At 38.9% G+C, this 69,113-nt stretch overlaps 4 protein-coding genes and 1 pseudogene across 4 annotated transcripts; 3 read left to right on the forward strand and 2 right to left on the reverse strand.

Moving 5' to 3' along the window:
- Positions 1 to 6,739: 6,739 nt before the first annotated feature.
- Positions 6,740 to 7,150, reverse strand: LOC121786650. Its single transcript, XM_042185284.1, has one exon. It carries the CDS (start codon positions 7,148 to 7,150, stop codon positions 6,740 to 6,742), a length of 411 nt encoding a protein of 136 aa, XP_042041218.1.
- A 1,257-nt stretch (positions 7,151 to 8,407) lies between these two features.
- Positions 8,408 to 9,646, forward strand: LOC121786522 (olee1-like protein). The gene is made up of 2 exons (XM_042185157.1): positions 8,408 to 8,638; positions 9,129 to 9,646. Exons 1-2 carry the CDS (start codon positions 8,476 to 8,478, stop codon positions 9,476 to 9,478), a joined length of 513 nt encoding a protein of 170 aa, XP_042041091.1. The 5' UTR covers positions 8,408 to 8,475; the 3' UTR covers positions 9,479 to 9,646.
- Positions 9,647 to 14,548: 4,902 nt separating this feature from the next.
- Positions 14,549 to 15,226, reverse strand: LOC121786492 (dof zinc finger protein DOF1.5-like). The gene has a single exon (XM_042185132.1). It carries the CDS (start codon positions 15,145 to 15,147, stop codon positions 14,662 to 14,664), a length of 486 nt encoding a protein of 161 aa, XP_042041066.1. The 5' UTR covers positions 15,148 to 15,226; the 3' UTR covers positions 14,549 to 14,661.
- Positions 15,227 to 50,825: 35,599 nt separating this feature from the next.
- LOC121785889 lies at positions 50,826 to 54,762 on the forward strand (annotated as a pseudogene).
- A 3,982-nt stretch (positions 54,763 to 58,744) lies between these two features.
- LOC121786651 lies at positions 58,745 to 59,203 on the forward strand. Its single transcript, XM_042185285.1, has one exon. The coding sequence runs from the start codon at positions 58,745 to 58,747 to the stop codon at positions 59,201 to 59,203; it is 459 nt and encodes a 152-aa protein (XP_042041219.1).
- The last annotated feature ends 9,910 nt before the right edge of the window (positions 59,204 to 69,113 follow it).

Consider the following 69,113-nt stretch of genomic DNA (forward strand, 5'->3'; position numbering starts at 1 on the left):
TCCCACTAACCTTGAGGTATATACACCGATCAACGGTGTTTTCTTTAAAACCAAAAGCAGTAATAGTGTCATGGAATTTAAAATACCATTGTCGAGAAGCTTGTTTCAATCCATAAATTGATTTCTTAAGTTTGCAGACTAAATGTTCATTCCCTTTCTTAATGAAGCCTTCAGGTTGTTCCATGTAGACTTCTTCTTCCAAATCACCATTCAGAAAAGCAGTTTTCACATCCATTTGATGTAGTTCCAAGTCAAAATGGGCTACAAGTGCCAAAATAATTCTAAGTGAGTCCTTCTTTGATACAGGAGAGAAGGTCTCTTTATAATCAACACCATCTTTCTGAGTGCAACCTTTGGCAACAAGTCTGGCTTTAAATCATTCGATTAAACCGTTCATGTCGAATTTGGTCTTGAAGACCCATTTACACCCAATGCACTTGTGTCCATCAGGAAATGCGACAAGGTCCAATTCATAGATTTCAACTCTTCTATCATGGCATCAACCCATTCATTAGAATTATGACTTTTAATGGCTAGTGAATATGAAACTGGATCGTTGCGTATTCCTATATCACATTCAGATTCTTGGAGATAAACCAAATATTCATCAGAAATGGCTGATCTTCGTTCTCATTGAGAACGCCTTAGTGGCACTTCTGGAGGTGGCTCTACCACATCTGTTTCAATGACTTCGACATCATCATTAAGTGGTTGGTCATTCAAGTGTTCAGTATTGTTAGGTTGTTCAACAATATTTGGCACACTTGATTCTTGAGAAATTAAGGGAAGAAGGAATTCTACCCTTATTTCACTAATGACCGCATTACGAGTGTTAGTACTCCCACTGATCTCACCATTATCAAAGAATCTTGCATTTCCAGTTTCAACAATTCTCATGTTATGATCAGGACAATAAAACCTATACCCTTTGGATTTTTCTGGGTAACCAATAAAGTAACCACTAACTGTTCTAAACTCCAATTTCTTTTCTTGCGGGGAGTACACTCTAGCTTCAGCTGGACAACCCCAAACATGAAGGTGCTGTAAACTAGGTTTCCTAAATGTCCAAAGTTCAAAGGGAGTCTTTGGCACAGCCTTACTAGGGACCCGGTTTAATATATACACTGCAGTTCTTAGAGCATACATCCACAACGATACGGGTAAGGTAGAATTGCTTAACATACTTTTAACCATTTCCATGAGGGTTCGGTTACGTCTTTCAGCAACACCATTCTGCTGAGGCGTACCAGGCATTGTGTATTGAGCACAAATGCCATGCTTTTCTAAGTATTTGGCAAACGGTCCAGGTAATTGACCCATTTCAGTGGTACGACCATGAAATTCACCACCTCTATCAGATCGAACAATTTTCACCTTTCTATTTAATTGCCTTTCAACCTCAGTCACAAAATGTTCAAGTGTTTCTGCTGCCTGAGATTTTTCATGCAATAAATAAATATATCCATAACGCGAATAATCGTCAATAAAGGTGATAAAATACTTTTCTCCACCAAAAGTTGGGACATCAAAAGGTCCACAAATATCTGTATGTATAATTTCAAGGAGCTCTGTGCTTCTTGTGGCATTTTTCTTATTGTGTTTGGTTTGTTTACCTTTAATACAATCCTCACAAACAATAAAGTCTGTAAAGTCTAAATTCGAAAGAATATTATCCTTTACAAGCCTCTTGATTCTTTCACTGGAAATGTGACCCAGTCTTTTATGCCATAAGAATGATATTTGAATGAATATTATCCTTTAGACGCTCCTTTAGTTGCAATGTGAGCTTGAGATGCACTCATTCCATGCTTCTTCGGCTTTTGCTCATCCTGGACCAACATGTTTATCAATTCATAAAAGTCCACTTATCATTTATAGTGTTATAATGAATTGGGAATGGTCCATATTGAGGAGGTAAGAAGGTTAGGAAAAATTGGACAAGGAAACCCCCGTCCACCGATAATCCTAACTTTCCCAGCTTGGAAGCGTTATTCATGTACATCACATGCGCGTACATGGTCCGAGAACCATCATATTGCATGCTCATGAGATCCTTCATAAGTTTTCCTGCAAGAGACTTATATGCAGTTTTGAAGCGATCTTCAACATTCTGCAAAAATATTCTTTTGCAACATCAGTTACTGGGAGGCTCGCCTTAATATTATTGGCAACGAACATTCTTATGAACTTTAAACTTAGCATGTTAGATTTTTTTTTCCAAGCATTATGGGAAATCAGCCGAACTACTTTCATCTGTAAGATTGGCTGCTTGTCATTCAACAATGTTAGGTCCAAGTCCATTACTCCTAGTGTGAACTCAAGTTTTTCTTTCCATTCAGAGAAGTTGGTTCCATTAAGTTGGGGAACGTTTGAGGTGAACATACTAGTAGAAAACGATGCTTGGCATTGTAGAAAAAAAAGAGAGAATGAATGCTCACATATAAAGCTTTGAATAATAACACGAACATTAATTTGAAAATTCATATCATAAGGCAATTATGAAAACTCCTTTGGGTAGTTTTCATACAATAATAAACATCATGCTTTTAATATTCATATCTTAGTTTAATAATTAGGTAGTAATAAATTGGCGTTACCTTTGGGTAATCGACACCAATTTATATTATTAACTCCATTAGTGTTCATTATATCGCAAAAGACTATTTCCTTTGGGAATCTAGACTTTTTATGACAAACAAACTATGTAGATAACGAATAGCCACAACAAGCATGATGATTGATTGCATAAACAGATTTTCATATTAATTTGACTATAAACTCTTCTTATTTTACCTCACTTTGGTGATCGCAAAATAAACATAATATAATCAAGAATGTATAGTGAGTAATCACTTAAGCAGCTTTTCAATTAATTTGATTATAAACTTTTATTATTTTACCTCACTTTGGTGATTGAAAAATAAGCATGATATAATCAACAAACATAGTGATTAATTGCTTAAACAGTTTTTCATATGCATTTGATTATAGACTCTCCTTATTTTGCCTCACTTTGGTGATCGCAAAATAAACCTAATATAATCGAAGTACATATTAAAACAAGAATTGAATTATGTAATCATTCATTCTACCGCCTCGATAGATTCATAATCATGAAATATTTAATTGAAATATCAATTCACCAATACATATATTCAAACTTAATTTATATACAGTATACACAATTAATATACCCAAATCAATTCCATATACATAAATAGAATCAATTTGAAAACAAATATTTCAAAACATAATCATACAAAATAAACAATCTTTAATTGATACAGTAATTAACCAATACAATTCATAATTAAATCATGCGAATAAAACTAATCAAACTATATTGCAAAACCATTCATCCCACTGCCTCTTGGTTGTACAGGAACAATAAACCATAAAGACAGTAATTAATACATACTCAAATCATGCGAATAAAATAAATATTTAGGCAGAATCAGTTTATTATGAAAACATCCAATCAAAACAGAAAGTAAGTTTGATAAGTTTGCATGATTACACATATATATTCATAAAACACGTAATACAGGAATTGGATTAGAATTAATACTATGCCAACAATATTAATATAACCGATTCATTCATAGTACTTTATCAAAAATATGGTTTATCATAATACGAAAATACATGAGTTCTCAACCATGCTCTGATACCACATGTTGGAAATTATTTATCATAATATATTCAAGAATACATAATTGAATATGAATAAAGCAAGATCTTTGAACATCATGTATTTCACGTATTAACCATAAACATAATGGGTCGGAAACTTACCTTTATGATCCATAGCGGAAGTGATTGGGGAAGACGGAGAGAACTTCCTTAGACTTTGGTGTAGTGGCGCAACTCCAAGGATTTGTTTCTCTCTCTTTCCCTCGTTTATGTGTTCTCTTTATGTGTGTGATTTGATGGGATCACTACACTTGTATTTATAGGCAGAGAGAGGACAAACCCTAATTGTCAAACCTTAAAGCCCTTTCCATCAAAGTGACTACTTAATTTAGAGCATCTCCAGTGGTTGCCCGTCCCACTCAGACATCCATTAGGACTTCCCAAAAATAAATCCTGCCACGTCACTAGGACTTCCCATCCCACTGCCACGTCACTAGGACTTCCCCTGCATAATCCGCTCTTCCCATCGCCCTTCCCACTAGGACTTCCCGCAATAAAATAAATCACAATTATTTAACGGAATTATAATTTTGACACGGAATACGGAAAAATTATGTAATACATAGATGTCCGACTCGGACATACGGAAAAATTACATAATAAAAGGAAAAATTACATAATAAAAGGGAAAAAAGAAAAAAATACATAGTCCCACCTACTCGGCTCACTCCTCGTCCTCCTCGTCCTCCTCGTCCGCCCCCGTTGTCCCCGCCGCTAATCTCGGCGCCATCATCCCCAATGGGTGGCATCCCCAAATCGCGCCGACAGCCATCGATCACCTCCTTCAACATCCTTTTGTACACCGAATCGGTCGTGCTATGCCACCTATGCATGGCCCGGACCAAGGTACTCGTTAGCTGCGCGCGGGCGAGACGGTCGTACTCTTCCGGGGGAGCAGGGGTGCTCCGATTGGACCTCGAACGACCCGCTACCGCTGCTGCTTCCCCTAGCCATCCGCTGCGCAGCCTATTGCCCAATCGGGCGACGTTTACGGCGGGAGTCTCGTGGAGGAAGCGGGGACACTTCATCGGCTTCTGGGAGCTCGTGCGAACCCGCACTGCTGCTGTATTCACCGGAAGCGTTGATCTTCGTCCGCTTGGGCCAGCCCGAGTCGACACCCGCACAAAACTTCGGAGACTCCCTCACAACGAGATAGGCCTCCCACTGGTCGAAATCTTTGAACTTCAAGGTTTGGTCGGGGTACTGCGACAAGGCACGCTTCTTCACATCCTCCTCGGACATACCGCTGGTTGCCTGGCGGAGGTTGTTTTGGTAGAGGCCGGCAAACCGACTAAGCTTAGGCCTCAACCGATCCCACTGTTTCCAGCATTGTTCGGGAGTGCGAGGCTTCGCCCCAGCCGGTTTGTGTGTGAGGTAGGCTTCAGCAACGCGATGCCATAGTCTGTCAATATGCTGGTTAGCACCGACGTAGGCATCCTCGACTACTGAAACCCAAGACTTCGCAAGCGCGACGTTTTCCCACACGCTCCAGATAGTCCTCTTTCCCGTCTCCTCCTCATCCACCTCTTCTGCCACCGTTCGCGAGGAGGAGCCCATGGTTTTCCCCTTGCCCTTGCCCCTGCCACGACCCTTGCCCCTGCACCTCCCCCTTGCCGCTGTCCCCACATCAGCGGGAGTCTCCCTGATCGGAGATAGCCCCAAGTCCTCAAAAGAGAACGTTTCCAAGGAGGTGAACTGAGTCTCCGGAACAATACTAGAGGGGGAATCAGTAGACTGCGTATCGATAGATGGGCGATAAACATCCTCCGCAGGTGGTTTAGGGTTCTGGCCACTCCCTCCCCCAACGGGAGCCGGCATCATCCCACCCATCCCCATCATATTTGGGGTCATGCCCCCCATCCCCATCCCCATCCCATCATATTTGGGGTCATGCCCCCATCCCCGCTGCCCTGGGCATCATACCACCCATACCACCCATACCACCCATCCCACCCATCCAATTGTACATATTGAAGTACGGGGGCATCATACAGCCCATCCCACCCATTTGGGACTGCATCCCCGACATTGCTGGCGTGAAAGCCTTTTCGCTAGTGTTTCCCTCCAGATCTGCGGGAAACGTCGGAGTATGCGACTCGCTCGTGGCGGGGGAGTTCCTGTTGCTATCCATTAAGTAGAAATGAAATTTGTAGTAAAAAGAAGAGAGAAACTTGTTAACACAAGTGGTGCGAATGAAATGAAGTTCAACGAGACGTATATATAGAGTTAAAAAAAACGGACGTCCGACCCCCTCCCCTCCCCACAATGGCGCCCGTCGACTCGGACGTCCCGCGGATATCCGAGGACGTGCGACGTCCTACCTGCATGGGCGTATCCGACCTTATTTTCCACAATGGCGGATGTCCGGTCGCCCGTCGCCGACGTCCGAGCCAGACGTCCGCCGCTGGAGATGCTCTTAGGACGTTTCTTTTTGACCAAGTAATACCAAAAATCAAATGAAATAATTGATCACAATAATTTGATTTGTTAGTCAATACTACATCAAAACCAATTAAACCATAATATATGCATCCATTTTCTTTAATCAAAGGAATGAAACAGTCCTTCCACATAATGACTACAATCAAATACGCATATATATATACACTTATAATTATATATTCTCCTTTTCCTTACTTGTATAGGAACATATATTTAGTCAATCTTAATGACTAATTTAGAGAATATATTATGGCTAATTTAATTATGATAATTTAGGGAAACATCTCATTCCAATTATACATTAATAGCTAATTGATAGCTAATTAATTAGGGAAAGTGTGTCTTATACCAAGTTTATGTATTTTATTAAAAATCCAACTCTATTTAAGATTCTATCACATGTTACATATGTGAGACATAAAACTTACATCATAATTTAATATAAAACTAATATAAAAATGAAACCCAGATTTCATTTATTTTTCTTCACAAGGCAATTAATTTCTTAAAACCTTACCGAGGCAAAACGCATCTTTAAATAGTGAACGCAGGGAGTACATTATTCATTTCTCCAAACCAAAAAAAAAGCACAATACATGTAAGATCACTGGCCTGCGGCAAAGGCCTCGACGGGGAAGGACTTCGTGATGCCCGCAAGGCTCTTGAAGTTGATCTTCCCTGTTGGCGGATCAACGAGGACGATCTCGCTGACGGGCGGCCACAGCATGAGCTCCTTGGCCTTGACTCCCTTGAGCTTCTTGATCCGCTTCTTCTCCAAATAGCCGGTTATGCTCGTGTCATAGCTCACTAGCTTGCTGATCACCTTGAAATTGTGCTCGACCTTCTTCTTCTGATTAATCCACATGTACCCCGTGTCCCTCACGAACCCGACCTCCACCACATCGGCCAATGGTAGGAGCCCGCATGGCAGCTCGAACTCCTCTAGGAGCGCTACCGCCATCTTCAGCCCCTCGTCGTGGCCGTGCTTCACGGATGCGCCTTCCCTCTCTGCCATTGATGGATAATGAGGTTTGATTTGCTTGGTTGATGGGAGATTGTTTATAGTGATGAGTGTTAGGTAAGAAACAAATTGTTTGTGGGAGAAAATAAGGTTGTTATGGTTTTCAACATTTTTAATTACTGATTCTTGTAGGCCTTGTTTTGGTTTTGAGCTTTTGGATTAAATACCTAGGGTGGGTTTTGACGATGCCTGCTTATTTGGAATCGAGGCGTATGCATAAAGTAAAACAATAGACATAGGTGTTTAAGAGCATCTACTATTATAGTAGTATTTTATAAGCATCGTATATGGATATTCATCTTATAAGTAAAAATTTAGAAACATAATTAGTTGCGTTAAATTTTAAAAAAAAAAACTTGCTAAAATTTCAAGTGCAAAGAAAAGTATCCTTAAATTAAGGACATTTATGTTATTATGTCTGAGTATTTTTTTAGTTAGAGATGCTTTCGCTTGTATCCCTTATTTTAGATGAGACATAAAAATGAAAATGCTTTTTAAAACGTACGTAGTCTACTTAAAAATATAAATTAACATTTTTAATTAAATAAATATAAGTAGATATATTTTAGGTGAGATGCTTTCGTTTGTATCCCTTATTCTAGGTGAGACATAAAGATAAAAATGACTAATAATTAAATTATTAGTAAAACTTTGGGCCTTTGCCCATATAAAATTTAAATATAAATAAGTCTTTGAATATATATACTCTATATACTGAGTATGATTATCAATGTCGAACTAATTTTTAGTGTCGAACTGTTGTATTCGTCATTGTTTGTTTGTTTTAGGTCATTTTAGGATATTGTAGTTTGTTTTAGGTTATTTTATAAAATCCGGATTTGAAAAATACGGATGTCATTGTTAGATCAATATTGTAGGTCATGCTTATTATCATGACCTAAAAACGGACTAAAAATAACTTCTGTATTGTCTAAAAATGACCTTCGTAATGTGATTCTGTGTTTTGCAATAAGATTGAGTTTTGCATATATCAGAACTCAATACGGAGTATTTATATCATCATTTGGGTATTGGCAGAACCATCCAACGGTCCAAAAAGTCAAATTAACAAAATGTTGTATTTAAATACAAGATAACATAGTCCGCAAATATTGCCTCAAAGTTTAGTATATGTCATGCTTGTGGTCAAAATCCATTTCCGAAACAAAATTAACAAGCGATTTAAATGTGTGGGAGAGAGCTAATATTGGCACAAACAAAACATTTTCTACCTCAAGAAAATAACTACCAAGCTATGTATATATGCAAACATCCAAACTCAACCAATCCCTTCATTGAGAAGAAAAACACACCCTAAAATGGCTACTTCTTTAAAATTCGCTGTTCTGTTGGCCGGCGCCCTACTTCTATCGGTGGCCGACGTCGCCAAAGCCCAAGGCCCGCTGTTCGTGGTTGAGGGCGAGGTCTATTGTGAAGTTTGCCGCATCAATTTCATCAACAAGCTTAGTGTGCCCATGGCAGGTACGATAAATCTTCTCTTGTCATGTTTTTCATGAAAGTTACTAAAAATAAGTGCTTTCATATTGATTTCATATTCCTGGAATGCAACCTATGTTGAGAAGGACGCTTTTCTCTGCGCTCTCAATTTTGGTTATTTTTAAAAAAAAAATTCAGCGCAAGTAATTGAGTCTAATTTTGTATCCTAAGCTTAGTGTACCTATGGTAGGTAGGTTACATCTTCTCTTGTCATGTTTTTCACAAAATTATTAAAGTAAGCGCTTGCCGTATTGAATTGATATTGCAGGAATGGAAATTATGTCCTCAGCTTAAGGACGCTTTTCTTTGTGCTCTCAATTTTGGTTATTTTTTTTAAAATTTCAAAACAAGTAATTGTGTCTCTAATTTTGTATCCTTATAAGACAAGTTTGTTGTACTGAATATATTAGTGCTTTTAAAATCACTAAAATAATTTAGTTTTATTTAATTGGCCATCTACCGCGCGCCCATGCAGGTGCGACCGTGCGCCTAGAGTGCCGAGGCGAAGAAGTCACAAACATAACATACAAACTTGAGGGCACGACCGACTCAGCCGGGCACTACCAGCTAAATGTGGACGGGGACCATGGCACAGAGGAGTGCGGTGTGACACTAGTGAAGAGCAGTCAGCCCGACTGTGACATCATGCCTAACGAGGGCTGGGCCATCGAGCCAACGTCGAAGGTCACACTGACCAAAAATAGTGGCTTCCATGACAAAGTGCGCCATGCGAACCCACTAGGGTTCACCAAGAAGGAGCGAGACGCTGGCTGCGCCGCGCTCTTCAAGGAGCTCGAGATCAACCCGGATGAAATGAGTGTTTGATTGCTTAAATGTTTTATTTTATTTATTTGATTTTAGAAATAGGTTTCTAATTAATTGAAGTATGATTCAATAGATTGAGCAAGACATTTGTGTAGAATGGTGTATGTAATTGTTTAATTCGATCTCTTGCTTCCGTTAAGAGATAATAAAAAGTAATGAATTCCGGGATGATACGTGGTTGATGAATGAATTTAAAGATTTATTGTTAGACTATTACAGGGACGGATGTACATGCATTACAAGGGGCAAATGCCCCACCTCAAAAAATTTCATTTGTGCTATTTTGATCATTAATTTTAAATTTTTTTGAAATACCTTTATAAATGCCCCTTCTAAAATCCTTAAAATATCTTTGTATGGAATTTTGCCCCGCCTATATAGAATTTCTGGCTCCGTCCCTGGACTATTACAAATTTATAAGTTACATGATGCGCAATATGAGGTGCGTTAGGGTGACACCACTCTTAAAGTGACAACGTGACAACAAGTAACTAACAATCTGCAATGCATATGCAAGCAATATGTGATACATAGGCAAGCAATTCGGCATATGGTTCCAAGCAATATGAAATACGAAATCAAAGCACTATGGTGACATCATAGTTAAAATGACCATCTAGGCAAGCAATTTGCAATACATAGGCAAGCATTCTGCGATACATACGCAAGCAACTCGACATATGGTTTCAAGCAATCTGCGATACGAAATTAAAGATAATCAAGCAATCTACGATACATAAGCAAGCAAGTCTGCCACGTAGCGGGCTAAGGTTGAATCTGCTCCTAAATCTAACGGTTGTCCTCAGTAATACAATGTCATCTTAAATGATGTTGTCATTTTAACACAAACCTGCGCAATATTGTACTATAAACTATTGTTTACGATGGACGACGTGTAATGTATGTAACGTATGTGCATCCACTGAATGCACAGATTCAAATAATATTTCTCACATATATTTCACCTTCATTTTCGCCATAAATATTTCATTTTTACCGGTTCTACTTATAATAAAATTGTTAAGTTTGTAAAAATAGTGGGTAGAAAAAGTTGGATCTGACTTTTATGTATTAATTATTATATAATAAAATAAGAGTAAATAAGTTATTGAAATGTGAGGTCCACTTATTAAAAATAAAGTCATATTCAGAAAAAGAAAATTGAAACTTTTAGGGGCAGACCAAAGCATAATTTTAAGATATTTATTGAAAAATAAAATTATTTTTAAATGCTAGTGTTTATTAAATAGTGTAATATCAATTTAATTTTGTTATAGAATATTGATACGCTCAGATTTTGTACTATTTTAAGGTCACTATTTGTTCCATTTTGAGTGTCAAAGTTGCATTACATGTCCATTAATTACACATTTTTTTATTTTGATGTTTTGGCGTGTTTTGTGAGAAATGTGCAAAATAGAACCTAAAAAGATAGTAAAAAGTTGATGATGAAAATCTGGAGTATTCGAGCCGTCCAGCGCGTCCGCTGCAACACAGCCAGCGACCGCTGAACAGGTAGCGGTTCGCTTCGGAAAAGTTGAGCTGAAAAGAGGAACACGTCTAGCTATCGTCTAGCTATCTACTTTCTCTCCAAGATTTACCATACTGTGCTGAATATTTGTCATATTAAGGAGCACGAAACTAAAGGCTATAAATACCCCTCATCTTCATCAAATTAATTTTTTTCTGCTGCATAAATTCCAGAGATAATTTTTTAGAGTTCTTCTATTGTTCATCAAGGCAAAAGGTTTTGAAGAAGATTCAAGAGAGAAGATCAAGGCTACAAAATTCAACCTTTGGGTTCTATCATAGTTCTTATGTTTTCCTTGTTTTCCCTACAAACTATGTTTTTAGCTTATTCAATCATGTGTAACTAAATTCATAGAATTATAGGGATGTGTTAGTATGACTTTGGTTATACAATTCCTATTTATTTAATATCCGTTTTGTTCATTACTTCGCTTTTATTCTAAGTGTTGGATAATTGCTTCACGTATGAGTGACACATTCTGTGATGATCTATAGGCTTGCAATATAATCGTGAGAGGAGGTTTGCGAGCTAGAAGAGCTTAGTTGATGTTACAATTAGCTTCCCTTAAAACGACACTGTTAATTGAGAGCGAGAACATTAGGAGTTTTAGGAGCTATTAGGAGTTACAAATCTAGGATTTACGCCCCTAGTGTCTGTGATCTACTTTGTGCCGCATGGGAAATATTTACGTGACTCGTTCTAGTGAAGTATGAACTGTGATAGGGTGTTTTAGTTGGAATTTGTATAACCATCTGTTTAATCTCAATGTTTTTTTTATCTGCAATCATTATTTGCTCTCTTTTTACATCTTTTATTTTCGAAAACCAAATTCTCTTGTTTTTCCTAATATTAGAAGAATCTTAGTAGAAGATAGACAGTCTTTGTTCCTTTTCCCTGTGTTTGATATCCGATCATTAGCTATATTGTATATATTCTGTATACTTGCAGATTTATTTAGTGCTAATAAAAAGTGCATCAAGCTCCGTCACTTAAAAATAGACCACATTTGCCATTGTGTTTAAGGAAACTTTTTCTCTCTAATGAGAAGGGTCTCATTCTCTAATAAAAAAAATACTCTAATCACTTTTTCGTTCTATCTCTCTTGCTTCACGAATTGTGAATTAAAACCCGTATTATTTCAAACGTTGTCTATTTATTAGGTACATAGGGAGTACAATTCTGCTTATAGCAGAGCTCCTAACTCAGCTAGTTTTGCTGAAGAATGCAATGATGTGTGTCATAAACTGGGATGAAGCTACATATTCAATCGATGAGCTAGAGAGGGCAGGAGACAAGATTCACGAAGATAGCCAAGTTGAAGTCGAGATGGGTCAAGGCACAGAAGTACACTAAGATAGGTTTGAAGTTAGGCATGAGAAGCATTGTTAGAGAGAGGCTGGAACGATCAAGAGAGACCACAAGTGAGATGTGGTGAAACAATAGGGTGAGACGCACCCCACTTGGCAGACTAATTATAAAGTTTAATTAGTTCATAATTTAAATAATTATTGTTATGATAATTTATTGAGTCGAGTTTATTCTGAGTTTTCTTTAACGAATCTTTCCTAGATCGTATTAAGAGAAACTGCATAGGGTCCATATATAACTTTAAATATTGGTAAAGCTATTATTTAATTTAATTTTTTAAATAAAATTATCCCATATTACTCTATCATCGCGGTTAATTATATCAATTTTGTTGTCAAGTGAAATAAAAATAGTTATAACCATATTCTACATCAATGTAAAAAGGGAACTGAAACCACAAAGTAAGTCAAGTTACTCCTACTACTAATTGATTTTAGGATGGAACTTAGGAATTTCTAACAAATCTGTCTAGTATCAATGGCATGAATCTTCGTTTAAACAATTGTAAATTGCTAGTTCTTGCTATTTTATGTACTTAGGAATTCCTTTCTTTGGTTTTCATTAAATCATTTTTTACTTGTTAAGTGTAATTCCACTCAAGTAGTGGTGATGGATCAACTCCCAACCCATATCCAACATTGATTAATTGAGTTATTGGAGTAACCCAAATCTTTAGTAACAAACCAACATATCATCACATGCTATTAATATTCCCAAAATTCTTTTATTCCATAGGTGGATATCAAAGTAGCTTTACTTCATATTCTTAATGGCACATCTAGATGTCTTCTAATCATCTCAAAGATTAAACAATTTATTATTGTTCGTAACATGCCATCACCATTAGGATCAACAAACTAAAAGCAACTTTCCCTATTAATAAATGAATAAAATGTATGATATTTATGTACTCTATCCGTTCCACAATAGTATAGTCATTTTGTCACTTTGGTACATTCTATAATAGTAAAATCATTTCATTTTCAAGTAAAAAGTCAACACATTTATTCGTTTGTACTCTCTCATATTTTATTATCTCTTCATCTATCTACTTTTTTTCATTTCTTACTTTATTCTTTATTTACTTAACTTAGTTAACATAATTTTTCTTAAATCATGTGTCGAAAAGAAACGTCTCTACTACTATGGAACGGTGAAGTATAATATAAAATCATACTGCTATTCGTACAGTGCATTGATGAAGCTTAAATAAGTCTTATGTAAACCTTTTGGAATTTGATTCTTCTAGATTTCTTTTTACTGTGGGATCTGATCCTACTTTCTGGCGTAAATCTTTGTGTGGGAAGAGCTCAATCAATTCGAAAAATCACTACATTAGCTTTAATTATAATTAATTAATAGAGTACATTAGACTTTTCAAAGATGTCTTAGTTTTAATTAACAAATATATAACGAACAAATCCCTTCAAAACATTTAGTAGCGATGTTGCATCACAAGTAAATATTAGGGCTGGCGAATCATGTTGGTTGGTTCGTTATCGGATTAATCTGATATCGATCTAATTGTTGGTCCTATTGTTAATGTTAGTATGTTACGGTACAATTTGGCTTGACACAACAAGATAACAACCTGAACTTGACCCAAACCCATTAATTTTGTGTATGTTCATGTTAAATTTTCGTGCATGTTTATATCAAATTTTCACATGTCAAAAATTATCAACCTAATAAATATTTTAAAGTGGGCAATTATGTTATACTTTTTTTTATTTCCATGTACTAAATGTCACATCTCCCGAATAAAATAAAAATAAAAAGGACAAACTTATTGAATCAAACATCATAAACCCTTAATTATCCTAATTACTGTTAATAAAGAAAAAACGCAATGGCAATGACCCATGTCATTAGATAAGGCTCTCATTAAGAGTGATTCATCATAGACGGCTTATCCCTATCCTACTTTTAATTTGTCTTCGTTCCACAAAATTTTCTTCCTAATCTAAGTTTTTTAATCATATTTTACTACACACAAAAACTATTATCAAAATTAGGATTAATTATATTCCATCCGTTCATTTTTGTTGGACGGAGCGAGTATTTAATTGTGTCTCTATTTTAAACATTTTAAATCAAATCGTATCATATTTGACATACATTCCGATTGATATAAATCATATTGTCAAGAAATTTCATCATCTACGACAGGCTGTTTAATACGGTAATTAATTAAAGAAGCTTAGGCCACTGGCAATATTCATAAAATAATTTTTTTCACTAATTTATTTAATTAATTATTTCATACTAAAAAAAAGAGATGCGATCAACAGCTTTGACTATTGGTGGCGCATCTCCGCCTCTTCCCGGCGAAAAGACGCCGGAATCCCCCGTGCTCCGCCTCACGCCACTCGTCGATGGCGTCGAAATCAAGGTGGTGGGGCCCGCCGGAGCCGGGGTCGAACATGCAATCGCCATGAGAGAAGTCGGGCTGCAGGCAGGGAGGCTTGGCCTTGCGGCGGCCGGCGCCGACGGGCACATTGCGGAGGGTGCCGCCGGCGGTCCAGTAGCGCTGGCAGCCCTTGCAGAAGTGGCGCGGCTGGTTGACGTTGTAGTTGTTGAAGTAGCAGAATTTGGTCGCCGTGCTCTTGCACCGCGGGCACGGGATGACCTTGTCCGCGCGCTTTTCCTGTGCCGGGTCGGGTTTCTCGGGTTCGGGGCCGGTTTTCGGGTGTGGTTTTTCTCTAGGGGAGATTGTGGCTCCGAATAGTTTGATCCCTGATGGGGTGTTGTTTTCTTGGAGCTGAGGCATGTATGTGATTTTAGTGAGAGAGAAATGGAGAAAAAAGAGTCTATTTGGTATTTTGGTTGTGAAGAAAATTGTGTGAATATATGTTTCAAAAAAGCGAAAAAAGTGAACCGGAAAGAAGAAAATTAAAGTGCATGGTTGCAGTCTTGCAGAAGTTCAGACTCAAAATTTGATAATATTTTGAATCGCGTTTATATATTTTGAAAAACAGCTAGAAGAATATTAATAATATGGATATTTGTTATAGAGAACTGATTTGTTTACCCTATATTGATATGTTGTTTTTTGCAATGTAGATTGATATGTACAATTATGTTGTCAGTGTAAAACAAGCAATTTACAATGCAAAACATTTTTCAAATTGAAGGTAATATTACATGGAATCTAATGACATCTTAATGGTGTATATTCGAATAGAGTCACAAGTTAAAATGCATCTAGTACCGCTAATCCAAAATTAAGACCAATTATATTTTACGTATCATTAGATCTTAAAACTAGTGGATAAAATTAAAGTTCACGAATTTCAAAAAATAATAGATAAAATATCAAAATGGTAAAATCATCAATCTGACATAATATGATAATTTTCATGGTTTATCAATACAGTGTATTAAAAATATCAACACAATGATATAGATCTTTCAACATACATACACTAACACTTGAACATTTTATTGATATTGTACATGCATTGTATAGAAACTTTTAAAATAAAAAAATTAATAATAAAAAGTAAACATAATAATAAAAAGTAAATATGTACATTTTATTATTATTATTATTATACACGGAAATAATCATATATTGATTGGGAATTTGGGATGATATAAGTGATCAATAAAAAAAAAAGTGCAGTGTAGAGGGAGAGAGAATGCCGGCTGATGAAAATTTAGCGATGAACTTTTTGTCCACGTCACAATCTCATCGAGTCTGTGGAGCCCACGGGCCACGTTGATTGCATGTACAAAGTATTCTTAAGTAAAGCAAAAAGATTTTTTTTACAAAAATTAAAAGGATAAAGCTAAAAAGTCTATTGTACAATAATAGATTTAAACCCGCTTCCTAAGATATTTCTAATTTCTCCTACAACTAATATATGGGATTCGAGTCATATTAATATGTGCAATTGTAGTTATTACGCTAATAGACTGTATAGGGATCAGACCAGTCCGGATTCACTAATTACCAAGACCTCTTTGTTCTTGTACAAAAGAGCTCAGCCAAACTCTCAACCACGCGGTTGATTTAACCAATATTACAGGTTTGATTACAAGTAATATAACCTAGCTATTACAAGTCTTGACATAAACCCTAGCTAGTTCCTTGAAGAAATCACCGCCTACACACTTAAAGAAGCCAGTTAGTAATAACAAACAAGATCCTCTCGGATCTAAGATATTACAACTGAAACGAACAAGAAACACATAGAAAACCGAATAGATCACAGTGTTTGGCTTAGCCACCCGTCAACAGTTCAGATCTATTCAACCAGAGTCTAGGTCCAAGGGAGCACAGTCAAATCCGACCAGAGATTCACCTCTCACCGTCGGGATCAACACTACACAACTCCTTCATACCGGATCTAGAGCCACAGAACACAATCTCACACCAAAACCCTCACAAACCAAACCCTAGATCTCACACACAGCAATAACCGAAGTAGTTGCCTTCGCCGGTTAAACACTACCGTTAATCGCACCGAGGAATCCATCGGAGAAGAAGTCACCGGAGACTCAAAGGAAACCACCGGAGAATCCATCGGAGAAGAAGAGAGAAGTGAGAGAGAAGAGAGAAGTCGCTGACTAGAGAGTGAGAGTAGAGAGAAGAATCTTGGAAGAATGAATACACAAACTGTCATACTCCTCTCACATATCTAACACGGCCCCACATCCAACAGTGTAGGATCCAGATCCGGGTGAAGGTAAGACGCGGCAGCAATCAAACGGTGGAGAGGAAAGGTCAATGGGCTAAAGGGCTCAGCACATTTGGCCTAGCTCAATAAATCAGCCTTGGGTCGATTTAATCCACAACCCAGATAAAAGTCCACCAACAATATTCAATAAGAACATAGAAAATTATTATTGCTTTTGTTCTTTAAAAAAATACAACGTTTTTTTTTATTTTAATCGAGTTTTATAATTTCCTTGCTTCCAAATCAAAGTTTTTCTCTTTGTCTTTGTGATAGACATATCTTTGTCATGTGTTTTAAATTCTTAGCCATTAAGCTTTTAATTGGTGCAAGTCATCACACTATAAAAGAGTAAATTAAGAATCATCTCATATTATTATATTTGAAAACTTGAAGATCTCTTCATTTTAAAGTTTTATAATTAATCAACAAGTATCAATTTTCTTGTTTTCCTAATCAAATAGGAGTACTAGTATTTTTTTCTTTTCTTTTGTGATGACATATCTTTGTTGTGTACTTCTAATTCTTAGGCTCTAGCCTCGTCGAATATAGATAAGGTAAAATAAACAAAAAAAGTTACTATATTTTACTGAATTTGATATTACACGTAGACGTCACCACGGTTCCGGAACCGGCGGTTCACGGTTCGGAACCGCCGGTTCCGGATCAATAAATTGATGAACCTGAACCGGCCCGGCCAAGGTGCGGCGGTTCCGGTTCGTGAACCGTGGAACCGCCTGTGATTGGCCGGTTCCGGGCCGGTTTGGCCGGTTCGGCGGTTCGTTTTGATTTTTTTTTCATTATAAATATGTAATTCAAGTAAAAAATGTAAATATATTTGCATAAATAAAATTAGAATAAAACAATTTTAGAGATACAAATTACAAATATAATTTTATTGATACAAATTACAACTTCAAAATTACAAATTACAACGGTAAAATTACAAATTACAACTTTAAAATTACAAATTACAACTTAAAATTTACAAATTACAACTTAAAATTACAAATTACAACTTCAAAATTGCAAATTACAACTTATTACTTAACATTACAAATTACAACTTTAAAATTACAAATTACAACAATTACAAATCGAAAAATTTAAATACAAGTTACTTACAACAATTACAAGTTACTTACAACAATTACAAGTTACAACAATTACAAATCGAAAAATTTAAATATAAGTTACAACAATTACAAATTTACAACTTACAAGTGTTGACAAAAAAGACTTAGAAGATCATTAAAAGATATTCCTCATTTGATAAGTATCTTATTGGTGAAAAAGTGGGTAATGGGTATCTTTGGGGCAGATGGTACTGGAACACAAATTTATATATGGAATCTGGATGAATGAGGATCAGATTATAGTTTAAAATGGGAAGCTGGGTTCATTGGCGGGAGTTCGTTTCATCGTCAGACTCGGATGAATATACCACCCTGATGGCCTGATGAAACGAACTCCCACCAGTGAACCCAGCTTCCCATTTTAAACTATAATCTGATCCCCATTCATCCAGATTCCATATATAAATTTGTGTTCCAGTACCATCTGCCCCAAAGATACCCATTACCCATTTTTTCACCAATAAGATACTTATCAAATGAGGAATATCTTTTAATGATCTTCTAAGTCTTTTTTGTCAACACTTGTAAGTTGTAAATTTGTAATTGTTGTAACTTGTAATTGTTGTAACTTATATTAAAAAATTTCGATTTATAATTGTTGTAACTTGTAATTGTTGTAAGTAACTTGTAATTGTTGTAAGTAACTTGTATTTAAATTTTTCGATTTGTAATTGTTGTAATTTGTAATTTTAAAGTTGTAATTTGTAATGTTAAGTAATAAGTTGTAATTTGCAATTTTGAAGTTGTAATTTGTAATTTTAAGTTGTAATTTGTAAATTTTAAGTTGTAATTTGTAATTTTAAAGTTGTAATTTGCAATTTTACCGTTGTAATTTGCAATTTTACCGTTGCCCCGATCACCACCACGACGAGATGAAGACATGATATTATGGAAATTGGAAGTAGAGAATAGAGAGTAGTGTTTATGTGAATATGATAACGTGAACAAGAACAACGTGAGTAAATTATGAGCGCAAATAATGTAAACAACTTGAGAGAATGAGGATGGAGAATAGAGAAATTGAGATTGAGAGAGAAATTCTTATCAACACAAGAATGGGATAAGTAGAAAATGAAGAGGAGGGGGTATTTATAGGGGAAAAATGTGATTAAAAAAAAAAATTCAAATTTCAAATTTCAAAATTTTGAAATCCGGCGGAACCGCCGGTTTTTGGTCAGAAACCGCTGGTTTCGTCAACGGTTTTCTGACGAAAACCGGCGGTTTCTGACCCGGTTTCTGAAAAGCTACGTATAGGCCGGTGGTAGCCTGAAAAGGTGTCGGAACCGGCGAACCGGCGGTTCAGAACCGCCGGTTACGGTTCGCAAATTTCTTGAACCTGAATCGGCTCGTCGGAACCGCCGGTTCCGGTCACGGTTCGAACCGCCGCCGACGGTCCCGGTTCCGGTTCGGAACCGCCGGTGACGGTTTCAGGCCGGTTCGGTTTGGTGATGTCTAATTACACGTTGATCAATGAAAATTGTACGGATGCTGTTGTATCAATTTTCTTGTTTTCCTAATCAGATAGGAGTACTAGTATTTTTTTCTTTTCTTTTGTGATGACATATCTTTGTTGTGTACTTCTAATTCTTAGTAACGAAGCTCTAGCCTCTTCGAATATAGATAAGGTAAAATAAAGGAAATTAAAAGTTTTATTTTATTCCCTCAAAAAAAGTTAATATATTTTACTGAATTTGATATTACACGTTGATCAATGAAAATTGTACGGATGCCTCAAACAAATCTATTGTCCTGTCTCTCGATTTATTTTTCACTTTGACTTGGCACGAATTTTAAAAAATATAAGAGAAAATAAGTTTGAAAGAGTTAGTAGTGTATATGAGTCCTATTTTTATAGTACATTCTCTCTTATTGAAAAATATAAACAATTACATTATTAATCTGTCCTTGAAAGTATGAAGTCTCTAATTTTAGAATAGTTAAAGAGCACATTATACATACACATCATTTTATTTAAAATTCATACCATTACACTAGACTATTAATAATATGGAGTCCACTCTCCAGTGACACTTCTAACAAAGCTATGTTTCTACATGCAAGAATCAAACTTATGTTGGTTTCTGGGGATTACAAGAGATAAAAGCCGGGCGTAATACAACCCAAAAGAAGGAATACAAGAAACGAAACTGAACTGAATTACAATGAAACAAATAAACCGTGAATGTTTAGCCGTGTCGAGGAGGCCTCTTCCCGCAAGACGAGATACGCCCCGGTAGTGCTCTTCGGTTTGGCGTTTCGTCCCCAAAGGTAAAACGACTACGTCTCTTTTGATGCAGCACCGCAATCGGTAGAGCTCCGGCGAACTGGATGGAGGAGAGAGCAGAGCTTCGACAGAAAGACAATGCAGAGAGGGAGAGAGCTTATGATGCAGAGAATGCTTGGAATTGTGTGTCCTAATGCAGTGGTATGGCTAGCCTATTTATAGGCCAAGCCACCATGCAGGGTCAACCGAGCCATGAAGGCTCATCATGGCAGATTCGTAACCGACGTCGGTTACGAGCGTGTGGCAGGCGTGTGCCTTTCGCATGTGGAGCGTGTGGATTTCTCACGTGGCAGCCGTGACTGTGCCTCGCTTGACGACGTGTCAAGCCACTTGGATTGCTGACTCGGCGGTGGTCCAAAAAGAATAGTTTGGGCCAAGCCCCAAGCCCAAAGACCACCCAAAGACCAATTGCCAAGATCCAAGTCCAAGCCCAAGATCAAGATCAAGATCGAGATCGAGATCGAGATCGGGATCGGGATCGGGATCGGGATCGGGCCCGAGGCCCGCGGCCCGCGGCCGCGGGCGCGAGCACAAGCAAGAGCACGTGCACGAGCACGAGCTCGGGCTCAGGCGGGCGGGCGGCGGCGCGCGCGTGTGCGCGCGTGTGGGCTCTTTCACCCATCTTGGTCCACTATAATTATTAAGTAACATAAAGTCACTTAATTTATACACATTAAAAGATGTGTTAATCCTCCAATGTGGGATAATTAACACTAGTTAATTATTCCCTAAGCTCCAACTCCAAGCTTTAATTAAAAGCTAATTATGCCCAACTTTAATCCACTATTTCTCACTCACCGGAAATCGGATTTGAGAAAGTGAATATACTACATTTATCTACGTAAAATATAGATCGACGCTATGTCATTTAATTTCACAAAATTAAATGTCTCGTCACATTTATTATTTGGTCAAAATCCATTGACCGGGCATATTTAATACCGTGATTTCTACAATCCTCCACATGAGTGGAAATAGCCGAATGCATATGCATGCAGACACAAGTTTAACCCTCGAGAGGTATATAAGCATAAGGATAGGTAGTTGTTGACTTTGAACCCTCCATAGTCGACACCATCGGATACACAGGCGGCTTAGTAGCGCGATGCTTTGAACTAATCCCCCACGGCGTGCACCGAGACAATGGTGTTAACGCTTAAACACCTCAACCTCATCCATTCTCACGTTTTGTGTCCATTGCGGTCTTGGACACCACTTTGGATTCATAAGTGCATTTTTTATGAAAGGACCACACTTCGCACTTACATAGGTGATTCTTAGTCAAGTACCTTGTCATACTTGGTCTCTTTGAGAATTCCATCTCTTTGAGATCCTTAAGAACCATTAAAAGTCATAGACTTAGCCTTTACCACTAGGCAAGCTCTCCAACACTCTATTGCTCTCTAGGGAATAGATATAGTTGAGTGTTTCTCATGAACTCTCATAGCTTAGTTGTCCCTTTGAACCAAGTTCTTGGGATCTCCAGTCATCATGGTTGGGTTACCACTATGATAGTTCTTTAGTTTGTGGATTTCAAACCCATTCCCTCTAGCAACTTATTCATTTGATCACGGTTTAACCCTTTGGTTAGCGGATCCGCTAGATTATCTATTGACTTCACATAGTCAATTGTAATCACCCCTGTTGTGATCAAATGTCTCACGGTGTTATGTCGTCGACGTATATGTCGAGACTTACCGTTATAGAAGCCATTGTTTGCCCTTCCAATAGCTGAGTGGCTATCGCAGTGGATCAGCACTGGTGGCACTGGCTTAGACCAACATGGAATGTCTTCAAGGAAGTTCTTAAGCCACTCGGCTTCCTCACCAGCCTTATCCAAGGCAATGAACTCCGATTCCATTGTTGATCGGGCTATACAGGTCTGTTTTGTGGATTTCCACGATACAGCACCACCCCCAATAGTAAAGACATATCCACTTGTTGAAAGTGAGTCTCTATTATCGGATATCCAATTGGCATCACAGTACCCTTCAAGTACCGGGGGGTCTCAAGAAGTGTAGCCCAAGATTTTGAGTGTGTTTTAAATATCTCAAAACCCTCACAAGAGCTCTCCAATGCTCTTTGCTTGGATTGCTCGTGTAACGACTTAACTTGTTCACGGCACAAGCAATGTCAGGTCGAGTGCAATTAGTCAAGTACATAATGCACCCGATGACCCGTGCATACTCTTCTTGTGCAACGGGCTCGCCTTTGTTTTTGCTCAAGTGAAAGTCGAGTTCAATTGGAGTCTTAACCGGCGTGCCATCATAGGCTTTGAATTTATTCAATATCTTCTCAACATAATGTGATTGTGTTAAGATGATTCCATCATTCGTTCTTAGAATCTTCATTCCAAGAATTACATCGGCTAGACCCATGTCTTTCATGTCAAAATTTCTCTTTAACATGACCTTTGTATCGTTAATTACTTGAGTGTTACTACCCAAGATTAACATATCATCAACATAGAGACACACTATAACATGACCGTTATTAGTGCCCTTGATGTAGACACATTTGTCGCACTCGTTGATTTTAAACCCATTTGATAACATCACATTATCAAACTTCAAGTGCCATTGCAATGGCGCTTGTTTCAATCCATATAGGGACTTTACGAGCTTGCATACCTTTTTCTCTTGTCCAGGTACTACAAACCCTTCGGGTTGTTCCATATAGATTTCATCTTCTAGTTCACCATTTAGAAACGCGGTCTTTACATTCATTTGATGAATCTCAAGATTGTGCAATGCAGCAATAGCGAGAAGCACTCGTATAGATGTAATCCTTGTTACAGGTGAATAGGTATCGAAGAAGTCATGTCCTTCCTTTTGTTTAAAACCCTTTACTACTAATCGGGCTTTATACTTATCAAATGTTCCATCGGCCTTAAACTTTCTTTTAAGAACCCATTTGCATCCTAAAGGTTTAGCACCTTCGGGCAAATCAACCAACACCCATGTGTGGTTTAGCAAAATTGAATCAATTTCACTTTGAACAGCTTCTCTCCAATGCAGCCCGTCTGGGCCAGCAAAGGCTACTTTTATCGATGTTGGTTCTTCATCCAACATGAAAGCAATGTAGTCAGGACCAAAAGTTTTTGGTGTTCTGACTCTATTACCACGTCTTAGTACTGTATCTTTTGGATCGGGCCTTGCACGCTTGCGCGATTCAGGTTCTGCATCTGCTGATTTAGAACTAGTGGTTTCTTCTTCCACTTGTTTAGAACTAGTGGCTTCTTCAATTCTTGTCTCAGAATTAGTTGAGACTTTTTCCTTGTCTTTGCAAGGAAATGTATTTTCGAGAAATACAACATTCCTCGACTCAATTGTTGTTCCTACTGTGATAGTCGATATTTCAGACTTGTGAACAACAAATCGATATGCACTACTGTTAAGTGCATATCCAATGAAGATGCAATCAACCGTCTTAGGTCCGATTGTAACTTCTTTGGGCGGAGGAACCATCACCTTTGCCAAACACCCCCACACTTTGAGGTATTTGTAGGATGGCTTCCTTCCCTTCCACAACTCATAAGGAGTGACATCTTTTCCTTTGAGAGGGATCTTATTCAAGATATAGTTGGCTGTCAAAACAGTTTCCCCCCACATGTTATGTGGTAATCCTGAAGTTAGAAGCAGTGCATTCATCATCTCTTTTAGAGTTCGATTTTTGCGTTCTGCAACACCATTAGATTGTGGTGAATATGGAGCAGTTGTTTGATGAATTATACCACTTGCGTTGCATAACTCCTCAAACGGGGCTACATATTCGCCTCCTCTATCGCTTCGAATCATTTTGATTTTACAACCAAGTTGATTCTCAACTTCGTTCTTATAATTTTTGAACGCTTCTATTGCTTCATCTTTACTTCTTAAAAGATAAATGTAGCAATACCTTGTGCAATCATCTATGAAAGTGATAAAGTACTTTTTACCACCTCTTGTTTGCACCATCTTTAAATCACATACGTCCGTGTGAATTAATTCAAGGGGTTTTGTGCTTCGTTCAACCGAGTGAAACGACAACTTAGTCATTTTTGCTTCAAGACAAATTTCACATTTATCTTGGGTATCCAATTCATTAGCCTTTAGTAAATCTAAATTCACTAATCTTTTAATAGCTTTTGAATTCACATGTCCCAATCTACAATGCCACAAATTTGAAGACTCAATCAAATAAGATGTCACGACCGCCCATATAAGGGGTACCACAAACGCGGCGATCGTGACCGACATGCATGGATTACAATTTAAAAAGAACAACTTAAATGATTTGAAGAAATGAAAACAACTTAGTTTAAAGATTTTAAGGTTATATTTTTTTTTGAAAAGACATAAGATAAAATACCTTTAAAAAGACAAAGGGAAAAATTAGACTTAAGAAATATAATAACTAAAAACTAAAGTAGAACAAGCACTTAACTTAAATTCGGAGAATACCATTTTCAAAAGACAACGTAGATGCACGTTTAAATCCTAACACCACCATACATGTCCCAACACCAAAACGAAAAGCTTACGGTCTTAAGACATAAATTAAAACATAGCAGCGGATAAATAAGGTTCAAGGAGAGTCAAGGATCACGCCTATGTATGACGACACGACGTATCCTAAGGTCTCTAGCCAGCTCAACATCCACCGCAACATCCCGCTCAACCTGCAAAATTTTTAAAAGAAATTGCAGGGCTGAGTACTTGTTGTACTCAATGGGCTCATGCCGAAAACATTTATCAAGTTATGTCATCCATACCAGTGATCTCGAGTTTTATACGTAGTAAAGAAAATATCACGAGAACACAAAAATATTTCATAGACTGGCCAGTCAAATAATCTCCCCACTTTTCACATCAATCCAACAGTCACAACCACAGTGCGACGATAGTGTGGCCACACTATTCGCCCACGAGACCGGCCGACTTGTAAGGACGGCTCACGATCCCACCAGTGTACACAGCCCGATAGGGTTTACGGCCCTACTCAGACCCGAATTCGTTTCACAATACAACCATGTAGCCTAACGGAGTAAACTCATACGAACTAGGCATCAGGCACACAATCTCATAACAAAAACATCATGGCATGACATAACAGTTAAACCACCCTTATATCTCCACATAATATTTTTCGGAAAAGTAAAGAGGTTTGAAAAGAAAGCCCACCTCGTTCTCTTAGCAAAATCACAACCCAACCTAGCAACTCTCGATCCTCGAGTTCACGAAAACACAACACCCTTGTCAACAACAACACAAGTCAGTCTCACACAACAACATATCACTATGCATGTCCTATCGTTTCTCTCTCATCGTTCTCCTCAATCCCAAAACCCAACATGCATCACAAGGGTATAAAACACACGTAACACCTTTCAACTTATCGCAAGTGATTTCAACAATTAAACACGTTCCTTGCACATACATGCATCAAATAACACTTTTAAACTTGAAACTAAGTGTCATTTAATCAAGGCAGAAAACTGGCAGAATTGCGCGATCGTTTTGTAAAAATCACTTTAAATTCACCCGACCTCAAAACATGCTATATTTTGGTCACGATACAGAGGACACATTCAAGTTCATCCATGAAAATTTTCATATCGAAATCACGTCATTTAGTCAGTCATATCACATATTGAACTCTCTGGTCGGAACATACAATTTCTGACAGTATTGTGCAGTTCATTTGAAAAATTCACCATAAATTCATACGATGTCCAAAAAGGCTGAAAATTTAACAAAACACAGAAGACACTTCAAATTTTCATATAGTTTAAGAATTACATCAATCGGAGTTCATTTGGTCAGTCAAACAGAAAACGAAACATTCATGGCGAGAACTCACGTTTCTGGCAGATTTGCGCAGTCGACTTCAAATATTTATTAAAAATTCATTTTTCGATAAAACAGGCTGAAATTCACACGGGACACAGAAAACATCTTGAAGTTTACTCAGTAAAAATTTCGTAGCAAAATTCATTCGTTTGATGGGTCGAATACAGATCATAAGTCACTGGTCGAGCATCACAGAATTCTGGTTCAAATTCGAAAATAGGGTTTTTAAATTTCCACAACGAAAACACCGATTCTTCATGCTCGAAAACACATCATCATGCTTACACATTCCTCAAACACATATTTGCATACCAACTCATATTTTTCACAATTATTTCGATCCAATCACACGTGAATTCAACCAACAACGCAAAACCAAACAAGTTCTTACGAACATACAATTCCCTCCCGTTAAAACTTTCGATCTATCAAACCTACACTCTCTACATGCATGTAGGACTCAAAACATGGTGCAAAAGAGAAGGAGGAGGAAAAGTGTGCGAATATACCTTCATTTGACAAAACGAATCGGTAGAAACGTAGAATGAAGCGATTCGTCGGAGGTTCTCGAAGATAACTTCAATGGATGCAAGGTCAAAGCTTGAATGGAGGTTTTTGGAGATGGGAGAGTGGGAAGAGATGACAAAACCGTGTGGGAGGGAATAAAGGAGGGAGCGTGTGATGTTATGGGGGCTAGGGTTAGGGGTTAGTTTATTTTATGTACTAGGATTTATTTACACCCAATTAATAAATAAAATTGTGGAAGGAATAAATTAAATACAAATCCCACAATCAAGAGGCAAAGTAGGCGTGTGATTTTTGAGGGAAAAGAGGCCAAAATTTGCTGATTTAATTACAAGGAAATATAGCAAATTTTTACTTGGAGAGAATATTCATAAATTAGGAATTAAAGGTGAATATTCCATAAACAAGGGAACAAAAATAAATTAAATTAAATCTCCAAGTAGGAATTAATATGGTGGGGGCCGAAAATTTCAAGAGGAAATTTGTACAAGGAAATTATTTAAATCCCCAATTAAATAGAATAGGATTTAAATTAGGTAATTTCTTTATGGAAAAAGGCTCCCATAAAAAGGCAATAATTAATTAAATTCCCACAAAGGAAATAATGCATAGGGGCGTGTGATATGGAGGAACAATAGAAAAAAATATTCACATCCCCAATTAATTAGACATAGGAATTTATTTGAATAAAAAGGGATCCCACAAATTAGGAAACAATTAAAATATTCTCCAATTTTATTGGAGGGGGCCGAAAATGCTAGGCTTAAAAGCCAAGGAAAAATATCCCAACTCTCTATTTATTTTGGGTGAAGAAAAACATTATCACATGATTTAATTGGATTAAATTCGGAGGATGGAAGTCAATAAAGCACCAATTAAATCAAAGGAAAATAATCCAATCTCCCATTGGAGATTTTCGAAACTCCCAAGGAAAAATAAAATGGAGTTCAAATTTCATGTAGTACAACTTAGGGGTCATTTGGTTTGGATTTAATTTGGATAAGTATCCCAAAATAATTAATTAAATCCACAAGAAGAAGTATTATTTCAATAATTAGGAAGGGCCGAATATTTCAATGAATCGACTCGAGAAAGGATAAATGCATGATCCTATTAATTATTTCCCCACATTGGAAAAGTATAAAACTCAAGCTCATCAATCACATTAAACACGGTAATTCATTCCACGTAAGGTCACTTAAATCACATAGAAGCAAACGTTTCTAAAATTCCAAAATTCCAATTACATAAAAAGAAGTCACAAAAGTTTGGGATGTTACATAAGAGGAAGTAGATGCTTTATTCTTATTAGCCAGTGGCTTTGGAACACGCAGTGTTGCTACACTAAGCTTGAAAAGTCCGTCGGTTACATAACCTTTTCCGAGGGACTTCCCAAACTTATACAATGCAAACCTATCAGATTCAAATACAAGTTTAAAACCCTTATTCACTAGTATTGATCCTGAAACTAGGTTCTTCCGGATGTCCGGAACGTGCAGCGCATCCTTCAAGGTGATTGAGACGCCAGACGTCATCTTGAGGATTACATCACCAACTCCGAGGATTTCAGACGATGCTTGATTCCCCATGTTTATCTTTCTCCCTTCAACGTTGTTGTAGGTGGAGAACATACTCCTATCTGCGCAAACATGTGCAGTAGCGCCGGTATCAATATACCAGCCACCCTTGTTGTTGTTAACAAGGTTGACCTCTTCAGTGACCACAGCAATGAGGTCGTTCTCATCCCAGTCCTTGAACTCCTTCTCAACGACGTGTGCAGCCGGCTTCTTCTTCTTGCTGCGGCAGTCTTTAGCAAAGTGGCCTGGTTTGCCACACTTGTAGCAGTCGCCTTCAAACTTCTTTGAAGGCTGCTTTCCCTTCCCTTTGTCATTTGGACGGTTTGGGCGAGGGCGTTTGTTGGAGGGTCCGCCCCGCTCCAACAGATTGGCCTTGGCTTCATTTGGGGCGAATCCCTTAGCCTTTTGATCACTTTTGCGCACGTCGGCCTCGATGCGCAACTTCACGATCAAGTCTTCAAGGGTCATCTGCTTTCGCTTGTGCTTGAGATAACTCTTGAAGTCCTTTCAACTTGGAGGGAGCTTGTCAATGATCGTGCACCTTAGGAACTTATCGGGCAAGGTCATCCCTTCAGCCACTAAGGAGTGGATGATCATTTGGAGCTCTTGGACTTGCTCCATGATGGGTCGAGAGTCGACCATTTTGTAGTCCATAAACTTGGATGCTACAACCTGTTCAGTCCCTGCAGCATTGTCTATGCTATATTTCTTCTCTAGGCTCTCCCACATTTGTTTAGATGTAGTTACATTGGAGTATACATTATAGAGGCTATCATCTAATGCACTTAAAATAAAGTTTTTACATAGATAATCCCCTTTTCTCCAAGCCTCATAGTCTGCCATGACTTCGAGCCTAGTCTCTTGGTCGCTTGGCGCGGGCGGCTCGTTCTCCGTGAGGAAGTTGGCGACGCCCAATGTTGTCAAGTAGAACAACATCTTTTGATACCACCGCTTGAAGTCAGATCCTCCAAACTTTGGTGGCTTCTCGGCATGTGGCATCATTCTTGGTGCCAAAGGTGCCGCAGTTGGTCCTTGGAAGGAACCAATTCCGTTGCCCCCGAAGGAGCCAACAACGTGGTTGGGCATAGAGCCCCCACCATTCACGTTAGGCATAGAGCCCGCCATGGTCGTACCAGCCCCGAAGGGACTAGCACCCGCATGAGACCCGAAGGCCCCAGCATTCGTGTGAGACCCGAAGGCCCCAACACCCGTGTGAGACCCGAAGGCCCCAGCACTCGATCCATTAAAGGACCCAAAGGAACCACTCAAAGTGGAACCAACCGACCCACTCGAAGTGGATCCACCAGTGAGCCCAAGGGGGTTAACGAACTCCCAAGGGGTTGTTGAGGAAGAAGGATAGCGCCCGGGAGTGGGCATCATCGTCGGAATCGACGACGTGTTGACAGGTCCAGTGGTCGCCATGGTTGAAGGAATGGCGGCGGTGGTGGCGGCAGCGGTGGTGTTGGATTCCGTCGACATCTCCAGCAAAGGTTTTAATTGTTTCGAAAGTTTTAGTTCAGTTTAGGAGGTCCAAATCCCTTCAAAGGCAAGTTATCTCGTCTTGCGATTGTTGGTTTAATGAAACAAATAAACCGTGAATGTTTAGCCGAGTCGAGGAGGCCTCTTCCCGCAAGACGAGATACGCCCCGGTAGTGCTCTTTGGTTTGGCGTTTCGTCCCCAAAGGTAAAACGACTACGTCTCTTTTGATGCAGCACCGCAATCAGTAGAGCTCCGGCGAACTGGATGGAGGAGAGAGCAGAGCTTCGACAGAAAGACAATGCAGAGAGGGAGAGAGCTTATGATGCAGAGAATGCTTGGAATTGTGTGTCCTAATGCAGTGGTATGGCTAGCCTATTTATAGGCCAAGCCACCATGCAGGGTCAACCGAGCCATGAAGGCTCATCATGGCAGATTCGTAACCGACGTCGGTTACGAGCGTGTGGCAGGCGTGTGCCTTTCGCATGTGGAGCGTGTGGATTTCTCACGTGGCAGCCGTGACTGTGCCTCGCTTGACGACGTGTCAAGCCACTTGGATTGCTGACTCGGCGGTGGTCCAAAAAGAATAGTTTGGGCCAAGCCCCAAGCCCAAAGACCACCCAAAGACCAATTGCCAAGATCCAAGTCCAAGTCCAAGCCCAAGATCGAGATCGGGATCGGGATCGGGTCCTGCCCGGGCACGAGGCCCGCGGCCTGCGGCCGCGAGCGCGAGCACGAGCACGGGCTCGGGCTCAGGCGGGCGGGCGGGCGGCGGCGGCGGCGCGCGCGTGTGGGCTCTTTCACCCATCTTGGTCCACTATAATTATTAAGTAACATAAAGTCACTTAATTTATACACATTAAAAGATGTGTTAATCCTCCAATGTGGGATAATTAACACTAGTTAATTATTCCATAAGCTCCAACTCCAAGCTTTAATTAAAAGCTAATTATGCCCAACTTTAATCCACTATTTCTCACTCACCGGAAATCGGATTTGAGAAAGTGAATATACTACATTTATCTACGTAAAATGTAGATCGACGCTATGTCATTTAATTTCACAAAATTAAATGTCTCGTCACATTTATTATTTGGTCAAAATCCATTGACCGGGCATATTTAATACCATGATTTCTACAACTTATATTTCACTGCTTAGGTGATATCAAACCATATAAACCTTTTTAAGCAAACACACATGGCTAGAAAACTTCGGATTCACAAAACCTTCGGACGTCTCATGCAGATAGATTATCTATATCACCCTGTAAGAAAGCAATTTTAACCTTCATTTGCTTTATTTCTTAATTAAAGTGAGTATATAAAACAACTATAAATTTCACAATATAACTATACAACATGAGCAAATATTTTTAATATAATCTACCCCTTTTGCTGAGTAAATTATTTGGCTACAATTCTAGCCTTATACCTAAACCCATTAATATCAATTTTCATTTTATTAAGCCATCTGCAATCAACAACAGAAGCATCAACAGACAAAGGTATAAGAGGCTAAGAGCATTCGCATCGTTGTCTCGATCCGGGCTTAGTCTCATCTCGGCGAGACGAGACAACATCGAGACGGCGATGCAGAGTACCCGTCTCGTCCCACGTCCCTCGGTCGAGAGGGAGCTGGCAAGCTCCCGTTCGTTCGTGACGCCCACTCACCGGCCTGCAAGTGGGCGTCGTTTAAATCCGTTGAAAAATGTCTTTTTTTTAGTATTTTTTAAATTCGGAAAAAAAACAAAAATTAAAAATAAATAAATAAATAAATTTCCCCAAAAATACTAGCCGTTTTTTCAAATTTTTAATTTTTTTCTATTTTTTTAAGCCCACAATCACTTCTATAAATATCAAATCATTCCCACAAATTATCCACCATAAAAAAACTCTATATTTTCACTCAAACACTCTACATTCTTCATCTCAAAACATTTATTCTTCTCCAAAATTTAATCCATTCATGGATCCATTTGAGCAAATGCGTTAAATGATGGAAGAATCGCTAGAAGCAGATCGACTTAGGGAGGAGGAGGAAGCCGCGGCGCGTAAAAAGTGACCCCGGAAATACACCCATCGCGACCGGGAGGAAGTCGCCGCAAGGTTGGTACGTGATTACTTTTGTGAGAACCCGGTATGGGAAGATACCTACTTTCGTCGCCATTTTCGCATGCGGCGGGAGCTATTTCTGCATATCGCAAATACATTGGCGGCTCGGGAAGAATACTTCCAAGAAGGGTTTGACGCTATTGGCCGTCCCAGTCTCACGACGCTCCAGAAATGTACTGCAGCAATCCGTCAGCTTGCTACTGGACAAACGCCGGATTTGTTCGACAAGTACCTGCACATTGGGGACAGCACTGGGAGACTGTGTTTGATGAACTTCTGCAAAGGCGTCCGGGCAGCCTTCACCAACGAATTTCTCAAGAAGCCAAGCACTGCAGATTGTTAGTTTCTGCTCCGACTTCTTGAAACAGTGCACGGATTCCCCGGGATGCTCGGCAACGTCGATTGCATGCATTGGCAATGGAAGAATTGCCCTGTGGTGTGGAGGGGATCATACACGAGCGGCCACAAAGGCACCCATCCCACTGTTATACTCGAGGCCGTTGCCGACTACCAGCTATGGATTTGGCATGCGTATTTCGGGATCCCCAGATCGAACAACGACGTAACGTGCTCAACCAATCCGACCTCTTCAGTGAAGTTTTGAATGGTAAAGCGCCGACCATCTACTTCACCGCTAACAACCGCCAGTATAAAATGGATACTATCTTGCCGACGGCATCTATCTGAAGTGGCCAACCTTCGTGAAGACGTTCAACATGCCGATAAATGAAAAACATACTCTTTTTGCGCAGAAGCAAGAGGCTGCTCGCAAGGATGTGGAGAGAGCGTTTGGGATTCTACAAGCTCGATTCAACATTATCAAATCCCCGGCTTGTTGATGCACTTTTTATTAGCACTATAAATATCTGCAAGTATACAGAGTAGGAATTGTTAGCTAAAGGTTAGTACCGGATATCGATCACGGGGAAAGCAAACACTAATTACTATTTGGAAAACCGAAAGTTTTGAGGGCTTTTGAAAACAAAGAACAATATAAAGCAAAGAAATAACTAATTGCAAATAAATCACAGAGATAAAAGTATAGAGATAAGGGAAATTCCAGGGATGTGCTTTCACAATTATGGTTATACAAATTCCAACTACAACACCCTAGCACAATTCTTACTTTGATAGAATGAGTCACCTAGCTTATGATCATGCGATGAAACATTGATTACGAACATTAGGGTTGTCAATCCTAAATATGTAACTCCTAAAAGCTCCGAAGACCCTTATAAAGTCCTCACTCTCACTTAACAGTGTCGTTTTAAAGGAAGCTAATTGTAGTGTCTATTAAGTGGATCTAACTCGCCAACCTCCTCTCACGATTATGCAACAAGTTATATTAAATCATCACCGAATGTGTCACTAAAACGTGAAGTATTACAGAATAACTTAAGGAAGAAACAAAGTAAGAAAAAACGGATATTAAATAGAAAACAGAATTATATAAACCTATAAAAGTTACTAACACATCCCTAGAATCCTATGAGTTTAGTTACACATGATTGAATAAGCTAAAAACATAGATTGAAGGGAAGACAATGAAAACATAAGTACTAAAGCAATAAAACCCAAAGGTTGAATCCTTGTAGCATTGATGATCTTGAATTCTTCTTCAACTCCTTGCACAATGAAGTACTCTAACTTATAAACTCTGGAAGTATTTTTGCAAAAAGAGGAACTCTCTTTGATGAAGCTTTGGGGGCTATTTATAGGGGAGAAATTGCCCCTTCTCAAATAAGGAAAAGGATTGCAAAGTATGGTACATCTTGGAGAGAAAGTAGGGCAAATTCTGCTCGCCGCTTTTTCCTAGCGGGCCGCTGCACCTTGGCCAGCGGTCGCCACAAGATTATCCGAGACTTCTGACCTTTGGCTGGCGGTCGCTGCACTTGTTTCAGCGGCCGCCATCCATCATCCCGTAACTCTCTGGACTCTCAATAGCGGGCACCACGCATTCTCCAGCGGTCACTGGGCGTGACTTGACTTCATGCACAACTTTCCCGGAGTGGGCCGCTACTGGCTTAGCGGCCGTTGGGCGCCAGCGGTTGCCGACAATGTTGCAGCAGACCGCTGGACATGTAGAACAGTTCCAGATTTCCAACTTCGCGTTTTGACTCCCTTTTTAGGCTCAAATATGCACATTTCTCACAACACATGTCAAAATACCAAAATATACAAAATATTCAATTAATGGACATGTAATGCAACTTTGACATTAAAAACGGACCAAAAGATTACCTTAAAACCGTGCAAAATCCGAGCGTATCACTCGTATGTGGTTTATGGAGAATATGGTCGACATCATGTATACGTGCATAATCTTGCACAACATGATTGTCACCGATGAAGGACCTAATGCGGGAAATTGGTTCGACCCTAAAACCCCGGGAAGCTCTACTGCAAGTAGTCCGCCTCGCAGTGGAGTGCATCCGTCTTTGCAATAGTGGCTGTATGTTCGGACAAGGACACGTGATTCTATCGCCCACGCCCAACTCCAGGAGGATCTAATGGAGCACATTTGGGCAAAATTTGGCAACCGTTAGACGATCACCGCATCACTTTCCGTGATTATGCGTATTTCAATAAATTGTAATATTAGAATTTCAATTATGTATTTTTCGTATTTTCGGATGTTGTAATTTTCGTGATATTTAATGATTTTATGAATTATTAGTGAATTTAATATTTCAATGAAATATTAATTGAATTTGTTGGAAATAAAAATGAAATTGAATGAATAGTTAAGGGATGAGATGGTTCAGAGATGGAGGGATGGAGATGATGTCTCTTAGTTAAGAGATGGGGTAAAAAGTGAAGTGGGGCCCATGAATAGTGAAGAGATGAGACGGTATTGAGACATGGATGTGGATGGCCTAAATTTTCGAAAGAATAAGAGAAGACATTTCATTCTTTATGGATCTAAGCCAAAAATTACAGAATTTTTTTATTTTAAAGCTTGTTTATAATAACTTAAGGTTCAATATCAGATTCAAACCCATTTTGTGCATATTCGTGTGAATTACTATGTTATGTCAAAACTTGTTAGCCAAATCCATTAAAGTTAATAAGTAACACAATATAGCTTCACACAATACAATAAAGACCAAAACATGATGTTAAATGATTAAAATTTGATATTACATATAAATAATGATATTACATAATTAAAACTTGTTATAACATTATTAAAATTTAATCATGATTTAAATCTAATAAATTTAAAGTATTTTTATTTAATAAAATATTAATTTTATTTTTTATCGGATAACCCAAATCTAACCGAACCCAAAAATCATTAATTTATTATTGGTTCGCACTATAAGGACCAAAACCTAGGGTTGGGGAAACGGTTCTTGGTTCTTGGTTAAACGAGAACCGAACCATATTTTTAAGGTTATCGGTTAACCGAGAACCGAAAAAATAAGGTTAAGGTTCGTTCTCAGTTAGTGAGTTTAGGAATTGGGCGGTTCTCAGTTCTAACCGAGAACCGAAAGGTTAGAACCGAAGAACCGATTAGTAGGTTTAATTTTGATTTTTTATAGATTCATTTTAACTTCATAAACCCTACACCTTTCAAGTTTCAAAGAATACTGTGATAGAAACCAAACTCTTATGTCCTTATAATTTGTCAACATTTCAAACAAGAGAAAACACAAATCATCTCTCTGATTCAATAACCAATCTCATTACCGCTACTTTGTTTATTAAATTTGGAACTACAACAACGTATTAGATAAATATGGAGCATTAACAAATACTTAAACTTATAAATCTCATATTGATGTAGGTACATTGACTTATCTTCCATAAAAAATTACCAAGTGTTTACAATGAAGTCAATTCAAATAACACGTGAGCTCTCTCATCTAAATATTAGCACGCCAGCACCGCTGCTCTCTCCCACGCCAGCGACGGCGAGGCTGCTGCTTTCTCCTCGCTGCACTGCTCTCTCGGACAAGGCAACGAGAGGCTGCTGCTCTCTCTCACGCCAGTGACGACGAGGTTGTTGTCTAACTCTCCACGCCGCTACTCTCTCCTTCGGTAGAACAGAAGTACCTGTCGGTTATGACCGATCGGTTCCTCAAGGAACCGAACCGACTAAAGGTTCAGTTACGGTTCTTATATTTAAAAAAAAGGGAATCGGTTAACCGACTAAACCGAACTGATCGTTTCCCCACCCCTACCAAAACCCAATAATAATTGATCCAAACACATTAATTGTCAGCCTACTGTGTTTCTTACAAAAATTTTATTTGTTATTATTTTGTATTAACTTGTAGATTTATTGGAATTTAATGTTACTGAGATTAACTCAGAGATTAATTCTACAATATATTTTTATTTATCAGTTACTGAATTTTAATATATATTTATTTTATAAAAGTCCGACTAATTATTAAACCAATCCGATAATTTCGCCAAGTCAGATTTAAATTTTTTCAATTATTCAATCATCCGTTTGCATATTATATGAACTCCGTGTTTCGTGGACGGTAATAAGAACGAAATTTTCAATTTATAAATAGTTCACTTTATGTTTTATTTTATCAATAATTTCCTAGCTTGCACATAAACCCAATACCATAAATTTTTTCAATTAGTCAATCATCCGTTTGCATAATTATCTTTATATTTTACGGTATATATCGGATTTCGATATGCCGCGGTATATCCCGGTATATGAAAATTCATATCGTTACCTTACCGAAAGATATATGAAAATTCATACCGTTACCTTACCGAAATCTTTCGGTAAGGTATCATAGCGTACCGAAAAATCACGATATACCGAAAAAATGATATTTTTAGTATTTTTCGGTACGATAAGACCGGTATTTCGATATTTTTCCCAGCCTAGTTGAGTGCTCCGGGTGTATTTTCATTTCATTTAAGAGATTACTTACTTTAATAAAGTTACCTTTTTAAGATTAAATGAAAAGTAGTTATTTCCATTTGCAGAATCATCTTTTTATACTTGGCAAACAACCATTTTCGTGGTTTAGTTGGAAAGATACGTCCTTTATTCTTTACTTCTTTAACCTTTCTTTAATTGCCAGAGCTTATTTTAATAAAAGGGATATGATCCAATTATTTAAACGACCAACTCCTTTTTGCTAATTGAGTGTTCCTTGAGCATCATGACATGGTAATTACATAATTACCCTCAGTTTCAGGGTTGGTGTCCATCATTTTCTTATCAACCAGGCCAATTGAAGTGAGGCGAAGACCATTGATGACGTTTTTTTTATCCTTTGTCTATTGTGGTTTCTTGATGATCTACGCTGCTAGAGCTCCAACACTGACTTCTTAGTGCTCGTTGTGCTTGGCTGGTTTCTTATTTTTTTGTTTTGGTTTCCGTTTTTTAAGATATCTACGTTAGTTGTTGTCTTAGTTGCTTTAGTTCTAATCGTGGATGCCTCGAAAAAATGTATTGTTAATCATATTGGATGGGCAATATAGTCTCGACATATTTAGCTCTTAGCGATAGGAAAAAGTGGGTCCTTAATAAATCTACCCCAAAAATATCTAGTTGCATTATGAGTCTTTATGATTACTAGCAATATTATACAATATTATGTTGGAATCGTAGTCCGGTCAACGCAATTGGAGCGGGTTGTATAAGTGACAGATTATTTAATTTTGAAATCATTAAATAATTTATAATTTATAAATAATTTATAATCGATCTACACCATTCACAAGCATACAAAGCATAAGCTCTCTCACTCTCTTGCATTGTTCTTCTGTCGATGTTCTGCCCTCACCTCCATCTAGTTCGTCGGAGCTCTGCTGATAGCGGTGCTTCTTCATCAGAAACGAAGCCGTTTTATCTTTGGGGACGACACGTCAATTCGAGAGCACTACCGGGCGTATCTCGTCTTGCGAAAAGATGCCTCCTCGACTCGACTTATTTCCTCCTTTACGGTTTATTGTTTCGATTTCCACTTTGTAATTTCATTTCAGTTGTTCCTTTGTATACCGTCTTTTGGGTTGTATTACACCCGGTTTTATCTCTTGTAATCCAGAAACGAACAATCGTAAGACGAGATATAACTTGCCTTTGAAGGAATTTGGACTTAACTGAAACTAAAACTTTCGAAACCTTAATACCTTTGCTTGGAGATGTCGACTGAATTCAACACCGCCGCTGCCACCACCGCCGCCACAACTCCATCCACCATGTCGACCACTGCACCGGTCAACACGTCGCCGATTTCGACGATGATTCCCAACCCCGGGTTCACTACCTCTTCATCAACAACCTCATCGGGGTTTACGTTCCCATTTGGGCCCACTGTTGGATCCACCTCGAGTAGGTCGATTGGTTTCACTTTTAGTGGTTCCATCGGATCCTTTATTGGATCGAGTGTTGGGACCTTCGGGTTCAACATAGGTGCCGGTTCCTTCGGGTCCGGTACAACCATGGCGGGCTCTATGCCCAACATGAATGGTGGGGGCTCTAGGCCTAACCAAGTTGTTGGCTCCTTCGTGGGCAACATGATAGGTTCCTTTCATGGACCAACTGCAGCACCTTTGGCACCAAGAATGATGCCACCCGCAGATAAGCCACCAAAGTTTGGAGGATCTGACTTCAAAAGGTGGCACCAAAAGATGTTGTTTTATTTAACGACATTGGGCATCGTGAATTTCCTCATGGAAGACTAGCCGCCTACGCCAAGTGATCAAGAGACAAGGATCGAAGTCATGGCGGACTATGAAGCATGGCGAAAAGGAGATTATCTTTGTAAAAATTTCATTCTAAGTGCTTTAGATGATAGTTTGTACACTGTATAATCCGTTGTAAACATATCAAAAGAGATGTGGGGAAAGCCTAGAAAAGAAGTATAGTATCGACAATGCAGCATGTACTGAAAATGTTGTAGTAGCCAAATTTTTGGACTACAAAATGGTCGACTCCCGACCACTCATGGAACAAGTTCAAGAGTTCCAAATACTTATCTACGCACTCATGGCTGAAGGGATGGTCTTGCCTGACCACTTCACTAGGTGCACGATCATCGAGAAGCTTCCACCTAGTTGGAAGGACTTCAAGAGCTACCTCAAGCACAAGCGAAAGAGAATGACTCTTGAAGACTTGATTGTGAAACTGCGCATCGAGGCCGACGTGCGCAAAAGCAATCAAAAGGCTAAGAGCCAAGGCCGAAGCCAACTTGTTGGAACGGGACGACCCCTCCAACAAACGCCCTCGCCCAAATCAGAAGGACAAAGGGAAGGAGAAACAGCCTGTAAAGAAGTTTGGAGGCGATTGCTACAAATGTGGCAAACCTGACCACTTTGCTAAAGACTGTCGCGGCAAGAAGAAGAAGCCGGCTGCCCACGTCGTTGAGAAGGAGTTCAAGGACTGGGATGAAAGTGACCTCGTTGCTGCGGTCACCGAAGAAGTGAACCTTGTTGATAACAAGGGTGGCTGGTACATTGACAACGATGCTACTGCTCATGTGTGCTCCGACAAAAGCAAGTTTGCCTCCTACACTGTTGTTGAAGGGAGGAAGATCAACATGGGGAATCAAACATCGTCCGAAGTCCTCGGCATTAGCAACGTGATTCTCATGATGACGTCTGGGGTCTCAATCACTTGGAAGGATGTGTTGCACGTCCCGAACATCCGCAAGAACCTAGTGTCAGGATCAATACTAGTTAATTAGAGGTTTAAACTTGTATTTGAGTCTGATAGGTTTGCATTGTATAAGTTTGAATAGTCACTCGGAAAAGGTTATATAACCGATGGACTTTTCAAGCTTAGGTGGCTACACGCCTTGTCCCAAATCCATTGGCTAATAATAATAAAGCATCTATTTCCTCTTACTTGACCGAGTGTTCAAATTTGTGGCATTGTAGATTGGGACATGTAAATTCAAAAGTTATTAAAAGATTAGTAAATTTAGATTTACTAAATGCTAATGAAGTGGGTACTCAAGACAAATGTGAAATATGTCTTGAAGCTAAAATGACGAAGTTACCGTTTCACTCGGTTGAACGAAGCACAAAACCCCTTGAATTAATTTACACGAATGTATGTGATTTAAAGTTAGTGCAAACTAGAGGTGGTAAGAAGTACTTTATCACTTTTATTGATGATTGCACAATGTATTGCTACATTTATCTTTTAAAAGGTAAAGATGAAGCAATTGAAGCATTTAAAAATTATAAGAACGAAGTTGAGAATCAACTTGGTTGTAAAATCAAAACGATTCGAAGTGATAGAGGAGGCGAATAATAGCCCCGTTTGAGGAGTTATGCAATGAAAGTGGTATAATTCATCAAACAACTGCTCCATACCCACCACAATCTAATGGTGTTGCATAATGCAAAAATCGAACTCTAAAAGAGATGATGAATGCACTGCTACTTAGTCCAGGATTACCCCATAACATGTGGGGGGAGGCTATCTTAACATCCAACTATATCCTAAACAAATCCCACTCAAAGGAAAGAACATCACTCCTTATGAGTTGTGGAAAGGAAGGAAACCATCCTACAAATACCTCAAAGTGTGGGGGTGTTTGGCGAAGGTGATGGTACCCCCGCCCAAAGAAGTTACAATTGGCCCTAAAACAGTTGATTGTATCTTCATTAGATATGCACTTAACAGTAGGGCATATCGATTTGTTGTTCATAAGTCTGAAATATCGAATATAACAGTAGGAACAACAATCGAGTCAAGGAATGCCGTATTTCTTGAAAATACATTTCCTTGCAAAGACAAAGAAGACGTCACAACCAATTCTGAGACAAGAATTGAAGATGAAGCCACTAGTTCTAAATCAGTTGATGAAGAACATGAATCGCGCAAGCGTGCAAGGCCCGATCCAAATGATACAGTACTAAAACGTGGTAGTAGGGTCAGAACACCAAAAATATTTGATCCTGACTACATTGCTTTTATGTTAGATGAAGAACCAACATCAATAAAAGTAGCCTTTGATGGCCCAGATGGGCTACATTGGAGAGAAGTTGTTCAAAGCGAAATTGATTCAATTTTGCTAAACCACACGTGGGTGTTGGTTGATCTACCTGAGGTACGAAACCTTTAGGATGCAAATGAGCCCTTAAAAGGAAATTAAGGACGATGGAACAGTTGATAAATATAAGGTCCGACAGGTGGTAAAGGGTTTTAAACAAAATGAAGGACACGACTTCTTCGATACCTATTCACCCGTAATAAGGATTACATCTATCTGAGTGCTTCTCGCGATTGCCGCACTACACAATCTTGAGTTTCATCAAATGGATGTAAAGACTGCGTTTCTAAACGGTGAATTAGAAGATGAAATTTATATAGAACAATTCGAAGGGTTTGTAGTACCTGGACAAGAGAAAAAAGGTATGCAAACTCTAAAGTCCCTATATGGATTGAAACAAGCGTCGTTGCAATGGCACTTGAAGTTTGATGATGTGATGTTATCAAATGGGTTTAAAATCAACGAATGCGATAAATGTGTCTAAATTATGAGCACTAATAACGGTCATGTTATAGTGTGTCTATACGTTGATGATGTGTTAATCTAAGGTAGTAACACTCAAGTAATCAACGATACAAAGACCATGTTAGAGAGAAATTTTGGCATGAAAGACGTAGGTCTAACCGATGTAATTCTTGGAATGAAGATTATAAGAACATCTGATGGAATCATCTTAACACAATCACATTATGTTGAGAAAATATCGATGAAATTCAAAGCCTATGATGGCGCGCCGGTTAAGACTCCAATTGAACTCGACGTTCACTTAACCAAGAACAAAGGCGAGCCTGTTGCACAAGAAGAGTATGCACGGGTCATCGGGTGCATTATGTACTTAACTAATTGCACTCGACCTGACATTGCTTGTGCCGTGAACAAGTTGAGTCGGTACACGAGCAATCCAAGCATAGAGCATTGGAGAGCTCTTGTAAGGGTTTTGAGATATTTAAAACATACTCAAAATCATGGGCTACACTTCTCGAGATACCCCCGGTACTTGAAAGGTACTGTGATGCAAATTGGATATCTGACAATAACTACTCACTTTCAACAAGTGCATACGTCTTTACTATTGGGGGTGGCGCTGTATCGTGGAAATCCACGAAACAGACATGTATAGCCCGATCAGCCATGGAATAGAATTCATAGCTTTAGATAAAGCTGGTGAGGAAGCCGGGTGGCTTAAGAACTTTCTTGAAGATATTCTATGTTGGTCTAAGCTAGTGCCACCAGTGTTGATCCACTGTGATAGCCAAGCTGCTATTGGAAGGGCAAACAATGACTTCTATAATGGTAAGTCTCGACATATATGTCGACGACATAATAGCATGAGACATTTAATCACAACAGGGGTGATTACTGTCACACCCCAACTCCTCTAACGTATATATTTATAATAAACAAATACATATTAAAGTAAAGAAAACACTATAAATCATTTCACCATCCAAAATACTTTAATTACAAAATCCATCAGTTGCTATGCTTATTTACAAATATTCTAAACCCGCACATATAATTGGCATCAAATATCATAAGCAATTTAAGATCCATATACATATGCCTCTATGTCCAGTTTATTATTCTATGACAAATCAAATCTGGTATCTACCCGGGATTTCCAATATGCCAATATGATTTGACCCGAATATCTCAATATGATTCGACCCGAAGGTCCCACTGTGATTTGACCCGTAGGTCCCAATATGATTCGACCCGAAGGTCCCACTGTGATTTGACCTATAGGTCCCAATATGATTGGCCCGAAGGTCTCACTGTGATTAACCCGAAGGTCCCAATATGTCCATTGTGATTTCAGATCCAGGGCAAGACCGTCACAGATTCTCTTTAACCATATGATTCATGTACTTTCAATACCATATGTAAAACATATCAAATTCTATCAATTACATATCCATATTATATTCCATCAAATAATTCCAATACTATAGATAAATATATTCATTGCACAAATCACATATTCAAATCATTTTGTACCTTTAATATCAAACCCATACCTGATAATCAAGAAATAAATCTAATTGAACTCCTGATTTCGTGCTACATCTCTCTCGATCGTACACTCAAACTATGAATTTATTTCTTTCTGAATTCTATGTTCTCTTCTCACTTTCTTTTTCTTTTCTTTTCTTTTCTTTTCTTTTCTTTTCTTTTTATTTTTCCTCCCTTCCCTTTCTTTTTCTCCCTTTTTTTTCTCGAACGATGATACTACAGTACTATATAAGTATATTCATTAAAAGAGGCGGTTTCTCTTAGACGCTTATCTATGATTTACTACTACATTTCTTTACATCACAACACGTGTATCATTATGTTCACACAACTTTTTCTAATTCATAGAATTTTCAGCTTGAGAAATGTCATGACACGATAATTAAGATACCTTGCTAGAGCATGAAAATGTTGATCATTTATCACATATATATGAATACTCCTTAAGTTATATAGTGTCACACGTATATCCAACGTATGGAATTATGGCATGTTGTATAATTACAATTCTTAGAAGTGAAAATAAAAGTAAAGTACTCTAATATGTAAACAACTCATGATTTTGAAAGACACGTGTCTCTTCTAATACATGTCAAATATTAATAATCACATAGCTAATTATTAGTCATTTTAATTTATTTACATATTTTCGATTTTTACATGTATATATATAACTTCTTGTAATAATGGGGATGCTTTTTCCAATTTTTATACTTACACACGTATACATAAACATAAATACATAATTTTATTAAAGTATCTATTCATATATAAATGTTTATATTGACATTTTACTCTATAAAATATCACCATAAGTCTTATTTATAAGAAATGACTTTTCAGTTTAATTTCATTTAAATTTATCAATTATCACGTCAATACTCAAAACGGTATTTTATTAAGTCGGGGATGTTACAATTACAAAATAGCAGCCCATTTTTTAAAATCCTTTATGGAGGAGTAATTTTTTAGAATGTCGCTCCACATGTCATCTAAATAGTGTAGACTATTTTTAATTGGCCAACCAAGTCGTTCTTCCTAATAACCTAGCCGCCATTGTTTTCCTCTGCAATTTTATAATTTCAGCCACTTATTTTCTTCAACATCCGGCAATTTGTTCTTCAACGCCATTAGTTTTGGTAGGGGCTAAAAGATCAGTTTATGAAAATTTTGGAAGTTTTAGAAGAAGAAAAATAGGAAAAAAAAAATTGCCCCTCCCCTCTCCTTAATGTGTCCACCAGTGTCACTATGCTTCTATCTTATTAGTATTTCGATCCAAATCTTGTTGTGAAATACTCTCTCCGTCCCAGATAATTTGTCTCAAAAAATAATGGAACCTAGTTTTATAATAAAATGTGAGTAGGAATGAGTTAGTGGAATATGAGATCCATTATAAAAAATGGAAAAAAGTGAAATTAGATAAATTATATGGGACGAACCAAAATAAAAAATGGGACAAATTATTTGGGACGGAGGGAGTAATATAAAGGAAAAAGTATTTAGCCGTCTCAGTCATGACTATTTTATTTTGCTATCCATTTCATTTTTTCATCTTTCAACAAAGTTAGAAATATTAATCCAGCCACATTTCATAACAAATAAGTTTTCCTTAGTCAGCTTCCGAAAGAAGTGTAGATTTTATAAAAATAGTGGTGGGCACAGAATTTTAATATTCGGATTCAAACTACTACCTCTTTCGTTCGTTTTTCCATTCTTATTGTCCACCAAAATTAGTGCAATACTAAAAATGGAAAGTCACTCCTAATTTATTATTCACTTTTTATCTTTTTCTTTTTTACATTATTCACATTTTTTCTTCTCCCTCTCATATTTTTACCAACATTATAGATTTCTCTTTTATACTTTACCAATCGCAAATTAAAATCCGTATCATCCACCAATGAGACTATTTCTGATATACAGAGGAAGTGTTAACAACTATTGTATATTTTTAGTGTGAACGACTGATAAACTCGTTGTTTTGTAGTTTTTCTTAGTAGATTGGCGTGTTTATGGTTGAGTTGTATAACTTGAATTATGCATTTGAGTCAATCACACATCAATCGGTTGTTTTGATAAGTTTCTTGAGTTTTGAGATGGATAAAATGTTGACTCCTAATTAGCGATCGCTTTATGCCACCCAACTCATCGTTGGGCAGGCCATCGTAAACGGTTGCAATGAGAAATTACATGTTTATAGATTTGAGCAAGTCACCCTGTTTGCCCGAGTGACCAGGTGGGTTAAGAACATTGGTGATGAAAATATAGCTGAGGAGAACACCGATAATACTCACACGATAGTATTGTAGTGTCTGCCATTTTCTTATGCCTTTTAAATGCTAGGTTGTGAAGAAAAGAAAATCAATATGAAATATCATTTCTTGCTATGTAGGCAATTATGTGTGTTACATGTAACCAACGTGGTTTGATCATGCTTGTTTTGTTTTATTTCAATGGGTGCTATGTGTAGCACGGTTTGTAGTGTTGTTTGATCAAAATCGCGAATTAGAATTTGGCATTTACCAAGGTAGGTACTCCCTCACCTTTCATGTTAATTGAGTCATTTTTCTATTTCACAAAGTTTTAAAATAATTGAGTCATTTTTATTTTTAATAAAAATAACCCTCTCTTTCTTTATTCTCTCTTTATCTCTCTTACTTTATTATATCTTACTTTATGCACTATGTACTTAGCACACTATTCTTAATCTCCGCAAAAAAAAATCGTCTCTATTAAGAAGGAAAGGACTATTACTGTGTTTTTGCGAAAGTGAGCTCGTACAAGGGAAAAGACCATTGGCGGATCAAGCCTTGTACAAGGGGGTACAACTGTACCCCCAAAATAATGTGTTTGAATTGGTATATAGGCACATTTAAAGTGCATTTGATGGTTAAATCTAGTGTTTGATATGTTGGGTTAAATTTACTGTACGGCTCGTTCAATGGACAAGGGCCCGTTGAATTAAGGCTGAAAACTGATGTTTTATTATCATGGAAAATTGAGTGATAATAATATGTGCTACACTATATCAATCTTAAATTATGTGGAATTTACTAATATAACCCTCAACTTTGGAAATATAGAAAAAGATCGAGGATAGTTTTGGAATATTCTACTATAGTGTGGCTTTATATAGCAAACGAAACATGTGATATTAAGGACTATAGATAACATACTATTAATTAAAACACCACATATAGAAGTGTAAAACTAAGAAAAACATTTCTACAAAATGATTATAGAAATGATTATGTTCTTATGAAATTCATTAAGGCTCCTTAATGAATTTGAGGAGGTGAACACGTCCAAGTCACTGAATTTGAGTAGGGAGACGCAAGCCTGAAGAAGAGAAGGAAAAAGGGGTCGCTTGATTTAATTGCTGGATTCTTTTTGGGCCAAAAATTTCTTAGAAATTGGACCAGTTAACAAATTAATTGGGTGGGTTGCCGCTTTTTCAATAGTTGGGATGCAATTTGATTTGGTGGAGCCTATGAAGTTTAAAATTATAATTGGGCTAATTAATTAATTTTTGGAACTAATTAAGTAATTCCCGAATAAATTAAGGTACGGGATTATTCTTTTTCCCAAATAATTAAGTTGACTATTTATCTATGAATTTTGATTATGCACTTATTTAAATCTCTTGATTTAATTAAATTACGAATTCTTTCAAGAAAATACAAGACGTCAAAGGAGGAGATTTTGGGGACGTGAGCGACTGGCCGGCCTTGAACGTGATGCCTCGGGTGGCCTCGAATATTTGAAACTGTAATACGAGTCTCCATAATTTTTTCTAAGAAAAAATAAGTGATTACAAAAACTTTAATTAGGATCCATGCATTCTAATTAGATATTTTTTCGATGTGATAAACGTGTTATTATTTTAATCTCTACAGGGGATATCTCCGCGAGACACAAAAGTCAGAGTCAGGAAATAACTTTCTTCTAAAGCGATAAGGTGGACTTTCTTCTAAATAAAGAAAAAACTTTTAATTATTATTTTGGACTTTGTCACCAATTATACTTATTGTTTCGAACACTTTGATGTAAAATGATATTGAATCATTTGTCTTGCCGTGTGTTGTTTTGGATCACCTATCTATTTGGTTCTACCAATTAACTTATATCGAATCTTGCATTCCTAGCAAAATCGTAAATCCTACTCGAACTAGTGTACATTTATTGGAGGATTGAGCACCATCTTTCAAGTTGGTCGGTGTTAATGTTTTTGCAAGAACTTTTGGAGCTCAATAAATAGCTAATCAATTTATCTTTTATTAAGTATTTTTATCAGTTTAGTGACCAATTTATACTTACTAAAATGGTTTTATAGTGAAATAATATGAAAAATGGCTTTATTTTAGTGATATAATGTGAAATATAAAATACATCTATGCATAATAAAAGGAGACGCGGCAAAAACACCGATTCACGTTAAAATTGCAGCAGCGTGCTGATACGAGTATATCTTCGGAATATCTATCATATCTATATTATTATATTATCATATCTTTTCCATATCGTTATTATCTTTTTCACCAAGTTAGGTTATTCATAGTCCTATTATAAATAGGACTATTGTCATTCTCATTATTGAGTCAATGAAATAATCGTTTATCGTCTTTCTTGTTTTCTTTATCGTTTTTCTGCAAACCCTAGTTGTCGACGGGATTTCGCCTCCCGGGACTTCTAATCTATCATCCGACATCACGTTAAGGAGATTATCCTTAACAATTGGTGCTTTCATTCTCGAACTCATGGCCGAAGTCATTCTTCGTTCATGGTGGGGGATATCGCAAGCATCTGAAGGCTTGCAATGGAATTCAACAGCAGCAACGTGGGAGAATATTCTCGCTAGGCTCGCCCGGCTCGAGACCCGATTGGTTGAGCATGAGCGCAGAGTAGCAGTAACGCACTCTCTGCTACGGCCCGAACCTGATCCACCAGACCATCCCTGGCTGTACACCGCCGCACAGCCACCTCACGCGCCCTACCAGCCAATGCCAGAGTCATACCACTGCTATCCCTCGCCATCAGTGGCGAATTTGCGGACAACACAAGCCAAGCCGTCTCTCACAAGTCTCCCACCCCCGCAAACCCTACTTTCTCTATGTGAAACAAAAATGACTAAAAACCGTGAACCTGTGAACCCAGTCGAGGAATCTGAATCGGATTCCAGCGAGGAAGGACGCTCCTCCGAGGAGGAATCCGACGCCGATCTCAACCCCACCCCTCCCCAAAATAAGCCACAGCCTCAGATTCCCGCTGCCAAACCCTCGCAGCCGCTGCCCCACCCTTCCTCCGACGACGAAGACGACTCTGGATCTGAAACGGAGTCTGAGTCCGATGCTCCGGAAGTCAGGCTCGTGACTGCTGGCGGCGGCGATGACAAGAAGATGAAGCAAGATCATGTGATTGATTGCGACGACGATCCGAAGCCGAAAACAAAAAAAGCATATCTCCTAGAGATTGCGAAGAAGCACAGCAATGTCCAAAAAGCTCTAGAAGAAATAACAGAAGCTGAAAGAGATGTAGCAACTGCAAGAGATAAATTAGCTGCTTTACTCCACAAATTTGATACGGAGGAATTTGATACGGATGAAAGGAGACGTTCAACTATTCGTTGTGCGTTTGATCCAGGAGGAGACGTCTCTCAACAATTTTTGGCTTTCAACTCTCGTCGTTGCGTCGTGATTTCCACCTTGAGGACAAGGTGGATTTCAACCGCGGGGGAGTTGATACGAGTATATCTTCGGAATATCTATCATATCTCTATTATTATATTATCATATCTTTTCCATATCGTTATTATTTTTTTCACCAAGTTAGGTTATTCATAGTCCTATTATAAATAGGACTATTGTCATTCTCATTATTGAGTCAATGAAATAATCGTTTATCGTCTTTCTTGTTTTCTTTATCGTTTTTCTGCAAACCCTAGTTGTCGACGGGATTTCTCCTCCCGGGACTTCTAATCTATCTTCCGGCATCACGTTAAGGAGATTATCCTTAACACGTGCTTGTAATTACAATAAAATAAACTTGTGCATATATTATCAGTTAAGCAATTAAATCCTAGCTACATGACAAGATCCAAGTTCCAAAGAATTACTAATTTAAAAGTTTTCGTAACCTAACAAAACATGAAAATTACGTTACCAAGAAAAGAAAAATGATAATGATACACAATGAAACACACTAGCATATCTAAAACTAGATCGATATCGGTACACGCAGAAACAAAATCTCCGCCGGCTTTACTAAAAAAAACATGACAGCTTTTAATGCAATGATACTTGAGTCATACAGTGTAATACTCTCCATCTCTCAAGTTACTTGAGTCGTATTCCATTTTGAATTATTTCAAGTTACTTGAGTCAAAAGTTCTATGATTATATGCCACTCAATTTAATGAGTCTCTTCCTTAGCCAGCATCCGTTAATAGAGAACTTAATTTGAAAGCTTGGTCTTACTTCTGCATCAAGAGAAACAAAAGAAAACTTCCATCCTTTTTTGTTTTGGGTGTAAAGTAGTGTTAAACCAAAATACCCAACAAGCATTAGTCCTAGGGACAAAATGTGAAAAACATTTTTGATTTTCATGTACTCTTTAGTTGAATTCCGTTTTGTTATCTATAAAGTCGTTTGAATTTGTATATTGTGTACTTGTATTCAATTTTAGAAGTGAAAACAATGAACAGTGAAAACTAAATGTTCTGGCGTGGGGAGGGGCCTAGAGAGAGTACATTGTAGGAGTTGTGGTTTGGGGCGGAGTGATACGAGTCCTTTAGTTTAGATATATTTTATCTTCCATATCTTTTGTTTAGTTATCTTTTGATTCATAGTATCTTTTCGTATCTTGTTTTCTTGTTCCCTAACCTAGTATTCTAGTATTATAAATAGGGCTAGGTTGTTATCGTTTTATTCATTCAATCAATTAATGAAATATTTTCTCTCCCAAAGATAACGTGTGTTTTCCAATCCTAATTTTGGATTCCCTCCGCCCCAATCCTAATTTTGGATTCCCTCCGCCGATCCTAATTGGACGCCGGAGTATTCTATCAATCGCCGAGTTATCTGCCCGACGGGTGCGACTCCCGCGCACAGAAACTCCGCCATCGTCCGCCGAGCCTGTTGGCCACCGGAAATTTATCTCCACCGCCGAGCGAAACTCGCCGCCGGTGCTTGTTAAAAGAAACACCCTTAACACGGAGATATGAGAATGATGACATGGTAAAAGTCTTGGCCTAGGAAAAGTGCGTACGTTGTAAATGCTCTTATTGGCGTTATGTAACTGTTGCGTTGTTTAACGACTTTAGGGCCGGCTAAGATTCTCCATTGGGCTCAGCTCATGGTGCACACGCACGCACTCAAGGTTACATCAATAGAAGTATTACACAATTAATTGTAAAGTAAGTTATGCATTTAAATATTTATCTTATTGACGAACATGAAAGCATTACACGTAATATATATTTGTTGTACAAAAATTGAAAAATAATAGTCACATTCTTAAAATAAGATGAATTCTCATTTGAATCTCTTCCTATGAATCATCAACATATTATTTCTACTAGTACATCATTTGAACCCTAAATGCGAGTATATTTTTCAAAGAATCAAATAAATAAAATGAACAAAAGAATGATCTAAAGAGAAAGGCAGAGAGAGATTTTCCCACTTCCCTTCCCTTCTCTTTCAGAGAAACGATGGGCGAAGAGAGTTTCAACCTCTGCGATCATCCTGAATAGGGTAGTGAAGAAAATCTCGGTCTTTCCCAATCAGACTAAGTAATTCCTTTCATTTCTGTTTATGCAATTCATTTTCTACGCAATAATGTTATGCACCATATCCCAATTCGATTATCTCTGCACGCCTTTTTGCTTTTTCATGGATTGGTTGTTGCAAAGGTTATTCTTTTACAGCACATTTTGCCTCTAGTCAATATGATTGTAAAAGGGTTTGTAGAATCACCCTTGTTTTTATGCATTTCGTTCGAATTCAAGAAATCAATATGCTGCATTTTGATTTTTCCAGCCGAAGCTTGCATCTCGGAGACAATTTAGCCAGGTTATGCCGTTGTTCATGAAACGGAGGTACTTAGTCAAAAGGGGCTAAAATAAATTGTTTTAAATTGTTGCTTTAGATTGTTTTTATGAGCTAGTTGGGAGATTGCATAGTTGTATTGATTCTTGATTTGAAGAGCGGAACAAATTTGTCATTCCTGTTTTGAGATTGTGTCATTCTGTATTGCTCGGGGGCGACGTATGCACCGAAAGAGCTTGCGATTTTGTGTGTTTGTGTTTTCATAGAGTCCTGGCTGTTGGCAGAGGAAACTGCCTCCACCACCATAACGAATGGTTCGGAAAGCAATGAGTGGTAGGCGGACTGCTTGTGGAGCTCAGTTGCTTTGTTTCACATTTTTAGTCTTTGTATTGAGAATTCATGGTTGCCCTTCCTTTGATCCGGAAGGTATGGGGGGTTTTCTCAGTGCTAATGTTGCTTTATAACCCCGGCATTGGTGATTAGTTGTGTTTGGATGGTTTGAGGTGTTGACTTGATTAACCGGAGCTTCAGGATATGCATTGCTGCAGTTTCGAGCTAAGGTGAATTTTGATCCATCTGGGGCTTTAGCGAGTTGGAATCCTGATGACTGTAGCCCGTGCTCTTGGTTGGGTGTTCATTGTTTGGATGTAAAGTGCATATGTTGTAAGTTCCTATTGTGTTGGTTGGTTGTCTTTAGTAGGACTTTGAATGTCGCTGACGTGTTTCTAATTTCTGTAGTTATGAATCTTTATGTTTGTGTAGGGATCTCAATGGACGAGACTTGGTCGGGCTATTGGTGCCGGAGCTTGCAAATCTCTCTCGTTTAAGAGTTCTGTGAGTTTCTACTTTGTTTATACGTGCATACTATTAGAAGTTGCATAATTGTTGCAGTTTCTCACATTAGTTGAGTACTGATATCTGATTTCAAGAAATTAAAGATATGCCATCTCGTTGATTCTTGAAAATCTATTCATTCTGTTTGAATTTGAGTTCATATTTGCGTAGGAATTACAGAGTTTCTATAAATAAGTAATGTTAGAATTTCTGCCTCTCCGGTATGGTCTTGAGGATTGATTTATCAGATCGATGCTCATTTAAACCTTTTGTTGCTATCATTAGTAATCTATCGAAGAACCATCTCTCGGTACCATTCCACACGAGTTTGGACAGCTCACGGCATTGGAAGTCTTGGACTTGAGAAACAACAAGTTTAGTGGAACAGTTCCCCGTGAATTAGGCCGGTTGCATTCCCTAAAACATTTGTATGTATATACTTCAAACTCTCACATGTTTCAGGTCACTCCAATGAGTATTTATCACCTAGACTGTATGCGTCCATTGTGCAGGTTTCTCTGTAACAATGGCTTTGAAGGACGCATTCCTTTCGAGATTGGGAGACTTATATTCCTAAGTGAAGGACAGTGCATGAATAGAAAAATCGGGCACTGGTGAGATATTTCACTTCTCTACTGTGCTTTGAAGCATATAAACCCTTTCATATTTTATCTTCTTCCTCGTATGCAATTTTTCAAACAGCACTTGGCAAAGTGTTTTTAAACGATCACAGAAATCGAATACCTTCCAGGCACCAGCTAGAGGGGTCATACTTCATTATCTCAATCTATACCGACTGTAAGTGATCGCACATTTTTGTAAATTTGAGCGAATTTTATCTTCTCCTGTGGAATGTTAACAATTTGCAAATGTTGTCGTTCATTAAGGTTCAATCTTGGAAGTGAATCGTTGCATAATCAGCCAGATGCCTGTGGCATTGGTACTCACGAGATCCCACCTTCACTTTCTTAAACCGATGATATCTATATAGTTGCCTTTGTTATTGTATTTTTTCAGATTTACCGGAGTCAGCTGTCAGATGTAATGTGGACGGCCAGACCAACCAACGCCGCATACTAGTTGAACAGTCAACTAATCTCGTTACCCTACCCCCCAATGTCGTGCCCCCCGTTCAACTGGGAAATGTTGCTATTCCGAGCAGAAGTAGTGGGTCGTTTCCTGCTGTTCCAAATGTGAAGAAAAGGGCACCAGCTCCTGTTCCATCGCCTCCTTCTGTCACTCAACCAATCCCAGAAAATCTGGGCACTCCCTGAAACTTATTATAGGGCTGTCGACCTTACTTTTTTTGCTTGTGGTTGCATCAATTATACTCGTGATCTGCAGAAGCAGAGCAGTTAAAACTATACGTCTGTGGAAGACCGGATTGAGTGGGCAGCTGCAGAAAGCATTCGTCACAGGTATACTTCACGCAATCAGCATAGCTTAGGCTTCAATATACGTATTGAAATGAGCGTGCTTCTTCGTTAGGGGTTCCTAAGCCGAACAGACCCGAGCTGGAAACTGCGTGTGAGGATTTCAGCAATATTATCTCAACCGAAGATGGTATAGCCACGGTGTACAAGGGCACTCTATCGAGTGGAGTTGAAATTGCTGTTATTTCAACCGCTGTACTCGCTCTCGAAGACTGGTCCAAACACTCCGAAACAGCATTCAGGAAGAAGGTAAGCAGCTAATCTGCCTTCATTTTCGTAGAAGTCATCGTCTCCTAAAGGTGAATTTTATTTCTAAATGTCTGTACACAGATTGATACCTTGTCTCGGATAAACCACAAAAATTTCGTTAATCTTATCGGTTACTGTGAGGAGGACAATCCTTTCACCCGAATAATGGTTTCTGAGTATGCTCCAAACGGCTCTCTCTTTGAGCATCTGCACGGTAAATCTCTTCGAGGATATGTTCTCCATTTGTATGTACGTTACTGTGTTTAACCTCGTTGAATATGCTCTCTTTCATGCAGTTGAAGGGCTTGATCACCTCGATTGGAGTGCACGGACACGGATAATCATGGGAACTGGATATTGCCTTCAACACATGCATGAGCTCAATCCACCAATCTCTCACTTCAACCTCACTTCCAAAGAGATATTTCTAACAGAAGACTACGCTGCTAAAGTAAGCTCAATCTTGACAACGAAACAACATCAAGAACATATTTTTAATCCATTTGTGAACCGAAAAACACCCTTTTCAGGTTGCAGATGTCGGGTTTTGGAGAGACCTCGTGGCCAAGTCAAAGAACCCTGCAGAAAATGAGTCGGAGCACTCTGAGCTGCCCCCACATGCTGATGCAGAGACTAACGTCTACAGCTTCGGAATCTTGATGCTGGAAACTATATCCTGAAAGCTTCCTTATTCGGAAGAGCAAGGGCTTCTCATGAACTGGGTTCGTACTTTAGATTCGGTTAGGAGACAGTTTGGTTCGAGTCATTAATTGTTTAATACTCATATCCGAATCTAAATCTTGAAAATTTTGTCAGGCTGCTCCTTCGTTGAACGACAGGAAGAACTTCAGCAGCTTGGTCGATCCAACGCTGAAATCTCACAAGGAAAACGAGCTCGAAGTCATCTGTGAGGTGATCCAGCGCTGCGTTCAGCAAGACGTGCGGACGAGGCCTTCGATGAGGGAAGTGATTGAGATGTTGAGACAAGCCATTGACATATCACCGGAGTTGGCAACGCCGAGGCTCTCTCTGTTGTGGCGGGCGGAGCTCGAGATCTTATCGGCGGAGGCGGCTTGATTTTTTGGCAACTTTCTCTGTGTAAGCAACCTGTATATCATTTGCTAGGCGAAGCTGTCGATAAGATATAAAACCTTTGCTTAATTTCCTTAATCTGAGCATCACAAGTTGGTTCCTTTTATCATTCATTCATTCATTATTGGGATGTCAATCGGGCTGGCCCATCGGGTTACGGGCCGTCCCTATTCAGGTTACGGGCTAATCGGGTTGTGATTTCTTTCGTGTTATAAAAGTTCAACCCTAACCCTAAAAGCTCGGGTTTCGGCCTACCCCATCGGGTTGCAATCGATAAGATTAACAAGCGATCAATCCAATAAATAATGACGAAAATTAGTTATATTCATAAAATGTAAAATATTTAGTTATAATAATTTGAGATATATGCTTAAACTCAATCATAAACATGATCAAATACTAATATTTGAGATATTTCATGAAACCCTTATACAATGCAAACCTATCAGATTCAAATACAAGTTTAAAACCCTTATTCACTAGTATTGATCCTGAAACTAGGTTCTTCCGGATGTCCGGAACGTGCAGCGCATCCTTCAAGGTGATTGAGACGCCAGACGTCATCTTGAGGATTACATCACCAACTCCGAGGATTTCAGACGATGCTTGATTCCCCATGTTTATCTTTCTCCCTTCAACGTTGTTGTAGGTGGAGAACATACTCCTATCTACGCAAACATGTGCAGTAGCGCCGGTATCAATATACCAGCCACCCTTGTTGTTGTTAACAAGGTTGACCTCTTCAGTGACCACAGCAATGAGGTCGTTCTCATCCCAGTCCTTGAACTCCTTCTCAACGACGTGTGCAGCCGGCTTCTTCTTCTTGCTGCGGCAGTCTTTAGCAAAGTGGCCTGGTTTGCCACACTTGTAGCAGTCGCCTTCAAACTTCTTTGAAGGCTGCTTTCCCTTCCCTTTGTCATTTGGACGGTTTGGGCGAGGGCGTTTGTTGGAGGGTCCGCCCCGCTCCAACAGATTGGCCTTGGCTTCATTTGGGGCGAATCCCTTAGCCTTTTGATCACTTTTGCGCACGTCGGCCTCGATGCGCAACTTCACGATCAAGTCTTCAAGGGTCATCTGCTTTCGCTTGTGCTTGAGATAACTCTTGAAGTCCTTCCAACTTGGAGGGAGCTTGTCAATGATCGTGCACCTTAGGAACTTATCGGGCAAGGTCATCCCTTCAGCCACTAAGGAGTGGATGATCATTTGGAGCTCTTGGACTTGCTCCATGATGGGTCGAGAGTCGACCATTTTGTAGTCCATAAACTTGGATGCTACAACCTGTTCAGTCCCTGCAACATTGTCTATGCTATATTTCTTCTCTAGGCTCTCCCACATTTGTTTAGATGTAGTTACATTGGAGTATACATTATAGAGGCTATCATCTAATGCACTTAAAATAAAGTTTTTACATAGATAATCCCCTTTTCTCCAAGCCTCATAGTCTGCCATGACTTCGAGCCTAGTCTCTTGGTCGCTTGGCGCGGGCGGCTCGTTCTCCGTGAGGAAGTTGGCGACGCCCAATGTTGTCAAGTAGAACAACATCTTTTGATACCACCGCTTGAAGTCAGATCCTCCAAACTTTGGTGGCTTCTCGGCAGGTGGCATCATTCTTGGTGCCAAAGGTGCCGCAGTTGGTCCTTGGAAGGAACCAATTCCGTTGCCCCCGAAGGAGCCAACAACGTGGTTGGGCATAGAGCCCCCACCATTCACGTTAGGCATAGAGCCCGCCATGGTCGTACCAGCCCCGAAGGGACTAGCACCCGCATGAGACCCGAAGGCCCCAGCATTCGTGTGAGACCCGAAGGCCCCAACACCCGTGTGAGACCCGAAGGCCCCAGCACTCGATCCATTAAAGGACCCAAAGGAACCACTCAAAGTGGAACCAACCGACCCACTCGAAGTGGATCCACCAGTGAGCCCAAGGGGGTTAACGAACTCCCAAGGGGTTGTTGAGGAAGAAGGATAGCGCCCGGGAGTGGGCATCATCGTCGGAATCGACGACGTGTTGACAGGTCCAGTGGTCGCCATGGTTGAAGGAATGGCGGCGGTGGTGGCGGCAGCGGTGGTGTTGGATTCCGTCGACATCTCCAGCAAAGGTTTTAATTGTTTCGAAAGTTTTAGTTCAGTTTAGGAGGTCCAAATCCCTTCAAAGGCAAGTTATCTCGTCTTGCGATTGTTGGTTTAATGAAACAAATAAACCGTGAATGTTTAGCCGAGTCGAGGAGGCCTCTTCCCGCAAGACGAGATACGCCCCGGTAGTGCTCTTTGGTTTGGCGTTTCGTCCCCAAAGGTAAAACGACTACGTCTCTTTTGATGCAGCACCGCAATCAGTAGAGCTCCGGCGAACTGGATGGAGGAGAGAGCAGAGCTTCGACAGAAAGACAATGCAGAGAGGGAGAGAGCTTATGATGCAGAGAATGCTTGGAATTGTGTGTCATAATGCAGTGGTATGGCTAGCCTATTTATAGGCCAAGCCACCATGCAGGGTCAACCGAGCCATGAAGGCTCATCATGGCAGATTCGTAACCGACGTCGGTTACGAGCGTGTGGCAGGCGTGTGCCTTTCGCATGTGGAGCGTGTGGATTTCTCACGTGGCAGCCGTGACTGTGCCTCGCTTGACGACGTGTCAAGCCACTTGGATTGCTGACTCGGCGGTGGTCCAAAAAGAATAGTTTGGGCCAAGCCCCAAGCCCAAAGACCACCCAAAGACCAATTGCCAAGATCCAAGTCCAAGTCCAAGCCCAAGATCGAGATCGGGATCGGGATCGGGTCCGGGCCTGGGCACGAGGCCCGCGGCCTGCGGCCGCGAGCGCGAGCACGAGCACGAGCACGGGCTCAGGCGGGCGGGCGGGCGGCGGCGGCGGCGCGCGCGTGTGCGCGCGTGTGGGCTCTTTCACCCATCTTGGTCCACTATAATTATTAAGTAACATAAAGTCACTTAATTTATACACATTAAAAGATGTGTTAATCCTCCAATGTGGGATAATTAACACTAGTTAATTATTCCATAAGCTCCAACTCCAAGCTTTAATTAAAAGCTAATTATGCCCAACTTTAATCCACTATTTCTCACTCACCGGAAATCGGATTTGAGAAAGTGAATATACTACATTTATCTACGTAAAATGTAGATCGACGCTATGTCATTTAATTTCACAAAATTAAATGTCTCGTCACATTTATTATTTGGTCAAAATCCATTGACCGGGCATATTTAATACCATGATTTCTACAACTTATATTTCACTGCTTAGGTGATATCAAACCATATAAACCTTTTTAAGCAAACACACATGGCTAGAAAACTTCGGATTCACAAAACCTTCGGACGTCTCATGCAGATAGATTATCTATATCACCCTGTAAGAAAGCAATTTTAACCTTCATTTGCTTTATTTCTTAATTAAAGTGAGTATATAAAACAAGTATAAATTTCACAATATAACTATACAACATGAGCAAATATTTTTAATATAATCTACCCCTTTTGCTGAGTAAATTATTTGGCTACAATTCTAGCCTTATACCTAAACCCATTAATATCAATTTTCATTTTATTAAGCCATCTGCAATCAACAACAGAAGCATCAACAGACAAAGGTATAAGAGGCTAAGAGCATTCGCATCGTTGTCTCGATCCGGGCTCAGTCTCATCTCGGCGAGACGAGACAACATCGAGACGGCGATGCAGAGTACCCGTCTCGTCCCACGTCCCTCGGTCGAGAGGGAGCTGGCAAGCTCCCGTTCGTTCGTGACGCCCACTCACCGGCCTGCAAGTGGGCGTCGTTTAAATCCGTTGAAAAATGTCTTTTTTTTAGTATTTTTTAAATTCGAAAAAAAAACAAAAATTAAAAATAAATAAATAAATAAATTTCCCCAAAAATACTAGCCGTTTTTTCAAATTTTTAATTTTTTTCTATTTTTTTAAGCCCACAATCACTTCTATAAATATCAAATCATTCCCACAAATTATCCACCATAAAAAAACTCTATATTTTCACTCAAACACTCTACATTCTTCATCTCAAAACATTATTCTTCTCCAAAATTTAATCCATTCATGGATCCATTTGAGCAAATGCGTTAAATGATGGAAGAATCGCTAGAAGCAGATCGACTTAGGGAGGAGGAGGAAGCCGCGGCGCGTAAAAAGCGACCCCGGAAATACACCCATCGCGACCGGGAGGAAGTCGCCGCAAGGTTGGTACGAGATTACTTTTGTGAGAACCCGGTATGGGAAGATACCTACTTTCGTCGCCGTTTTCGCATGCGGCGGGAGCTATTTCTGCATATCGCAAATACATTGGCGGCTCGGGAAGAATACTTCCAAGAAGGGTTTGACGCTATTGGCCGTCCCAGTCTCACGACGCTCCAGAAATGTACCGCAGCAATCCGTCAGCTTGCTACTGGACAAACGCCGGATTTGTTCGACAAGTACCTGCACATTGGGGACAGCACTGGGAGACTGTGTTTGATGAACTTCTGCAAAGGCGTCCGGGCAGCCTTCACCAACGAATTTCTCAAGAAGCCAAGCACTGCAGATTGTTAGTTTCTGCTCCGACTTCTCGAAACAGTGCACGGATTCCCCGGGATGCTCGGCAACGTCGATTGCATGCATTGGCAATGGAAGAATTGCCCTGTGGTGTGGAGGGGATCATACACGAGCGGCCACAAAGGCACCCATCCCACTGTTATACTCGAGGCCGTTGCCGACTACCAGCTATGGATTTGGCATGCGTATTTCGGGATCCCCAGATCGAACAACGACGTAACGTGCTCAACCAATCCGACCTCTTCAGTGAAGTTTTGAATGGTAAAGCGCCGACCATCTACTTCACCGCTAACAACCGCCAGTATAAAATGGATACTATCTTGCCGACGGCATCTATCTGAAGTGGCCAACCTTCGTGAAGACGTTCAACATGCCGATAAATGAAAAACATACTCTTTTTGCGCAGAAGCAAGAGGCTGCTCGCAAGGATGTGGAGAGAGCGTTTGGGATTCTACAAGCTCGATTCAACATTATCAAATCCCCGGCTTGTTGATGCACTTTTTATTAGCACTATAAATATCTGCAAGTATACAGAGTAGGAATTGTTAGCTAAAGGTTAGTACCGGATATCGATCACGGGGAAAGCAAACACTAATTACTATTTGGAAAACCGAAAGTTTTGAGGGCTTTTGAAAACAAAGAACAATATAAAGCAAAGAAATAACTAATTGCAAATAAATCACAGAGATAAAAGTATAGAGATAAGGGAAATTCCAGGGATGTGCTTTCACAATTATGGTTATACAAATTCCAACTACAACACCCTAGCACAATTCTTACTTTGATAGAATGAGTCACCTAGCTTATGATCATGCGATGAAACATTGATTACGAACATTAGGGTTGTCAATCCTAAATATGTAACTCCTAAAAGCTCCGAAGACCCTTATAAAGTCCTCACTCTCACTTAACAGTGTCGTTTTAAAGGTAGCTAATTGTAGTGTCTATTAAGTGGATCTAACTCGCCAACCTCCTCTCACGATTATGCAACAAGTTATATTAAATCATCACCGAATGTGTCACTAAAACGTGAAGTATTACAGAATAACTTAAGGAAGAAACAAAGTAAGAAAAAACGGATATTAAATAGAAAACAGAATTATATAAACCTATAAAAGTTACTAACACATCCCTAGAATCCTATGAGTTTAGTTACACATGATTGAATAAGCTAAAAACATAGATTGAAGGGAAGACAATGAAAACATAAGTACTAAAGCAATAAAACCCAAAGGTTGAATCCTTGTAGCATTGATGATCTTGAATTCTTCTTCAACTCCTTGCACAATGAAATACTCTAACTTATAAACTCTGGAAGTATTTTTGCAAAAAGAGGAACTCTCTTTGATGAAGCTTTGGGGGCTATTTATAGGGGAGAAATTGCCCCTTCTCAAATAAGGAAAAGGATTGCAAAGTATGGTACATCTTGGAGAGAAAGTAGGGCAAATTCTGCTCGCCGCTTTTTCCTAGCGGGCCGCTGCACCTTGGCCAGCGGTCGCCACAAGATTATCCGAGACTTCTGACCTTTGGCTGGCGGTCGCTGCACTTGTTTCAGCGGCCGCCATCCATCATCCCGTAACTCTCTGGACTCTCAATAGCGGGCACCACGCATTCTCCAGCGGTCACTGGGCGTGACTTGACTTCATGCACAACTTTCCCGGAGTGGGCCGCTACTGGCTTAGCGGCCGTTGGGCGCCAGCGGTTGCCGACAATGTTGCAGCAGACCGCTGGACATGTAGAACAGTTCCAGATTTCCAACTTCGCGTTTTGACTCCCTTTTTAGGCTCAAATATGCACATTTCTCACAACACATGTCAAAATACCAAAATATACAAAATATTCAATTAATGGACATGTAATGCAACTTTGACATTAAAAACGGACCAAAAGATTACCTTAAAACCGTGCAAAATCCGAGCGTATCACTCGTATGTGGTTTATGGAGAATATGGTCGACATCATGTATACGTGCATAATCTTGCACAACATGATTGTCACCGATGAAGGACCTAATGCGGGAAATTGGTTCGACCCTAAAACCCCGGGAAGCTCTACTGCAAGTAGTCCGCCTCGCAGTGGAGTGCATCCGTCTTTGCAATAGTGGCTGTATGTTCGGACAAGGACACGTGATTCTATCGCCCACGCCCAACTCCAGGAGGATCTAATGGAGCACATTTGGGCAAAATTTGGCAACCGTTAGACGATCACCGCATCACTTTCCGTGATTATGCGTATTTCAATAAATTGTAATATTAGAATTTCAATTATGTATTTTTCGTATTTTCGGATGTTGTAATTTTCGTGATATTTAATGATTTTATGAATTATTAGTGAATTTAATATTTCAATGAAATATTAATTGAATTTGTTGGAAATAAACAATGAAATTGAATGAATAGTTAAGGGATGAGATGGTTAAGAGATAGAGGGTTGCAGGTGATATCTCTTAGTTAAGAGATGGTGTAAAAAGTACAGTGGGGCACATGAATAGTTGAGAGATGAGACGGTATTGAGACATGGATGTGGATGGCCTAAATTTTCGAAAGAATAAGAGAAGACATTTCATTCTTTATGGATCTAAGCCAAAAATTACAGAATTTTTTTATTTTAAAGCTTGTTTATAATAACTTAAGGTTCAATATCAGATTCAAACCCATTTTGTGCATATTCGTGTGAATTACTATGTTATGTCAAAACTTGTTAGCCAAATCCATTAAAGTTAATAAGTAACACAATATAGCTTCACACAATACAATAAAGACCAAAACATGATGTTAAATGATTAAAATTTGATATTACATATAAATAATGATATTACATAATTAAAACTTGTTATAACATTATTAAAATTTAATCATGATTTAAATCTAATAAATTTAAAGTATTTTTATTTAATAAAATATTAATTTTATTTTTTATCGGATAACCCAAATCTAACCGAACCCAAAAATCATTAATTTATTATTGGTTCGCACTATAAGGACCAAAACCTAGGGTTGGGGAAACGGTTCTTGGTTCTTGGTTAAACGAGAACCGAACCATATTTTTAAGGTTATCGGTTAACCGAGAACCGAAAAAATAAGGTTAAGGTTCGTTCTCAGTTAGTGAGTTTAGGAATTGGGCGGTTCTCAGTTCTAACCGAGAACCGAAAGGTTAGAACCGAAGAACCGATTAGTAGGTTTAATTTTGATTTTTTATAGATTCATTTTAACTTCATAAACCCTACACCTTTCAAGTTTCAAAGAATACTGTGATAGAAACCAAACTCTTATGTCCTTATAATTTGTCAACATTTCAAACAAGAGAAAACACAAATCATCTCTCTGATTCAATAACCAATCTCATTACCGCTACTTTGTTTATTAAATTTGGAACTACAACAACGTATTAGATAAATATGGAGCATTAACAAATACTTAAACTTATAAATCTCATATTGATGTAGGTACATTGACTTATCTTCCATAAAAAATTACCAAGTGTTTACAATGAAGTCAATTCAAATAACACGTGAGCTCTCTCATCTAAATATTAGCACGCCAGCACCGCTGCTCTCTCCCACGCCAGCGACGGCGAGGCTGCTGCTTTCTCCTCGCTGCACTGCTCTCTCGGACAAGGCAACGAGAGGCTGCTGCTCTCTCTCACGCCAGTGACGACGAGGTTGTTGTCTAACTCTCCACGCCGCTACTCTCTCCTTCGGTAGAACAGAAGTACCTGTCGGTTATGACCGATCGGTTCCTCAAGGAACCGAACCGACTAAAGGTTCAGTTACGGTTCTTATATTTAAAAAAAAGGGAATCGGTTAACCGACTAAACCGAACTGATCGTTTCCCCACCCCTACCAAAACCCAATAATAATTGATCCAAACACATTAATTGTCAGCCTACTGTGTTTCTTACAAAAATTTTATTTGTTATTATTTTGTATTAACTTGTAGATTTATTGGAATTTAATGTTACTGAGATTAACTCAGAGATTAATTCTACAATATATTTTTATTTATCAGTTACTGAATTTTAATATATATTTATTTTATAAAAGTCCGACTAATTATTAAACCAATCCGATAATTTCGCCAAGTCAGATTTAAATTTTTTCAATTATTCAATCATCCGTTTGCATATTATATGAACTCCGTGTTTCGTGGACGGTAATAAGAACGAAATTTTCAATTTATAAATAGTTCACTTTATGTTTTATTTTATCAATAATTTCCTAGCTTGCACATAAACCCAATACCATAAATTTTTTCAATTAGTCAATCATCCGTTTGCATAATTATCTTTATATTTTACGGTATATATCGGATTTCGATATGCCGCGGTATATCCCGGTATATGAAAATTCATACCGTTACCTTACCGAAAGATATATGAAAATTCATACCGTTACCTTACCGAAATCTTTCGGTAAGGTATCATAGCGTACCGAAAAATCACGATATACCGAAAAAATGATATTTTTAGTATTTTTCGGTACGATAAGACCGGTATTTCGATATTTTTCCCAGCCTAGTTGAGTGCTCCGGGTGTATTTTCATTTCATTTAAGAGATTACTTACTTTAATAAAGTTACCTTTTTAAGATTAAATGAAAAGTAGTTATTTCCATTTGCAGAATCATCTTTTTATACTTGGCAAACAACCATTTTCGTGGTTTAGTTGGAAAGATACGTCCTTTATTCTTTACTTCTTTAACCTTTCTTTAACCTTTCTTTAATTGCCAGAGCTTATTTTAATAAAAGGGATATGATCCAATTATTTAAACAACCAACTCCTTTTTGCTAATTGAGTGTTCCTTGAGCATCATGACATGGTAATTACATAATTACCCTCAGTTTCAGGGTTGGTGTCCATCATTTTCTTATCAACCAGGCCAATTGAATGAGAATCTACTTGAAGTGAGGCGAAGACCATTGATGACGTTTTTTTTATCCTTTGTCTATTGTGGTTTCTTGATGATCTACGCTGCTAGAGCTCCAACACTGACTTCTTAGTGCTCGTTGTGCTTGGCTGGTTTCTTATTTTTTTGTTTTGGTTTCCGTTTTTTAAGATATCTACGTTAGTTGTTGTCTTAGTTGCTTTAGTTCTAATCGTGGATGCCTCGAAAAAATGTATTGTTAATCATATTGGATGGGCAATATAGTCTCGACATATTTAGCTCTTAGCGATAGGAAAAAGTGGGTCCTTAATAAATCTACCCCAAAAATATCTAGTTGCATTATGAGTCTTTATGATTACTAGCAATATTATACAATATTATGTTGGAATCGTAGTCCGGTCAACGCAATTGGAGCGGGTTGTATAAGTGACAGATTATTTAATTTTGAAATCATTAAATAATTTATAATCGATCTACGCTCTGAGTATATTATTGTGGTATATTCACTTTCTCTAAACCGATTTCCGATTAGTGAGAAATAATACATTAAAGTTTGTCATGATATATGGAGATATGTAACTAATTAATTAATTAATCTTATTTTGGATACGTAGATAAAACAAACAAATGAGCATACGGAAAAAAGCTTCGTACAATGCATGCACATTGATCAAAGCTTCGTACAATGCATGCACATTGATCAGGTTGTCTAGATACATTTCTGGAATGAACAACTACGTGAGAGGTGTCTAGGTACATCCGTCCAGGTTCATGCTCCATGATTGACGTTTGTAACGTCTGTAACCGCCGACCATTACAAATTAGCCTTAATGGCAGAGTTGACTCCTATCCTCTACATGGCCTATAAATAGTCATGCACACTCTTGCATTCTCTACACCATTCACAAGCATACAAAGCATAAGCTTTCTCCCTCTCTTGCATTGTTCTTCTGTCGAAGTTCTGCCCTCACCTCCATCTAGTTCGTCGGAGCTCTGCTGATAGCGGTGCTGCTTCATTAGAGACGAAGCCATTTTATCTTTGGGGACGACACGCCAATTCGAGAGCACTACCGGGGCGTATCTCGTCTTGCGAAAAGATGTCTCCTCGACTCAGCTTATTTCCTCCTTTAGGTTTATTGTTTCGATTTCCACTTTGTAATTTCATTTCGGTTGTTCCTTTGTATTCCGTCTTTTGGGTTGTATTACGCCCGGTTTTATCTCTTGCAATCCAGAAACTAACAATCGCAAGACGAGATATAACTTGCCTTTGAAGGAATTTGGACTTAACTTAAATTAAAACTTCCGAAACCTTAATATCTTTGCTTGGAGATGTCGACTGAATTCACCGTCGCTGCCACCACCGCCGCCACAACTCCATCCACCATGTCGACCACTGCACCGGTCAACACATCGCCGATTTTGGCGATGATTCCCAACCCCGGGTTCACTACCTCTTCATCAACAACCTCATCGGGGTTTATGTTCCCATTTGGGCCCACTGTTGGATCCACTTCGAGTGGGTCGATTGGTTCCACTTTTAGTGGTTCAATCGGATCCTTTATTGGATCAAGTGTTGGGACCTTCAGGTTCAACATAGGTGTCGGTTCCTTCGGGTCCGGTACGACCATGACGGGCTCTATGCCCAACATGAATGGTGGGGGCTCTATGCCCAACCAAGTTGTTGGCTCCTTCGGGGGCAACATGATTGGTTCCTTTCATGGACCAAGTGCGGCACATTTGGCACCAAGAATGATGCCACCCGCAGATAAGCCACCAAAGTTTAGAGGATCTGACTTCAAAAGATGGTACCAAAAGATGTTTTATTTAACGACATTGGGCATCGCGAATTTCCTCTTGGAAGACGAGCCGCCTGCGCCCAGTGATCAAGAGACAATGATCGAAGTCATGGCGGACTATGAAGCTTGGCAAAAAGGAGATTATCTTTGTAAAAATTTCATTCTAAGTGCTTTAGATGATAGTTTGTACAATGTATACTCTGTTGAAAACATATCAAAAGAGATGTGGGAAAGCCTAGAAAAGAAGTATAGTATCGACAATGCAGCAGGTACTGAAAATGTTGTAGTAGCCAAGTTTTTGGACTACAAAATGGTCGACTCCCGACCCGTCATGGAACAAGTTCAAGAGTTCCAAATGCTCATCCACGCACTCGTGGCTGAAGGGATGGTCTTGCCTGACAACTTCACAAGGTGCATGATCATCGAGAAGCTTCCTCCTAGTTGGAATGACTTCAAGAGCTACCTCAAGCTCAAGCGAAAGAGAATGACTCTTGAAGACTTGATTGTAAAACTGCGCATTGAGGCCGACGTGCGCAAAAGCAATCAGAAGGCTAAGAGCCAAGGCCCACTTGAGGCCAAAGCCAACTTGTTGGAACGGGACGGTTCCTCTAACAAACGCCCTCGCCCAAATCAGAAGGACAAAGGGTAGGGGAAACAGCCTGTAAAGAAGTTTGAAGGCGATTGCTACAAATGTGGCAAACCTGGCCACTTTGCCAAAGACTGTCGCAGCAAGAAGAAGAAGCTGGCTGCCCACGTCGTTGCTGTGGTCACCGAAGGAGTTCAAGGACTGGGATGAAAGTGACCTCGTTGCTGTGGTCACCGAAGAAGTGAACCTTGTTGATAACAAGGGTGGCTGGTACATTGACACCGGCGCTACTGATCATGTGTGCTCCAACAAAAGCAAGTTTGCCTCCTACACTGTTGTTGAATGGAGGAAGATCAACATGGGGAATCAAGCATCGCCTGAAGTCCTCGGCATTGGCAACGTGATTCTCATGATTACGTCCGGGGTCTCAATCACTTTGAAGGATGTGCTGCACGTCCCGGACATCCGCAAGAACCTAATGTCAGGATCAATACTAGTTAATAAGGGGTTTAAACTTATATTTGAGTCTGATAGGTTTGCATTGTATAAGTTTGGATAGTCACTCGGAAAATGTTATGTAACCGATGGACTTTTCAAGCTTAGTGTGGCTACACGCCTTGTCCCAAATCCATTGGCTAATAATAATAAAACATCTACTTCCTCTTACTTGACTGAGTGTTCAAATTTGTGGCATTGTAGATTGGGACATGTAAATTCAAAAGCTATTAAAATATTAGTAAATTTAGATTTACTAAAGGCTAATGAAGTGGATACCCAAGACAAATGTGAAATATGTCTTGAAGCTAAAATGACCAAGTTACCGTTTCACTCGGTTGAACGGAGCACAAAACCCCTTGTTGCATTCGTTGATTTTAAACCCATTTGATAACATCGCATTATCAAACTTCAAGTGCCATTGCAACGACACTTGTTTCAATACATATAGGGACTTTACGAGTTTGCATACCTTTTTCTCTTGTGCAGGTACTACAAACCATTCGGATTGTTCCATATAGATTTCATCTTCTAATTCACCGTTTAGAATCGCAGTCTTTACATCCATTTGATAAATCTCAAGATTGTGCAGTGCGGCAATCGCGAGAAGCACTCGGATAGATGTAATCTTTGTTATGGTGAATAGGTATCGAAGAAGTCGTGTCCTTCATTTTGTTTAAAACCCTTTACCACCAGTCGGACCATATATTTATCAACTGTTCTATCATTCTTAAATTTCCTTTTAAGGACCCATTTGCATCCTAAAGGTTTCACATCTTCAGGTAGATCAACCAACACCCATGTGTGATTTAGCAAAATTGAATTAATTTCGTTTTGAACAGCTTCTCTCGAATGTAGCCCATCTGGGCTATCAAAGGCTGCTTTTATTGATGTTGGTTCTTCATCTAACATAAAAGCAATGTAGTCAGGACCAAATGTGAAATATGTCTTGAAGCTAAAATGACCAAGTTATCGTTTCACTCGGTTGAACGGAGCACAAAACCCCTTGAATTAATTCACACGAATGTATATGATTTAAAGTTAGTGCAAACTAGAGGTAGTAAGAAGTACTTTATCACTTTTATTGATGATTGCACAATGTATTGCTACATTTATCGTTTAAGAAGTAAAGATGAAGCAATTGAAGCGTTTAAAAATTATAAGAACGAAGTTGAGAATCAACTTGGTTGTAAAATCAAAACGATTCGAAGTGATAGAGGAGGCGAATATATAGCCCCGTTTGAGGAGTTATGTAATGAAAGTTGTATAATTCATCAAACAACTGTTTCATACTCACCACAATCTAATGGTGTTGCAGAATGCAAAAATCGAACTCTAAAAGAGATAATGAATGCGTTGCTACTTAGTCCAGGATTACCCCATAACATGTGGGGGGAAGCTATCTTGACAGCCAACTATATCCTAAACAAAATCTCACTCAAAGGAAAGAACATCACTCCTTATGAGTTGTGAAAATGAAGGAAACCATCCTACAAATACCTCAAAGTGTGGGGGTGTTTGGCGAAGGTGATGGTACCCTCACCCAAAGAAGTTACAATTGGCCCTAAAACAATTGATTGTATCTTCATTATATAGGCACTTAACAGTAGTGCATATCGATTTGTTGTCGACTATAACAGTAGGAACAACAATCGAGTCAAGGAATGTCGTATTTCTTGAAAATACATTTCCTTGCGAAGACAAAGAAGAAGTTACAACCAATTCTGAGACAAGAATTGAAAATGAAGCCACTAGTTCTAAATCAATGGATGAAGAACATGAATCGCGCAAGCGTGCAAGGCCCGATCCAAATGATACAGTACTAAGACATGGTAGTAGGGTCAGAACACCAAAAACATTTGGTCCTGACTACATTGCTTTTATGTTAGATGAAGAACCAACATCAATAAAAGCAGCCTTTGATGGCCCAGATGGGCTACATTCGAGAGAAGCTGTTCAAAACGAAATTAATTCAATTTTGCTAAATCACACATGGGTGTTGGTTGATCTACCTGAAGATGTGAAACCTTTAGGATGCAAATGGGTCCTTAAAAGGAAATTTAAGAATGATAGAACAGTTGATAAATATATGGTCCGACTGGTGGTAAAGGGTTTTAAACAAAATGAAGGACACGACTTCTTCGATACC

This window comes from Salvia splendens, chromosome 22 (genome assembly GCF_004379255.2).
Source record: "Salvia splendens isolate huo1 chromosome 22, SspV2, whole genome shotgun sequence".
Classification (NCBI taxonomy): Eukaryota; Viridiplantae; Streptophyta; class Magnoliopsida; order Lamiales; family Lamiaceae; genus Salvia; species Salvia splendens.

Coding starts and splice junctions, on each gene's coding strand:
- LOC121786492 (XM_042185132.1), bottom strand. CDS start 15,147: ATGCCTCAGCTCCAAGAAAACAACACCCCATCAGGGATCAAACTATTC.
- LOC121786651 (XM_042185285.1), top strand. CDS start 58,745: ATGGAAGAATCGCTAGAAGCAGATCGACTTAGGGAGGAGGAGGAAGCC.
- LOC121786522 (XM_042185157.1), top strand. CDS start 8,476: ATGGCTACTTCTTTAAAATTCGCTGTTCTGTTGGCCGGCGCCCTACTT. Junction 8,639..9,128: donor GCTTAGTGTGCCCATGGCAG/GTACGATAAATC, acceptor GCGCCCATGCAG/GTGCGACCGTGCGCCTAGAG.
- LOC121786650 (XM_042185284.1), bottom strand. CDS start 7,150: ATGGCAGAGAGGGAAGGCGCATCCGTGAAGCACGGCCACGACGAGGGG.